Genomic DNA, 72,089 nt, shown 5'->3' with positions numbered 1-72,089 from the left:
CCTCCCCCCTCCCCACCTCAACCCCCTGTTTTAAAAGAGCAAAGTGACTGTTGTGGGATCAGTATAAAGCCAGTGTTGTGCTGTAAGATGTGTGTGAGTCAGTACGAAGCTGTGGTGACCTGAGATCATATTCCAGGTAATAGCACTGAGTGGCATGGAGGCTCTTTTCTGCTATGGATAGAACAAATACTATATTGAAAGAGAATAAACCATTTTTATTTAAAGGAGTGTGCATGTTGTTTTGATGAGTGCTTTATTAAGAAGATGTTTCTCCATTGTAGCCAACATTTTGATCAAGTACAACAACATATCACTGTGTACATCTGTGAAATAGGTCAATTTAGGACTCCAATCTGACTCAAACCACATTGTATGGACTGAGAAGTATTCAAAATTAAGAGTAACAAAATGGTCAGTTAAAATGAGAGAAAGGGCCGGCATTTTCCATTGGAATCCTCAAGACATTTTGAATGGATTTAATTTTTAAACTTTTATTTTATTTTTTTACAAACAATGGCAAAACCCTGACAGTCTGACATGTGTACTCAGCTCCAATCCCACAACCCTCAAATAACCTGGGAATAAATAACACAATAGACACCATTCAGACTGGTAAGTCATAGTTTTCAATATTCTACTGTTGGGGAGTCTCCAGGTGATGCAGGGCTGTTCATCTTCTACACCGTTGTACATCTAGAATACCCCTGAGGATCTAGGAGGGTCCAGCTCTAGAATACCCCTGAGCCCTGAGGATCTAGGAGGGTCCAGCTCTAGAATACCCCTGAGGATCTAGGAGGGTCCAGCTCTAGAATACCCCTGAGGATCTAGGAGGGTCCAGCTCTAGAATACCCCTGAGGATCTAGAGGGTCCAGCTCTAGAAGACCCCTGAGCCCTGAGGATCTATCTCAGTGGAGGTCACATGGGTGGGGCCTCGGGAGGAACCTCCTCAGAGGTCACGGTCTCCAGGGTCAGAGGTCACGTGGAAGGGGCCTCGGGAGGAACCTCCTCAGAGGTCACGGTCTCCAGGGTCAGATGATCAAATCATATCCATGTTAGTGCACTAATTATCAGCTACATATCCTCCCGTTAATCTTGTTTAGTAAGAACCTGGATGTCTCATTGTTGCGTGTATGCAGATGTGCTGGCCACATGCCAGCAGCTTGTACTTGTGTTGGAGGCTTCAGATGGAGGAGTGGACAGACATGCTGAACCTTTGAATTAGGCAGAGCCTTCTTTAAAGCATATATGCATTTTGACAATCCGATGTAAAATAAATATTTATATTCATTTACTTTTTGCTACTTTCAGTCTAGTTGATTTGAACCTTTTAAAGTGTCAGCCAGCCTCATCACAGCAGTAGGCCCACAGACATTAACTCCAACTAGATTTATTTAGAACATATATTTCTAAATGTTACTTAATATCAAATTATTTTCAGTATGCTGAAATTGTACCTTTCATTATTTCCAAGAAAACCTTAAGAATAGTAAAGGGAAAATGCATGTTTAGCGCTGTTTTAAGGTAACTTATGATCATATACAATGGTTCAGATCAAAACGTTGACAAAACTAGCACTTTTGAGAAAGTCTGATAATTGCTCTACCACCGTTTAGGTCATACAATGGATGTGGGTGGGCACCTTGAAAAGTCATTCAAAAACATGTTAAACTCTCAATTTCAAAGACAAGAAGCTCACCGAGGGGGTAATTGGTGTCCGTTGGTGTTCTGACATCAAATTCGCTGCAAAGTATGAATCCTGTAGGGGTTTTATTGATCATTTTATGAAATCCATTGACTTGTATTTACGCGACCGTTGTGTAGATCAATCCGCAGAGGGGATTCAGGAAGCGGAACTACTTACGGTAGCTATTGTTATTGTTTATGTTGCTAGGCTACCTAGTTTGCAGAAGTTTACACACATATGTGCTGCGACTAAATAGTTCTATGCTAAATATTTTTAAAAAAGCCTTTCCAGATGAACTAGAATCTTACTTTATGGCGAATTATATGTCAGAATGCCAACTAACACCTCGGTGAGTTTCTTGTCTTTGAAGTTGAGAGTTTAACATGTTTTTTGAATGATTTTTCAAGGTGCCCACCCACATCCATTGTATGACCAAAATGGTGGTAGAGCAATTATCAGACTTTCTCAAAAGTGCTAGTTTTGTCAACGTTTTGATCTGAATCATGATCATAAGTAACCTTAAAACAGGGCTAAACATGCATTTTCCCTTTACTACTCCTTTAAAGACATTAAGGTCCTCTATAAGGGTGACATCTTGAAAAGGTTATCTAATGAAGAAGGATGCAGAGGGACTACCTGAAAATGAAGGTAAGTTGGAGATACCCTGTATCTGCTGGAGGAGCAGAAGAAAGTATGTTTTACTTTAGCTTGTGATTAATGATTTTCCAGGATTCATGGTTAATTCAAGGTTTATCTTTGCTTTCAGAATGGGGCTCAAAAGGAATGCATCATTTTTCTGCTACTAGGCCCACTGTCAGTTGGTGTCAGTAAACCAAAGCGAATGCGATTGACTTGCTGTTGCCTGTTCCAACTCTTCATCTACTTCACCAGTGTGAACCAATACCTTGTTTTTCTCAGCACATTACATTTCAGAGAATAGACACCAGTTGTGGAGTGTTGTTTTATTAAATAAATTGGAAATCACAGATGATTTCCACAACAGAGTGTGCAACATTCATGTTATACAAGTGGGGGCATTTGTTTAGGTCAACTTGGGCGCTGGCTTGTCATGTGGTACATATTTAACTTCATTACAGTCACTTTCAATTTAAATTCTTTCAAAGGCAAATAGTCAAATATATTGATTAACACTTTTTGAATGTGAAAATGTCTGACATTTATTATTTTGGTTTGAGCCAGGCTCATTTTCCTTAGAACAGGGCAAATCCTGTTGTGAATGTCCTTTATCTCTGACTCACCAGAGGCTTGGCCACTAAACAAACGCTCATACTGACACAAAACAGTGACAAGGTTCAAATGCAAGGCTACAAATATATCCTAGCTAGCTACAACAGATGCGCGCCAAACTCACCTAAGGCACACGCACAACACCCCTCCCTCTCCTCTCCTCAGCCAATCACTCACCTGCCTGACAAGCTAAAGAATGAGGAAGCACTGGTGACCGGCCAGCTTGGGCTGCATGTTGGAAAGGCATGGTAGCGCATTATATTCAGCTCCGTCTTTACAGGCATAAGCAGTAAAGGTTGGTAGTTGGATGTTTGGGCAGTTACGTCACATCCAAGACCACCAAGGACGCTCTCTGGAACACAATCATGGTCTGATTATCAACACAAGATATGAGTCATGTGATGATCACAACTCAGGCATGTGTAACACTAGAGTCCATTGGCACTTGTTTCTAACGGGGGTTTTGGTGTCATTGTCCCTGGGTTTTGGATGGAGAGCTCCTTGGTGCCCTTAGTTTATCAAAGCGGAAAAATCTAAGGCAAAAAACTAAGCACTCCATATAAAGGGAGATATAAAGCTAATGCCATACACATTTGTTTCATTATTTTCTGGATAAAAAGCAAAAAGAACCTTACAAATAATAAATATTTGCATAAATACAGTACATGAGAGTTCAAAAGGGTGAAAGAGGAGCGTTGTCCTGCCAAAGCGCTGATGCAGCGGTATGATGTAAGTGCACGGAAGTGTACATGTTGCATGTTACTGTACATGTTGACGATGCAAGTTACTATATTGTAGTATTGCGATATTGAGGTAACTTGGTGGTCAGTCAAGGCTGGGGCTGGAGGGAAGGCATGCGTTGGACAAAGGTGACGCTCACAGGACACAGATACTGGCTGAGTATATATGGTCAGCAGACGGAGACATGTTCCAGCTACTGTATGAGCCCAAAGTCCATATGACAATCTAAGTCCGAGAAGCCGTCTTTGCTTCAAAATGAGGCATAATACTGTTTGGTCGCAACTCAGATATGATCCGAGTGTTGGAACGTTCTACAGGTCCTGTGTTTTACAGATGGTATGGCTGGAGCACAGGTCCAGTGTGCTCCCGGGTTGTGTGTGTGTGTGTGTGTGTGTGTGTAGCAGGCGTGTCGGGGAGTCAGGGCAGGAGCTCCTGCAGCTGTGCGTCGTCCAGCTCGTTGGCGCTCACGATGTGGTCGAGATGCTGGAGGTAACGCTCCTGGTCCTGCATGAAGTGAGGGATTCTGGTCCGCCGGAGGACCGCCAGGGGACGCAGTCTCTCCACGTCCTCGTAGGACACCTGTAAGGGACAGGGGGAGGGCTGGGAGCGTTCTCATCGTCATGGTGAAGTGAATATGGGTTATATACATACTGTATGTATGGAGGACACACAGACCTTTCCCAAGGCGCTCAACATCTTGAAGTCGATGTTCCTCCGATGACGGAGAATCCTGAGGATTCCGTCCAAGTAAACCTGATCTTTACTGAAGCAGCCTGAAACACACACACACACGCGCACACACACACACACACACACACACACACACACAAAACAATAAGATCACTCTACAAATTCATGCTTGGGTGTCTAGAGTATTTCCTGTATTTGTTATTTTTGGGTTGTCTATAATGACAATCCTTCATGGCTAATATATGTGAGGTGGCGTTCGTCCGTCTCTGTGTGTGTGTGTGTGTGTGTGTGTGTGTGTGTGTGTGTGTGTGTGTGTGTGTGTGTGGACCTGGCTGAGACGTGTCCGTCTGGCCCCTCTTAGCGCGCAGGCAGTACTCCCAGCGCACGGCGGGGTCTTGGACGAAGCGTCCGATGTGTGTGAAGAGCTGGCTGAAGCTCAGGCCGACGGCGTGGAACACGGTGTAATACAGCAGCGCCGCGCGCCACAGGTGAGGCTGCTTCCGTAGCAACACGCTGTGCAGGCTGGCCAGGCCCTCTTCCGTGGGATTGGCTGGCTGCAGGCCGTGCTGCTTCCTGCCGGAGGGCGTGGCCCAGGGCTGCAGGTTGTTGTTCACCCCCCGCAGGTAGTGTGTTCCTGAGGACGGAGAGAGAGGGAGCGTGAGGGATCCGGGTTGGGAATGTGACCCCAGCATTTGAAGGAGGAGATTAAAGAAAAAAAAGGTCATGTGATTTTAAATGGAGAGAAATGATGATGGTGTTGAGAGTTGGATCAGATCACAGCCAATCAGATCACAGCCACCGGCTCTGATATCATGCTGAAATATCACTTCAATTATTGTGGTACATTCATTTTTTTGAGGACCTTGAGGGTCTTTATTTGGCCACACGTGACACACACACACGTGAGTGAAGGCGACAGAGCATACACACACACACACACACACACACACACACACACACACACAAACAACACACACACAGACACACACAACACAGACACACACACAACACACACACGTCTTCGGTGGTCGCTGGTGGAAATAGTTCCCTGCATTTCTCCCATCCAAGCCGTCCTCCTCCAGGGGCAGTCAGGAGCAGTGGGCAGCCTGGTCAGTGTCCTCCTCCAGGAGCAGTGGGCAGCCTGGTCAGTGTCCTCCTCCAGGAGCAGTGGGCAGCCTGGTCAGTGTCCTCCTCCAGGGGCAGCCAGGAGCAGTGGGCAGCCTGGTCAGTGTCCTCCTCCAGGGGCAGTCAGGAGCAGTGGGCAGCCTGGTCAGTGTCCTCCTCCAGGGGCAGCCAGGAGCAGTGGGCAGCCTGGTCAGTGTCCTCCTCCAGGAGCAGTGGGCAGCCTGGTCAGTGTCCTCCTCCAGGAGCAGTCAGGAGCAGTGGGCAGCCTGGTCAGTGTCCTCCTCCAGGGGCAGTCAGGAGCAGTGGGCAGCCTGGTCAGTGTCCTCCTCCAGGGGCAGCCAGGAGCAGTGGGCAGCCTGGTCAGTGTCCTCCTCCAGGGGCAGCCAGGAGCAGTGGGCAGCCATCGTTCATGGAGCCCGGAGACCAAGTCCAGGTGCTCAGTCCAGGTTCTGGTCAGGGACCGGACTGAAGAGCATCTGTTCTTCTGCATGTGTTTCGTATTGGGTTCTTTGTGGGGGAAACTCTTGAGAACACAGGGAGAACATGCAGACTCCACACAGAGGTCCAGAGACCTTCTTGCTGTGAGGTGACAGTACGAGGTACTGTGCCACCGTGACGAACGTGAGCGATTTGAGGGTTCCGTGTCTCGCTCAAGGACACTTGGGCACAACGCCAGGAGCTGGGATAGAACCAGGGATCCCCAGCCGGCCTCTACCTCCCGAGCTACGTACAGCAGGCTGATTTACCTGCACCATTTAGGGATTTGAAAAAGAAAAAGTGACATACTGTATGTTGTATCTATATACTGTATGTTACATAAGGCTTTACTTATGAGAAGGACCAATAACATTTTTGGTGACACATCCGTGACATACTGTAGTACATGAAGGTGGTAGTGTGTAGTGTACTTGCGTGCTGTGGTAGTGTGTAGTGTACTTGCGTGCTGTGGTAGTGTGTAGTGTACTTGCGTGCTGTGGTAGTATGTAGTGTACTTGCGTGCTGTGGTAGTGTGGAGTGTACTTGCGTGCTGTGGTAATGTGTAGTGTACTTGCGTGCTGTGGTAGTATGTAGTGTACTTGCGTGCTGTGGTAGTATGTAGTGTACTTGCGTGCTGTGGTAGTGTGTAGTGTACTTGCGTTCTGTGGTAGTGTGTAGTGTACTTGCGTGCTGTGGTAGTATGTAGTGTACTTGCGTGCTGTGGTAATGTGTAGTGTACTTGCGTGCTGTGGTAGTGTGTAGTGTACTTGCGTTCTGTGGTAGTATGTAGTGTACTTGCGTTCTGTGGTAGTGTGGAGTGTACTTGCGTGCTGTGGTAGTGTGTAGTGTACTTGCGTGCTGTGGTAGTGTGTAGTGTACTTGCGTTCTGTGGTAGTATGTAGTGTACTTGCGTGCTGTGGTAATGTGTAGTGTACTTGCGTGCTGTGGTAGTGTGTAGTGTACTTGCGTGCTGTGGTAATGTGTAGTGTACTTGCGTGCTGTGGTAGTGTGGAGTGTACTTGCGTGCTGTGGTAGTGTGTAGTGTACTTGCGTGCTGTGGTAATGTGTAGTGTACTTGCGTGCTGTGGTAGTGTGGAGTGTACTTGCGTGCTGTGGTAGTGTGGAGTGTACTTGCGTGCTGTGGTAGTGTGGAGTGTACTTGCGTGCTGTGGTAGTGTGGAGTGTACTTGCGTGCTGTGGTAGTGTGGAGTGTACTTGCGTGCTGTGGTAGTGTGGAGTGTACTTGCGTGCTGTGGTAGTGTGTAGTGTACTTGCGTGCTGTGGTAGTGTGGAGTGTACTTGCGTGCTGTGGTAGTGTGGAGTGTACTTGCGTGCTGTGGTAGTGTGGAGTGTACTTGCGTGCTGTGGTAGTGTGGAGTGTACTTGCGTGCTGTGGTAGTGTGGAGTGTACTTGCGTAGATACCTATCTCATGCCTGAGCATGCCCTCCAGCCAGTGCTGCCGTGCGCCGGACAGGTTGATGGTCAGAGTGGGCCGACAGCTCTCCACCATCATCACCGCCTGAGACAGAAGCTCCTCCGACAGACACACCACCACCTGGGACACACACACACCACCACCATCAGGACATGTACACACACACCACCACCTGGGACACACACACACCACCACCATCAGGACATGTACACACACACCACCACCTGGGACCAACACACACCATCACCATCAGGACATGTACACACACACCACCACCTGGGACACACACACACCACCACCATCAGGACATGTACACACACACCACCACCATCAGGACATGTACACACACACCACCACCTGGGACCAACACACACCACCACCTGGGACCAACACACACCATCAGGACATGTACACACACACCATCACCATCAGGGCATGTACACACACACCACCACCACCTGGGACCAACACACACCACCACCATCAGGACATGTACACACACACCACCACCATCAGGACATGTACACACACACCACCACCACCTGGGACCAACACACACCACCACCTGGGACCAACACACACCATCAGGACATGTACACACACACCATCACCATCAGGACATGTACACACACACCATCACCATCAGGACATGTACACACACACCATCACCATCAGGACATGTACACACACACCATCACCATCAGGACATGTACACACACACCATCACCATCAGGACATGTGAACACACCCCCACAGACCATCATCACCATCATGACATGTACACACACACCCCCACCTGGGACCAAGAGACACCACAACCATCATTAATATCATCTTCTCCTACTGTAGAAACACCACAAACTACAGTCTACACTTCATATCTTAACAGAACTGCACACCACCATCTAGAGTCAACACATCATCATATCCTCAAACAATCTGAGGATCATACACTCTTCACCGACACACCGTAGACCAACACTCTTCACCGACACACCGTAGACCAACACTCTTCACCAACACACCGTAGACCAACACTCTTCACCAACACACCGTAGACCAACACTCTTCACCGACACACCGTAGACCAACACTCTTCACCAACACACCGTAGACCAACACTCTTCACCAACACACCGTAGACCAACACTCTTCACCGACACACCGTAGACCAACACTCTTCACCGACACACCGTAGACCAACACTCTTCACCAACACACCGTAGACCAACACTCTTCACCAACACACTGTAGACCAACACTCTTCACCGACACACCGTAGACCAACACTCTTCACCGACACACCGTAGACCAACACTCTTCACCGACACACCGTAGACCAACACTCTTCACCGACACACCGTAGACCAACACTCTTCACCGACACACCGTAGACCAACACTCTTCACCGACACACCGTAGACCAACACAGACACTTACCTCTCCAACACAGCCCTCTTTCTGCAGGTACTTGCGTGCTGCTGCCCAAACTCGGCTCTTGGGGAGCACGCTTCCCCCCGTCACCTCCTCAAAGTTCTCATACGAGCCAAATTTCCTCAAGACACACTCCATGATCCCTACTGCCTAGGGACGAAGACAAGACACACTCCATGATCCCTACTGCCTAGGGACGAAGACAAGACACACTCCATGATCCCTACTGCCTAGGGACGAAGAGGGACATACCTGGACGTTTTATGTCAAATAACTCCTAGTCGGTTTCTTACTTTAAACTAGACAGTTGTTTCACTATCTAAAGTGCTTCTTCTTGTTTTGTTTTTTTTACGAGTGAACAACAAGATGGACAAGGACAGGTAGAGTGAGAGCTTTGCACACAGACATCCTGACCAAGCTCTGTATCATATATACTGTATCATATCAGACCAATCAAGTTCATTCCTCCCCACTAATATCTGGCCATACCTGTGACAGGAAGAGTCCCGAGCCCTCTCTGTACTTCTCCAGCACACTGCTGGGCTCCGGCTGAGCGTACTCAAACTGGGGCTCGTACTTGTAGTCAGACTGGAAGAAGGCCTGCCTTTCCTGGTCCAGGTTGATTGGCCGGAGTGCCACCAGCAGACAGGCCCCGCGGGGGGTGCGTAGCGAGGGCAGTGGGGCGGCAGACCCCCCCCCCCGGGCGATGTGAGGCAGGGAGGTGGCCGGCCGCATGCCCCCCCTGGTGGCCCGGAGGCCCAGAGAGGAGTTGACGGTGCAGGTGCTCTCACTGCGGCGCATCCAGCCCCCGGGTCCGAGGCTGGGGCTGGTCAGGCTGCGGGTCGGGGGCGGGGCCGGGGCGGCGGCGCTGCGCCAGGGGGGCTGCATGACCCGTCTGTCTGGCTCCGCCCCCCGGGAGCGCTGAGGCGTGACCTCCAGGCTGAGGGGCCGGCGGAGCGGCGGCCTGGGAGTCGCCGGCGCTGCTCTCGCCACAGCGGTTGCCATGGCAGCGGCCCGCCTCTCCACCACCACCCCTCTTTCAGACGGGCTGGAGTGGGAGGGGTCAGTCGGAGTCTGGAGTCCATTGTGGGACGTTGTCTCCCTCTTGGTGACGCTGCCAGCTCTGGTCCTAGTTGTGGTAGTGGTGGTTTTGGGTTCTGGCCCCAGCAGGTCCCCGCTGGTCCCCCTGCCATCTGTCCCGTCCATACGGCCCTCGCCTGGGTCCACCACCATCACCGCGGCAACACCTCCACCAGGCCCACCTCTCCCCGACGCTGTGGCCAAGGCAGGAGAATGGCCTATTAGAACTAGACAATGCTGGACAGTTGGCACAATGGCACAAATCAATGTGCGTTCTGGACAAGCAGGGAACGCCAGTGGAAAAGCCGCAACTCAAGACTCGAAGGCGGGGCTTCAACAATGGAACATGAACCTGGTCCATCCATAGCAATCCATATAGGGGAGCGGTGTTATCATTAACAAGAACACAGATGTGAATAGTAATTCATTAATAATTGTATGCTCACCATGTGTCCACCAACCCATTTGAAGTTGGCTTTGCAGCCTATAAATGCCATTCATTGTGTAGGGGAAGTTAAATATGAATTGTTGAAATTGAATATAATTCGGGTTTCAAAACAAAACAAGACCTACAAGCCAAACCAATGTTCTACCATCAACATGTGTTGTTTTCTCATAGCTATTTTCATATTTCCAACACACTGTATTCAAAAAGGAAGTTGGCGCTTGTGATCGGGACAATAACCAAAACGACGAATTATTCTGAATGAGCCTAAAGCCTACCTTGCAGCGTATCCGGGGGCTTGTGCTCAGTTTGGTAAATTCAGGTTGTTCTTTTCATTCATGACGCCTCCTGTTCCACACTGAGCGGCGGGAATGTTTCCGGTGAAGAAGAACTGGATATTATAACGGGACCGGGGCCGGCGAGGAGGAGCGGGTTGTGTTGGAAGAAATGACGCGACGCGCTGGCACAGCTGATGAACCGTGCGTGCCACTCCTTTGCGTCCTTACGCACAGCTTCTTACGCACAGCTTCTTCAGGCATGCGACGCACCAGGAAGAGAGAGGTACGCCGATCACCGCTCCAGTCCAAAGGGAATAATAACGTCTCAAAAGGCTAAAGAACACCCACAAGTCTCACGAATCTGACTTTTAAGATGTGATTTATCTCATGTTATAATGCTATGAGATCAGTGCATGGACCAAGACAACCCTGTACGTTTTCCCATACGGATGTGTTTTGTGACTGAGAGACAGCATTGAGTTGGTACCTCTATCAACTACAGCCCCGAGTAATTTGCATTTTTTGTGATTCAAGTGGGAAACAAGACACCAACGTCTCTCCTTCCTCATCTCTTTACAACTGAATGGATAGGCCTACACTGGTTTCATATCTGAATACATTTGAACAAAGTTGCTCTTCAAAAGATCACATTTATTAAAAAAGGATGCACTAATAAGCAAAGAAACCAAAAAAAAGAACCTTGCATTACTCTAAAGCGCTCAGACAAGCAGTTGTCCGGTCTGGGAGGAAGGGCTAGACCAGGGGTTTGTCCCAGGGACCACCACCCTGAAGCAGGCTGCGGACCACTGTTTTGGGGGGTGGGGACAAGGGCTGAGATGAGGGTTGACAACTTTCTCACTCCCAAATGAGGGACACTTTTTTGCCAGGCGCAGGCGTGGCGCACCTACCCACAGTGATAGGACCGTTTTTATTAGCTACAGACCTGCTCATTTCACAATTTCACAGCACAAACACCTACTTGCTTAGCTGTGGGGTTACAGTAACCATTATTCCAAAGACACCAAAAAGCATTGGGCATAAACCAGCCTTTCTCAAACTTATTTGTCCCAGATTCTAGAAATGGATGGACCTCGGTTTTTATTTTTTATTTTTAGATGGGACCAGTTGGTGACAGATTCTATTGTAGGCTAATTGGCAGCGCACACACAGGCTACCAAGAATCATCGCTATTTGTAATTGAGTCAACTGCACTAAATTGGACATATTTGGATGCATTTGATTATTCACAAACAAGAAATCATGAATGGAAATGAACATGAATTAATAAATGAGTAAATGGATAAAAAAAATAATAAGAAAATAAAATATTGTCACAGACCGCATGCAATGCTCTCGCGGACCACCAGGGGGCCGCGGACCACCGGTTGAAATCCCCGGGGCTAGACGATGACATCACTGTTGTCATTCAGGGGTCAACCTGCTACCAATCATAGTCATATTATTGGTCAACCAGGCCTGAGAGGGGTCAGCACAAATCTGGTTAGCAAATGTTGTGAACCTAGAGGATACACACAACACATAGCTTGCATTACTGTTTGGCATATGCACACACTTGGTGGCACGTATGCATTTATTATAGCCTAGTGCATTTATTATTGAATATTGTCTCAAGTGAAGCTGGTTAGTTGCAAATATACTCAACACATTTGTAATGTATAGTTTTGAGAGTTGTTTCTGCGTTGGAGATCTGCTCCGGCCTCTACAGAGCTAGACGCCAGGCCCACAGGAAGCCTCATTACACTGCTGCTACTTCTGGGAAAGAGCTCTTTTGCAACGATCTACTGCACTACGCTGAAAAAGGAAATGAGGTTGACTAGTAAAGGATTTCCAGGAGGTAACAAAATATGTGCTGTTCTATGCTCAAGTAAGCATTCATACTTACAATGCATGCAAAGGATAATCAGAACTTGGTGAAATGTAGGCTACTATTCACAATCAACTACATGTGCAAATGCAAAAAAATCAAGTTAGCTTTTGATTTTTGTGTCGGCTGTTAGGAGAGGCGCTCATATTTACAAGTGTCAGATAAACATGAAACTTCACTTATCTAAGCAAAAGTGTCTATTTTAACAAATGCTGGGTTGAAGCTTCAAAGCACCGCCACCACCACAGAAGAAGACTACCTCGGGAAAATAATTTCACTAGGACAGAACGCGTCTAAATAAGTTATTTATTGGTAGCGTCAAGGCTTCAAAACCCAGCATTTGTTAAAATAGACCGGTTTGCTTAGGTAAGTGAAGTTTCATGTTTATCTGACACTTGTAAATATGAACGCCTCTCCTAACTAGGCCGACACCGATTTATTTTGACGGCAAAGTGAATGGACCAGCAAAGGACTGTTGTCTGGCATGAGCGAGCGGAATGCGACAACGGGACTGAGAAGGGCTAGTTGAAATGTAGAGTAATATCTGAAATAAACAGTAACCCATAACCTGGCTGCACGCTAAGCTACAGGTTGTATAAGGTATTTAAAATAATTTATGATACTGTATACATCAACATTTAAAAACTTTGGTGATGGAGGATGAGGCCATAAAAATCTCCTTTTCCCTTTTTTTCCCTCTTTTTCCCTCTCTTTCAAGCTGTTGCAGTAGTAGTCTGTAGACCATGGTTTCAAGCTGTTGCAGTAGTAGTCTGTAGACCGGGGTTTCAAGCTGTTGCAGTAGTAGTCTGTAGACCGGGGTTTCAAGCTGTTGCAGTAGTAGTCTGTAGACCATGGTTTCAAGCTGTTGCAGTAGTAGTCTATAGACCGGGGTTTCAAGCTGTTGCAGTAGTAGTCTGTAGACCGGGGTTTGAATCCAGACCAATGAAGCGTCAAATGAGCTTTAGATAGATATCAACTTTATTTCTTTATTGTTTAAGCAAACATCTTTCTATGCATGTAAACCAAAATAATATCTGATTCTCATTCACTATTAGGAAAAATTAGGCCTACATTTTCTTAGCCTGGATCCTGTGGTAAGCTATAAACTGAGGTGTGACTTTAACCATTTCAACCGAGTTACACCAACAAGATGCATTAATGTGCTCTCTGAGCACCCTTTCTAGTGAGGACATTGCTAGGATAGGACAGTGAGAAGAGTGACAGGAGAGGTGTGGGAGAGAGAGAGGGGAGGACATGGGACAGGACAGTGAGAAGAGTGACAGGAGAGAGAGAGGGGAGGACATGGGACAGGACAGTGAGAAGAGTGACAGGAGGTGTGGGAGAGAGAGAGGGGAGGACATGGGACAGGACAGTGAGAAGAGTGACAGGAGGTGTGGGAGAGAGAGAGGGGAGGACATGGGACAGGACAGTGAGAAGAGTGACAGGAGAGAGAGAGGGGAGGACATGGGACAGGACAGTGAGAAGAGTGACAGGAGAGGTGTGGGAGAGAGAGAGGGGAGGACATGGGACAGGACAGTGAGAAGAGTGACAGGAGAGAGAGAGGGGAGGACATGGGACAGGACAGTGAGAAGAGTGACAGGAGAGAGAGAGGGGAGGACATGGGACAGGACAGTGAGAAGAGTGACAGGAGAGAGAGAGGGGAGGACATGGGACAGGACAGTGAGAAGAGTGACAGGAGAGAGAGAGGGGAGGACATGGGACAGGACAGTGAGAAGAGTGACAGGAGAGAGAGAGGGGAGGACATGCAGCCCATGGAGCCCCAGGCCGCTGCTGGGAGGACTAGCCTTGTGGGAGGAGCCTAAGCCCCATCTCTATTCTTAACCCTGTGCACGTCACTTCCAAGAAGAGAAGAGAGTGATTCAGCCGGACTTAGTTAGAAACGTTTGAAGAAGTGAGAGTTTACCGACGCGTTTCTAATTCCGTTCATGTCAGATCAACCGGCCATGACACAATTGATTGTACCCAAATCTGCCGTTTTATTTTGAGATGATTCAAATAATATTCAATAGTATTACAACCCCTAATCTGATTTGGACCAAATCACTTCCTAATAATGAATGAAAATGGTCAATTGCCCCACATGAGCCCTCTAAACATGGCTTTTAGAAGATATTAATGACCATTACTCAACATCAGCTCTCTACGATGGGAAAGGAGTCTCAAATTCACCCAACTGCATACTCCTCCCACATCATCATCAGGAAGTGATTTGATCCAAATTGGATTTGGCGTTGTAGTTCTATTGAATATTGTCTGAAACCTCTCAAAATAAAATTGCTGATTGGGTGCATCAATTAGCTTATTCCTTGTGCATGAAATTAAATTGCTAAAAATGTTATGGTATGCTTTATGAATACTTCATCGCACAAACACCCAATCCCCGGGAGACGGAGGTTCAAGGCCCCAGTGGGGATGACTTTATGGGACTATACCCCAAACCTCCACATGTTCATCCTTTCATTCCAACCTTTACCCCTTGCCTTATAGGTCAGATCCTGTCCCAACCCCAACCCATATTCTAACCCCAACCCACACTAGGGACTGGAAGAACGACACCAAAACCCACCCGCCGATCTCTACTGCACAAGTAGAGTAGTGGTGAGAGCATAGGACTCAAGGCCTCGGTGGGGATTATGGGACTATAACCCAAACCTCCACACATTCATCCTTTCACTCCTATCTTTTTATCCCTTACCTTTGTCCAGAAACAGAAGTTGAACCAATGGCAGCAAAATAGCTAACGTTACAGGAATCATCAGTGTAACTGCTTTAGCCACTGACCGCTACCATTAATGTTATGGAAGCTGCTGCTAGTTGTTGTGAGTCCATGAGCTAACTGGCTATCCCGCTCTCATTGTGCTGGATTAGCATTGGAAGCATTGGAACTGATGTGTCCAGGCGACAAGACCCATCTTTATTTATCAGACATTATTTCATGCCATTTCAAATCACAGCTATTTCAGTGGCATGACTAGCTTCCATCCTACCAGTCCTGCACAGAAACAAGCCAGCCTGGACCTGGCCTGATTCATTAATCCATTGACATTAAAATCTAATTTTCCAGAGTGACCTTGCCAAGAATGGCAGCAGTACAAACAGTTTCTCTCTCTCTCTCTCTCTCTCTCTCTCTCTCACACACACACACACACAGACACTTTACAGGATGTTCATCGAACGTATGGTAAGCTCGAGTATGTAATGTACAGGACCAGCTCCATGTTTTATTACATTACAGACTTATTTATTATTCTACAATAGATTGAGTTCATTTTTCGTCTCAAAATTCTACACAAAATAGCCCATAATGACAAAGTGAAAACAGGTTTTTAGACATTTGTGCTAATTTATTAAAAATCAAAATGTAAAATATCATGTACACAAGTGTGCACACCCTTTGATATGACACCCAAAAGTATGTGTGTATATATATATATATATACAGTAGTATCCATTATTCAAGAGTTCAGTTGAATAAATGATAAGGGCACTGTGATTGAATGTTCATTACCCTTTAAAACAAGGGCTGTTTACAGTACTTACTTGATAGTGAAAGTTATTGCACCGCCTTGGTCTACTATACACACATAAACTAGACTCCTTGGTCTACTATACACACATAAACTAGACTCCTTGGTCTACTATACACACATAAACTAGACTCCTTGGTCTACTATACACATAAACTAGACTCCTTGGTCTACTATACACATAAACTAGACTCCTTGGTCTACTATACACATAAACCAGACTCCTTGGTCTACTATACACACATAAACTAGACTCCTTGGTCTACTATACACACATAAACTACACTCCTTGGTCTACTATACACACATAAACTAGACTCCTTGGTCTACTATACACATAAACTAGACTCCTTGGTCTACTATACACACATAAACTAGACTCCTTGGTCTACTATACACACATAAACTAGACTCCTTGGTCTACTATACACATAAACTAGACTCCTTGGTCTACTATACACATAAACTAGACTCCTTGGTCTACTATACACATAAACTAGACTCCTTGGTCTACTATACACACATAAACTAGACTCCTTGGTCTACTATACACATAAACTAGACTCCTTGGTCTACTATACACACATAAACTAGACTCCTTGGTCTACTATACACACATAAACTAGACTCCTTGGTCTACTATACACATAAACTAGACTCCTTGGTCTACTATACACACACAAACTAGACTCCTTGGTCTACTATACACACATAAACTAGACTCCTTGGTCTACTATACACACATAAACTAGACTCCTTGGTCTACTATACACACATAAACTAGACTCCTTGATCTACTATACACACATAAACTAGACTCCTTGGTCTACTATACACACACAAACTAGACTCCTTGGTCTACTATACACACATAAACTAGACTCCTTGGTCTACTATACACACATAAACTAGACTCCTTGGTCTACTATACACATAAACTAGACTCCTTGGTCTACTATACACACATAAACTAGACTCCTTGGTCTACTATACACACATAAACTAGACTCCTTGGTCTACTATACACACATAAACTAGACTCCTTGGTCTACTATACACACATAAACTAGACTCCTTGGTCTACTATACACATAAACTAGACTCCTTGGTCTACTATACACACACAAACTAGACTCCTTGGTCTACTATACACACATAAACTAGACTCCTTGGTCTACTATACACATAAACTAGACTCCTTGGTCTACTATACACACATAAACTAGACTCCTTGGTCTACTATACACACATAAACTAGACTCCTTGGTCTACTATACACATAAACTAGACTCCTTGGTCTACTATACACACATAAACTAGACTCCTTGGTCTACTATACACACATAAACTAGACTCCTTGGTCTACTATACACATAAACTAGACTCCTTGGTCTACTATACACACATAAACTAGACCCCTTGGTCTACTATACACACATAAACTAGACTCCTTAGTCTACTATACACACATAAACTAGACTCCTTGGTCTACTATACACACATAAACTAGACTCCTTGGTCTACTATACACATAAACTAGACTCCTTGGTCTACTATACACACATAAACTAGACTCCTTGGTCTACTATACACACATAAACTAGACTCCTTGGTCTACTATACACACATAAACTAGACTCCTTGGTCTACTATACACACATAAACTACACTCCTTGGTCTACACACATAAACTAGACTCCTTGGTCTACTATACACACATAAACTAGACTCCTTGGTCTACTATACACACATAAACTAGACTCCTTGGTCTACTATACACACATAAACTAGACTCCTTGGTCTACTATACACATAAACTAGACTCCTTGGTCTACTATACACATAAACTAGACTCCTTGGTCTACTATACACACATAAACTAGACTCCTTGGTCTACTATACACACATAAACTAGACTTCTTGGTCTACTATACACACATAAACTAGACTCCTTGGTCTACTATACACACATAAACTAGACTCCTTGGTCTACTATACACACATAAACTAGACTCCTTGGTCTACTATACACACATAAACTAGACTCCTTGGTCTACTATACACACATAAACTAGACTCCTTGGTCTACTATACACACATAAACTAGACTCCTTGGTCTACTATACACATAAACTAGACTCCTTGGTCTACTATACACACAAACTAGACTCCTTGGTCTACTATACACACATAAACTAGACTCCTTGGTCTACTATACACACACAAACTAGACTCCTTGGTCTACTATACACACATAAACTAGACTCCTTGGTCTACTATACACACATAAACTACACTCCTTGGTCTACTATACACACATAAACTAGACTCCTTGGTCTACTATACACACATAAACTAGACTCCTTGGTCTACTATACACATACACTAGACTCCTTGGTCTACTATACACATAAACTAGACTCCTTGGTCTACTATACACACATAAACTAGACTCCTTGGTCTACTTTACACACATAAACTAGACTCCTTGGTCTACTATACACACATAAACTAGACTCCTTGGTCTACTATACACACATAAACTAGACTCCTTGGTCTACTTTACACACATAAACTAGACTCCTTGGTCTACTTTACACACATAAACTAGACTCCTTGGTCTACTATACACACATAAACTAGACTCCTTGGTCTACTTTACACACATAAACTAGACTCCTTGGTCTACTACACACACATAAACTAGACTCCTTGGTCTACTATACACACATAAACTAGACTCCTTGGTCTACTATACACATAAACTAGACTCCTTGGTCTACTATACACACATAAACTAGACTCCTTGGTCTACTATACACACATAAACTAGACTCCTTGGTCTACTATACACACACAAACTAGACTCCTTGGTCTACTATACACACATAAACTAGACTCCTTGGTCTACTATACACACATAAACTAGACTCCTTGGTCTACTATACACATAAACTAGACTCCTTGGTCTACTATACACATAAACTAGACTCCTTGGTCTACTATACACACATAAACTAGACTCCTTGGTCTACTATACACACATAAACTAGACTCCTTGGTCTACTATACACACATAAACTAGACTCCTTGGTCTACTATACACACATAAACTACACTCCTTGGTCTACTATACACACATAAACTAGACTCCTTGGTCTACTATACACACATAAACTAGACTCCTTGGTCTACTATACACATAAACTACACTCCTTGGTCTACTATACACACATAAACTACACTCCTTGGTCTACTATACACACATAAACTAGACTCCTTGGTCTACTATACACACATAAACTAGACTCCTTGGTCTACTTTACACACATAAACTAGACTCCTTGGTCTACTTTACACACATAAACTAGACTCCTTGGTCTACTATACACACATAAACTAGACTCCTTGGTCTACTATACACATAAACTAGACTCCTTGGTCTACTATACACACATAAACTAGACTCCTTGGTCTACTATACACACATAAACTAGATTCCTTGGTCTACTATACACACATAAACTAGACTCCTTGGTCTACTATACACACATAAACTACACTCCTTGGTCTACTATACACACATAAACTAGACTCCTTGGTCTACTATACACACATAAACTAGACTCCTTGGTCTACTATACACATAAACTAGACTCCTTGGTCTACTATACACATAAACTAGACTCCTTGGTCTACTATACACATAAACTAGACTCCTTGGTCTACTATACACACATAAACTAGACTCCTTGGTCTACTATACACACATAAACTAGACTTCTTGGTCTACTATACACACATAAACTAGACTCCTTGGTCTACTATACACACATAAACTAGACTCCTTGGTCTACTATACACACATAAACTAGACTCCTTGGTCTACTATACACACATAAACTAGACTCCTTGGTCTACTATACACACATAAACTAGACTCCTTGGTCTACTATACACACATAAACTAGACTCCTTGGTCTACTATACACACATAAACTAGACTCCTTGGTCTACTATACACATAAACTAGACTCCTTGGTCTACTATACACACAAACTAGACTCCTTGGTCTACTATACACACATAAACTAGACTCCTTGGTCTACTATACACACACAAACTAGACTCCTTGGTCTACTATACACACATAAACTAGACTCCTTGGTCTACTATACACACATAAACTACACTCCTTGGTCTACTATACAAGGCAAGGCAAGGCAAGTTTATTTATATAGCACATTTCAGCCACAGGGCAATTCAAGTTTGCCTAGTCTTAGTCTAGTTTATATACACACATAAACTAGACTCCTTGGTCTACTATACACACATAAACTAGACTCCTTGGTCTACTATACACATAAACTAGACTCCTTGGTCTACTATACACATAAACTAGACTCCTTGGTCTACTATACACACATAAACTAGACTCCTTGGTCTACTTTACACACATAAACTAGACTCCTTGGTCTACTATACACACATAAACTAGACTCCTTGGTCTACTATACACACATAAACTAGACTCCTTGGTCTACTTTACACACATAAACTAGACTCCTTGTTCTACTTTACACACATAAACTAGACTCCTTGGTCTACTATACACACATAAACTAGACTCCTTGGTCTACTTTACACACATAAACTAGACTCCTTGGTCTACTATACACACATAAACTAGACTCCTTGGTCTACTATACACACATAAACTAGACTCCTTGGTCTACTATACACATAAACTAGACTCCTTGGTCTACTATACACACATAAACTAGACTCCTTGGTCTACTATACACACATAAACTAGACTCCTTGGTCTACTATACACACACAAACTAGACTCCTTGGTCTACTATACACACATAAACTAGACTCCTTGGTCTACTATACACACATAAACTAGACTCCTTGGTCTACTATACACATAAACTAGACTCCTTGGTCTACTATACACATAAACTAGACTCCTTGGTCTACTATACACACATAAACTAGACTCCTTGGTCTACTATACACACATAAACTAGACTCCTTGGTCTACTATACACACATAAACTAGACTCCTTGGTCTACTATACACACATAAACTACACTCCTTGGTCTACTATACACACATAAACTAGACTCCTTGGTCTACTATACACACATAAACTAGACTCCTTGGTCTACTATACACATAAACTACACTCCTTGGTCTACTATACACACATAAACTAGACTCCTTGGTCTACTATACACACATAAACTACACTCCTTGGTCTACTATACACACATAAACTACACTCCTTGGTCTACTATACACACATAAACTAGACTCCTTGGTCTACTATACACACATAAACTACACTCCTTGGTCTACTTTACACACATAAACTAGACTCCTTGGTCTACTTTACACACATAAACTAGACTCCTTGGTCTACTATACACACATAAACTAGACTCCTTGGTCTACTATACACACATAAAATAGACTCCTTGGTCTACTATACACATAAACTAGACTCCTTGGTCTACTATACACACATAAACTAGACTCCTTGGTCTACTATACACACATAAACTAGACTCCTTGGTCTACTATACACACACAAACTAGACTCCTTGGTCTACTATACACACATAAACTACACTCCTTGGTCTACTATACACACATAAACTAGACTCCTTGGTCTACTATACACATAAACTAGACTCCTTGGTCTACTATACACACATAAACTAGACTCCTTGGTCTACTATACACACATAAACTACACTCCTTGGTCTACTATACACACATAAACTACACTCCTTGGTCTACTATACACACATAAACTACACTCCTTGGTCTACTATACACACATAAACTAGACTCCTTGGTCTACTATACACACATAAACTAGACTCCTTTTCTACTATACACATAAACTACACTCCTTGGTCTACTATACACACATAAACTACACTCCTTGGTCTACTATACACACATAAACTACACTCCTTGGTCTACTATACACACATAAACTAGACTCCTTGGTCTACTATACACATAAACTACACTCCTTGGTCTACTATACACACATAAACTACACTCCTTGGTCTACTATACACACATAAACTACACTCCTTGGTCTACTATACACACATAAACTAGACTCCATGGTCTACTATATACACATAAACTAGACTCCTTGGTCTACTATACACACATAAACTAGACTCCTTGGTCTACTATACACACATAAACTAGACTCCTTGGTCTACTATACACATAAACTAGACTCCTTGGTCTACTATACACACATAAACTAGACTCCTTGGTCTACTATACACACATAAACTAGACTCCTTGGTCTACTATACACACATAAACTAGACTCCTTGGTCTACTATACACACATAAACTAGACTCCTTGGTCTACTATACACATAAACTAGACTCCTTGGTCTACTATACACACATAAACTAGACTCCTTGGTCTACTATACACACATAAACTAGACTCCTTGGTCTACTATACACACACAAACTACACTCCTTGGTCTACTATACACACATAAACTACACTCCTTGGTCTACTATACACACATAAACTAGACTCCTTGGTCTACTATACACATAAACTAGACTCCTTGGTCTACTATACACACAAACTAGACTCCTTGGTCTACTATACACACATAAACTAGACTCCTTGGTCTACTATACACACATAAACTAGACTCCTTGGTCTACTATACACACATAAACTAGACTCCTTGGTCTACTATACACACATAAACTAGACTCCTTGGTCTACTTTACACACATAAACTAGATTCCTTGGTCTACTATACACACATAAACTAGACTCCTTGGTCTACTATACACACATAAACTAGACTCCTTGGTCTACTTTACACACATAAACTAGACTCCTTGGTCTACTTTACACACATAAACTAGACTCCTTGGTCTACTATACACATGTAACAGGTTGAATAAGTACTTAGTGTTTAATTGTGAAATTCCTGCTAAAGTATGTATTATAGTCTTTGTATTGTTTGTCCTGCAATGAGAGGTTCAGTTAGCGCCATCTACTGGTACGTTTAAAGTCTATAAACGTGAACGGAAACCGGATGCCCTTAGCAGTCTTCTAGCTCTCTGCTATGCGGTAAGTCACGTTCCAGTGCTTCTCTGCAAAAAATATCATATTCTACCTTCAAGTTAACTTAGGAATCCACTGTTCGTTTCTCATCTTAGGCAATATGCAACAGTAGTTGACAGGCTATTACGTTGGTGCATTTTCATTTTGCATGTAATCGCACCACGTTAGTTGTAAGCTGCATGTAATCGCGCCACGTTAGGTTGGTAGGCTAGTAGTAGGCTAGGCCCTACTAATTTTGTAACCAAATTCATTATTATTTCCCTTATAGAAGTCAGAGCCAGTGGAGGAGCTAATTTCCTTTTTTATGTTTGAACCAACCATTGCAGGTAATTGTTGTTGCACAGTGTTCTGTATCTTAAGGCTTAAGTTAACGAATGCATATTAGCCGCCACGTTCTTTAAGGCAGCAACGTGCTTGCCCGCTCTATTTTCTATTCACCACCAGGTGGTGATGTAAGGCAATTATTTATTAATTTTTGTTACCTTCAATATGTTGGTATGTTCTCTATTCATTTCTTTATAAAATAATAGGATGATGCAGGTTAAAAACAAGTAAAATAAGATTGTATTGAATTCATTGCAAAGCATTAATGTTAAAACCACTATACGATCATCTCTTGTTAACTTTTGTTAAAGGTCTTGGAATTGGAATGTATTTCATGTAAAATCTATATATGTTTTGTACTTAGCAGTCTTCTAGCTCTCTGCTATGCGAAGTCAGAGCCAGTGGAGGAGCTAATTTCCTTTTTTATGTTTGAACCAACCATTGCAGCTACCTGAAGTAAAGAGCCACATCATCCAACCAGGGCCTCTGTGTGTGTTCTTGGTGGGACGGGTCCACAACTGTTACATTGGTGCCGTGACCCGAGACTTCAATCAAGCTCATCGAACCGGTGACCATCCTGCCTGCCACATCGCTTCATGAGGCCCTCAGTTCACAGTATTTGTGGTCACAGTTTACACGAGTAGCATTACAGTGAAGCTAATTACTGTGCACGGTACAGTGTGTCACGGTGACACAGGGTTTTGTGTGCCATACCAGTCACGTCTAGCACAAGATGCTGATATTTTATTTTGTTTTGTCATTTTGAATTGTTTGATGATTTTATTTTGGTGATTTCGCATTCTGTGGAAGACTATATATACTGTTTTGTGTCAAACACTTTTGAAATATGTCTACTCAGAGTAATCACTTCCAGTTTAGCACACCGGCCAGTGTTGGTAGGGGCAGAGGTATGCTCACTCCCATCCCTTTCTCTATTGATAGTCTTACTCCAGGTGTTGGTATACCCTTATTGGAGGAAGTACCTAGTGCAGCTAGCCATCACACAAGCCCACCTATACCTCAGGTCACATCTACACCAAATCCTACAGTTGACAGTTCTGGGTGTGTAGCTGATCAGATGAGGACTGTCATTCAAGAGATGGGGCACCAGTTAGCTGACAGCATCATGTCACGCATACAGTCACACAGCACAGCTGCTCCCAGTTCTACTACCACACCAGAGGTAGCGAGCGCATTGAATCGACCCAGTCTTGTGTCTGATGTGTCACAGGTTCAAGTTATTACGCAGAGAAAGGTTAGAGAACCGCCGTCTTATGTAGGTGATGGCTCAGACTCAATCTCAGTGCGTGACTGGGAAGATCTGAAGATCTGATGAGAGCATTCATTAAGAAGAGTAATGTAAGGGTTGAAGAGCAGGCTGAGGAAATACTTATGCATCTGAGGGGAAAGGCTAAGGATGTTGTACGATTTGGCATTAGAAACAGCAACATTGACATGCACACTCACCCTGACATGATTTATGGTCTTCTCAGAAAACACTTTAGTTGTACTAAGTACTCAGCTATGCCCTTAGCCGACTTTTACTCGACTTTGCCCAAAGACCAGGAAGACCCCTATGACTACTGGTTGAGACTGAATAGAGCAGCTGACCTTGCCACTGACTGCCTAAAGGAGCAGGGTAAAACGATGGACAACCCTGAAATAGAGGTGACTCGCATGTTTATTAGAAACTGTCCCTGCAGAGACCTCGCCCTCACCTTCAGATCCAAAACTGTTGACAGGTGGTCAGCGTGTGAGGTACAGGAGGTGCTGAATGAGTACCACACCGAGATGAGTTGCAAAGGGAGTTCACCAGTGCACCCTGTGAAGAAGATGGACATTGCTGTGCACAGAGCAGAGGTGAGCAGTAGCCCAGTCCCTGCCCACAACAGTCACGAGCCTCCTCAGACACAAGGCCCACAATATGTCCCCCTAGCAGAGGTGATGAGCATGTTGGAGAAGGTCTTGCTGCGTGGATCCTCTGAACAAGTGCAGAGACGAGCTACACCCAGGCGACCTGCTGACAGGATTGAAGGTTTCACTGACAAGCTATGCATTATTTGCAGAGATGTTAACCACACCGCTCTCTCTCATTGCCGGGAGAAGAGGCTTTGCTTTCAATGCCACGCTCCAGGCCATTCACGCCGTGACTGTCCAGTGAAAAGGGCTGTTCCCGGACTTCAGGAAAACTGACAGGTCTGCACCTAGGGGAGGGCTGTGCAGATCAACCAATTGAGCCTCCCACCAGTATCGCGGAACCCGACACACAAGATAATGAGTCTCTCTATGAGTTTTACAGCAGTACGATACCCTCATCCAAGAAATTGATCTTTCAGGGATCCCAGAGAATAGCAGAGACTGACAGCCTGTTCTACACGCCTGTAACAGTGAAGGATGGCCCCACTTTCAAGGCCCTGTTAGACAGCGGTTCGATGGCGTGTACAATAAGTGAGTCTTCTGTCGAGTCCCTGCTGCAGCAATGCCCTGAAATGAGAAGTGTCACAGCTGAAGATTATGTCATTATAGGCTGCGGTGGACACCGCGTTTCCCCGAAAAACATATACGACCTTGATGTCACTGTTTACGGATGCAGAATGATCGTTCCAGCGATGGTTGTTCCTGGCCAGACAGAACAGATGATCCTTGGCAGCAATGCCATTAAGCACATTCTAACTGAAGTAAAGAGCACTGACAGCTATTGGAGACTAGTCACCTCACCCAAGATCGGTCAGACTGATGGCCACCGCCAATTCCTGTCACTGCTTTCGAACACTGTGAGATGGAGAGGTGATTGCATTCCAGACAAGGTGGGAACAGTGCGAACCAAGAGCTGCATAACACTGGAACCACAGAGCGAGCACCTTGTCTGGGGCAAGTTACCTGAGTCAGCTGTGATATCCGCTGGCAGCACTGTGGTCGTTGAGCCAACCCAATCTAAGGCCAGACCGAAGCAAATCCTTGTTGGAAGAGTGGTTACTCCACTTTGGGGCGATCGATGGGTGCCTGTTAAAGTGATCAATCCTACGGACAAAGCTGTGGTGCTGAGAAGGAACGCCAAAATCGCAGATGTGTCTCCCTGTATTGCAGTAGAGGACCTGCTCAAAGCAGATGAGGTCAAGTGCAACATGCAGAGTGTAGGGGGCGTAGATGTGCAGCCGAGGTCAGAAGAGGACATGGTGCGTACACTGGAGGCTCTAGGACTGCAAGACCTTGACCTGAAGTCATGTGAGGTGTCACTGCAGTGGAGAGACAAGCTACTTCATCTCATCGAGGAGAACGAGTCAATCTTCTCCCGACACAAGATGGACTGTGGAGAGGCTACCGAGTTTGTGCATCGCATCCATCTTGTCGATGACAAGCCGTTCCGTCTGCCCTACAGACGCATACCACCAAGCCAGTACGACAGACTGAGAACGACTCTGAATGAGATGGAAGAAAGAAGCATTATTCAGAAGTCGCACAGCGAGTATGCATCTCCACTCGTTCTCGTATGGAAGAGGAATGGAGACCTCAGGGTCTGCACCGACTACAGATGGCTTAACGCAAGAACTGTGAAGGATGCCTACCCTCTGCCACATCAAGCTGACGCTCTAGCTGCACTCGGTGGGAATGCCTTGTTCTCTACGATGGACCTGACATCAGGCTTTTACAACGTCCCCTTGCACCCTGATGACAGGAAGTACACTGCGTTCTCGTCGCCCTTTGGACTTCATGAATACAACCGTCTCCCTCAAGGCCTATGTAACAGTCCGGCTACATTTATGAGGATGATGATGTCCATATTCGGTGACGAGAATTTCACCAGCCTGTTGTGTTACCTGGATGACCTGATGGTGTTTGCGCCTACAGAGGAAATTGCACTCCGCCGTCTGCAGATGGTGTTTGCTCGCCTCAAAGAACACAACCTTAAGCTTGCACCCAAGAAGTGCTTCTTCCTCAGAAGATCTGTGAAGTTTCTTGGGCATCTCATCAGTGAGGATGGTGTTCAAACAGACCCTGAGAAGGTGAGAGCGATAAATGACGTCCAGGTCGCAGACCTCATGGAACCTGATGGGAGAACACCCTGCCCGAGCAAGATCAGGTCGTTTCTAGGGATGATAATGTACTACCAAGGTTTCATCGAAGCATGCTCTGCGAAAGCAAAACCATTGTTCAGGCTCACAGCTGAACCTGGTGCTCAGCGCAAGCACAAGAGAGGTCGCAGGCCAGTCAAGAAAGGAGGTCATGTGAAACTATCGCCTGCTGATTGGTCTGATGCATGCCAGACCGCCTTTGAGACTCTGAAGCATGATCTCATGACAAGTGTCACTCTGGCCCACCCGGATTTCAATGCCCCGTTCATATTGGCTGTCGACGCGTCCTTCGATGGGATTGGAGCTGTCCTGTCACAACTGTTGCCTGGTGACAGAGTGGCCAGACCAGTCGCCTTTGCAAGTAGGACCCTCTCTCGCTCCCAGTTGAACTACCCTGCACATCGGCTTGAATTTCTTGCCTTGAAATGGGCAGTATGTGACAAGTTCAGCCATTGGTTGATCGGCAGACACTTCACCATATGGACTGACAATAACCCTCTAACATACATTCTGACTAAACCCAGGCTTGACGCATGTGAACAGCGATGGGTAGCGAAGCTCGCTGCGTACGACTTTGACCTGAAGTACATCCCCGGCCCAAAGAACATCGTAGCCGACGCCTTGAGCCGTGAGCCGTTTGTCCAGTCGTGTGTGAGTCATCGCCTTGTGACTGAGCCTTATACCTCGCTGTTGGACCAAGTCAATGGAATGAATGACAAGACTGTGCAAGAGGTGTTCAGAGTGTCCACCAACTGTCAGGCTGTTGTGGGTGAAGGTGGCGAAGCATCGAACAAGCCAGTGCAGGAGGCAGTGTCAGTGGGCATGCAGGGCTCAGTCACGTCGGAAGGGGTCGCTGCCATCCTCCATGCTCAGTCCACAGGGGGTGTGAGTCATGTGATGTGGACGGATACTGCCATCAATGCTCTGCAGAAGGAAGACCAGTCCACTGCGCTACCTCAGAGCCAGCTTGTTAGTCTGCAGGAGCATGACAGCACGATAAGCAGGGCCATGCACTTTGTGCAGAGACACAGGAGGCCTACCAGGCGTGAAAGAGCTGTTGAGTCACGTAGCGTAATCAAGCTGCTGAGGCATTGGACTAGACTCACCATACAGAATGGAATGCTGTACAAGACTAGGAAAGATCCCCACACGAACAAGAAGATCTTCCAGTTCGTGGTGCCCGACTCGTTGAAGCAGAAAATCCTCCAAGGTCTCCATGACACAGCAGGTCACCAAGGCCGGCGCCGTACCTTGTCTCTAGTGAGGCAGAGGTTCTACTGGAGTGGCATAGAACGTGATGTTGTTAACTATGTTCAGTCCTGTCAACGCTGCATAGTAGGGAAGACGTCCGAACCACACTGCCGTGCGCCACTCAAGAACATAGTAACATCTGAGCCTATGGAGTTGGTCTGCATAGACTTTTGGACCGCTGAGCAAGGGAACAAGTCTGTAGATGTTCTCGTTGTGACTGATCATTTCTCCAAGATGGCACACGCCTTCCCGTGCAACAATCAGACCGCCAAGCAAGTCGCTCGTCGTCTCTGGTATGACTTCTTTCTCATTTATGGTTTCCCTCGTCGTATCCATTCGGACCAGGGGGCCAACTTTGAGAGCAAGCTCATTAAGGAGCTTCTGGAGATGGCCGGAGTACAGAAGTCCCATACGACTCCGTATCACCCAATGGGCAATGGTGTCACAGAGCGGTTTAACAGGACGCTGGGAGACATGATCAGGTCCCTCCCCCCTCAGTCCAAAGCAAAGTGGCCTCAAATGCTGCAGTTGCTCACTTTTTGTTACAACTGTACAGAGCATGAGACGACAGGGTTTGCACCATTCTACCTTGTATTTGGGAGAATCCCTCGTCTTCCAGTCGACGTCATGTTTCAACATGCCCTAACCAACGACACTGTTGTCAGCCACTCAGACTTTGTGTCCCACCTGAAGAGAGATCTCCATGAAGCTGCTCAGATTGTGCAGAGGAACACTCTTAGGGAACAGACTCGCCATGCCAAGCTGTACAACCGCAAGGTCAAGGGCTCACCCCTCGTCATTGGAGACAGAGTGTTGCTTGCCAACAGAGGTGTGCCTGGGAAACGCAAGGTTGCGGACAGATGGGAGTCTAATCCATATGAGGTCGTGTCAGTGGAGCCTGAAATCAATGTCTGCAGAGTCAAGGATTGTCTGACTGGCAGAGAGAAAGTCGTCCACAGGAATCTGCTACTCTCTGTTAGCTTCTTGCCCCGTGACGAAGAGGTAGATGGTGAATCTTTGCACTCAGAATGTGATGCTGCTACGCATGGAAGTGATCTATGCCCTGATGTGCCTGACGTGACGGAAGGCAGTAATGTCCGCACAATCAGCTGGCTGTTCCAGACGGGTGGTGATGATGGAGTCCACTCAGAAGAGGATGACAACTCGCTCGACCTGAGATCTGATGTTGCCCAGTCTGACTCTCTCACCAACACTGTGTCCAGTCAAGACAGTCATCCAGCCCCTGAAGAGGATATTGACCATACTGCAATCAGTGATGCTGGAGGCCCACCACCGTGCTCTGGGGATGTTCACCGACTGGACTTTGACTCCCCTGACATAGACATGGCCCCTAACAACGCTGCCCATCTAGACATGTCCCCTCCTGACAGTATCCTAGCAGACACAGACCCTCCTGTCAACGTCCCTCCAGTGACTGACTCCCCGGACACTGACGCCCCTGGGATAGCCTTTTCTGTCACTGACTGTCCAGACTTTGACGTTCCAGCTCCCCTAGCTCAAGTGATTTGCACACAGCCTAGCCGCCATAGTCTCAGGAATCGTGGGTCCATTAAGCCTCCTACACGCCTTATATGCGAGATGAATGACCAAGTAGTTAATGAGAATTCTGTGTCTACAGTGCCTGTTAGGTCCCTATTTCAGTTCTTTAGAGATGCACTTTCAATTTGAGTACCAGGGTTGTGAAAGTATTTAACCAGAAGAGTGTTTAAGTAGTACTTGAAGCTACAGGAACAGTATTTTACATTTCAGAGGTGTAATGGGCATCTTTGAGTCTGTGTTTAGTTAGGAGGTTGGCCGTCTCCTTTCTTTACTCACTCCTTTTTGGGAGAGTTTTTGAACTGACATGTACTTCAGTTTGTTCCTTTTATTACACTGTTTTTTTTCTCTTTACCTCCGACTGCATGCTTTTCGCCTGTTGTTTTGTCCCAGAGTTGCACTCCCATATTTAGCAGAATTTCAGGGGGGTGTATGTAACAGGTTGAATAAGTACTTAGTGTTTAATTGTGAAATTCCTGCTAAAGTATGTATTATAGTCTTTGTATTGTTTGTCCTGCAATGAGAGGTTCAGTTAGCGCCATCTACTGGTACGTTTAAAGTCTATAAACGTGAACGGAAACCGGATGCCCTTAGCAGTCTTCTAGCTCTCTGCTATGCGGTAAGTCACGTTCCAGTGCTTCTCTGCAAAAAATATCATATTCTACCTTCAAGTTAACTTAGGAATCCACTGTTCGTTTCTCATCTTAGGCAATATGCAACAGTAGTTGACAGGCTATTACGTTGGTGCATTTTCATTTTGCATGTAATCGCACCACGTTAGTTGTAAGCTGCATGTAATCGCGCCACGTTAGGTTGGTAGGCTAGTAGTAGGCTAGGCCCTACTAATTTTGTAACCAAATTCATTATTATTTCCCTTATAGAAGTCAGAGCCAGTGGAGGAGCTAATTTCCTTTTTTATGTTTGAACCAACCATTGCAGGTAATTGTTGTTGCACAGTGTTCTGTATCTTAAGGCTTAAGTTAACGAATGCATATTAGCCGCCACGTTCTTTAAGGCAGCAACGTGCTTGCCCGCTCTATTTTCTATTCACCACCAGGTGGTGATGTAAGGCAATTATTTATTAATTTTTGTTACCTTCAATATGTTGGTATGTTCTCTATTCATTTCTTTATAAAATAATAGGATGATGCAGGTTAAAAACAAGTAAAATAAGATTGTATTGAATTCATTGCAAAGCATTAATGTTAAAACCACTATACGATCATCTCTTGTTAACTTTTGTTAAAGGTCTTGGAATTGGAATGTATTTCATGTAAAATCTATATATGTTTTGTACTTAGCAGTCTTCTAGCTCTCTGCTATGCGAAGTCAGAGCCAGTGGAGGAGCTAATTTCCTTTTTTATGTTTGAACCAACCATTGCAGCTACCTGAAGTAAAGAGCCACATCATCCAACCAGGGCCTCTGTGTGTGTTCTTGGTGGGACGGGTCCACAACTGTTACACACACATAAACTAGACTCCTTGGTCTACTATACACACATAAACTAGACTCCTTGGTCTACTATACACATAAACTAGACTCCTTGGTCTACTATACACACATAAACTAGACTCCTTGGTCTACTATACACACATAAACTAGACTCCTTGGTCTACTATACACACACAAACTAGACTCCTTGGTCTACTATACACACATAAACTAGATTCCTTGGTCTACTATACACACATAAACTAGACTCCTTGGTCTACTATACACATAAACTAGACTCCTTGGTCTACTATACACATAAACTAGACTCCTTGGTCTACTATACACACATAAACTAGACTCCTTGGTCTACTATACACACATAAACTAGACTCCTTGGTCTACTATACACACATAAACTAGACTCCTTGGTCTACTATACACACATAAACTACACTCCTTGGTCTACTATACACACATAAACTAGACTCCTTGGTCTACTATACACACATAAACTAGACTCCTTGGTCTACTATACACATAAACTACACTCCTTGGTCTACTATACACACATAAACTACACTCCTTGGTCTACTATACACACATAAACTAGACTCCTTGGTCTACTATACACACATAGACTAGACTCCTTGGTCTACTTTACACACATAAACTAGACTCCTTGGTCTACTTTACACACATAAACTAGACTCCTTGGTCTACTATACACACATAAACTAGACTCCTTGGTCTACTATACACACATAAACTAGACTCCTTGGTCTACTATACACATAAACTAGACTCCTTGGTCTACTATACACACATAAACTAGACTCCTTGGTCTACTATACACACATAAACTAGACTCCTTGGTCTACTATACACACACAAACTAGACTCCTTGGTCTACTATACACACATAAACTAGACTCCTTGGTCTACTATACACACATAAACTAGACTCCTTGGTCTACTATACACACATAAACTACACTCCTTGGTCTACTATACACATAAACTACACTCCTTGGTCTACTATACACACATAAACTACACTCCTTGGTCTACTATACACACATAAACTACACTCCTTGGTCTACTATACACACATAAACTAGACTCCATGGTCTACTATATACACATAAACTAGACTCCTTGGTCTACTATACACACATAAACTAGACTCCTTGGTCTACTATACACATAAACTAGACTCCTTGGTCTACTATACACACATAAACTAGACTCCTTGGTCTACTATACACACATAAACTAGACTCCTTGGTCTACTATACACACATAAACTAGACTCCTTGGTCTACTATACACACATAAACTAGACTCCTTGGTCTACTATACACACATAAACTAGACTCCTTGGTCTACTATACACACATAAACTAGACTCCTTGGTCTACTATACACACATAAACTAGACTCCTTGGTCTACTATACACATAAACTAGACTCCTTGGTCTACTATACACACAAACTAGACTCCTTGGTCTACTATACACACATAAACTAGACTCCTTGGTCTACTATACACACATAAACTAGACTCCTTGGTCTACTATACACACATAAACTAGACTCCTTGGTCTACTATACACACATAAACTAGACTCCTTGGTCTACTATACACACATAAACTAGACTCCTTGGTCTACTATACACACATAAACTAGACTCCTTGGTCTACTATACACACATAAACTAGACTCCTTGGTCTACTATACACACATAAACTACACTCCTTGGTCTACTATACACACATAAACTAGACTCCTTGGTCTACTATACACACATAAACTACACTCCTTGGTCTACTATACACACATAAACTAGACTCAAAAAAGGAATGCATTCATCGTCAATGTTTCCCTACATACACATTTCTTGGTTAGTAAGTAAGTAAGTAAAATGTTATTTATATAGCACCCTTCGTAGCACGAGTGCACAGAGTGCTTTGTTATGTTATGTTATGTTATTTTTATTTATAATGCGCCCCCCAACCAACTGTTACATCAGCCCGGGGCGCAGCCTGTGTACAAAAAGAGACAAACAAAAACAAAGGACTGCAGAGACACAAAATGAAACTACATTTAAGACACAAGACAAGGACATAAATTATAGATCATCTGTAACAAAGAGGTGAGTTTTAAGCTGCGCTCTAAAAGAGTCCAGGGTGGTGGCGGACTTGATGTTCAGAGGAAGCTTGTTCCATAGCCCAGGTGCCATCACTGAGAATGCACGGTCTCCCTTTGTGACAAGTTTTGACCGTGGGACCTTCAGGGTCATCTGGTTGTCAGATCTGAGCCGGCGACCAGGCCTGAAGCTGGTAGGTTGGTCCAGGAGATCTTTGATGTAAGCTGGGGCGAGACCATTGAGGGCTTTGAAAACATACGGCTTTACAGTAGGAACATTAAAAACAACATAGTCCAATCAGATACATACAAGTGCACTGAACACAATCAAGAGAAAGAGTGCACGTAAACATGGTGACATAAAAGAGGTCATGTCGGGGGAGAACAGGCCAGCTGAAAGGAGAGAGTGGGTCAGATAGAGACGGCCGAGCACTCAAAGCCTTGTCTGTATAAGTGAGTCTTTAGCTGCCCTTTAAAACTGTCCACAGAAGCAGCAGCTCTCACATCCTGTGGGAGCGCGTTCCACAGTCTAGGAGCCACAGCCCCGAAAGTCCGATCCGCCTTTGTCTTTAGCCGCGTCCGAGGCACTGTCAGGAGCCCCTGGTCACATGATCTCAAGGACCGGCTGGAGTGTGGTGGTGGATGAGGTCACAGGTGTAGCTGGGGGCTAGTCCCTGGATGGCTTTGAAGGTGAACAGCAACACCTTGAACTGGATTCTAAAAGAGACAGGTAGCCAGTGCAGGGCGGCGAGTATGGGTGTCATGTGACAAGACTTTTCTGACCTGGTAAGTGTGTTGTTATTATAGTACATAATATTGGTTCCGCCCTATGTTGTTGTTGTACCCGGACCGGGACCTGACATGAGGTCCAGAGTGCCTGGAAGTAAGGGATGAGCAACTTGTGATTAAAAGCCAGCTCAGAAACCCAGCCTGTTTATTACTAGTTAGGAACACTGGAAATAACAAACATAACATGGTGTCAGATAATGGGACTGGCAACGCGGAGTTCATCGACTTATGAAGAAGGAATGTGCGGGATCCAGAGGCACACATCTGCGCACTGCTAGCAAGAGGAGCGTCATGCGAGTATGTCTAGCGAGAGTGGAAGTGACGGTGATCAAGCTAACGTGAATGAAAACGTTTCGAACGATCGACAAGGAGACCAAGTAAATCCTGCACCCGTAGTGTTCCCCATCATGGATAAACTCAGTCCTCCCACACCCATGCAGTTCAGTGGCAATCTTGCCGATAATTGGAAGAGATTCAAGCAGAGATTTAATATTTACTTGGCCGCGAGCGGGGCGGGGGGAGGAGATGAGAAGATAAAAGCGTCTATATTTTTGCATGTAATAGGAGAGGATGCATTGGACATTTACAACAGCTTTCAGATAGATGAGGGGAATTTAACATTGACTGAGCTAGTGAAAAAGTTCGAGGAGTACTTTGTGCCCAGTAAAAATGTCACTTTTGAGAGATATAAGTTTTTCTCTGCCGGTCAGAAAACAGGCGAGAGTTTTGATCAGTACTTAACTGAACTACTTACGTTGAGCAAGTCATGTGAATTCGGAGATTTAAGAAACTCATTAGTCAGAGATCGAATAGTATGTGGGATTCCTGATAATGGGCTTAGAGAAAGATTACTACGTGAACATGATTTGACGCTAGAGAAAACTGTTCACATGTGCAGAGCAGCAGAAACCACTCGCGCACAAGCAAAAGAGCTGCGCATGGATGAGTCGGCAGCAGTGCATGCTGTGAAAAGAGAGGGACAGCGCCCAAAACAGTTTGGAAAGCAAAAGCCTACAGAGCAAAGTCCCAAGAGTCCAAACAGTAGATGTGGGAGATGTGGAGGCAAGCATATGCCTAGGTCATGCCCTGCTTATGGAAAAATCTGCCACAAGTGTGGGAAGGATAACCACTTTGCGAGGTATTGCAAAGCTGAGGCCTCAGGGATGAAAGTGGACACAGTGGAAGAAGAGCCAGAGGAGTTCTTTGTTGACTCAGTACAGTCTAGCACAGCAGATGCAGCCGAATGGGTAGTCCCATTAACCGTGAATGAGACCATAATTCCATTCAAGATAGACACTGGTGCACAAGTCAACCTTTTGTCCATACATGATTACAAGACCCTCACAGTTAAGAGCAAAATACACCCGGTGAGAGTAAAAGTGACAGGCTATACAGGAGAGACTGTTCCAGTTAAAGGTTGTTGCATAGTGACTCTAAAGCACAAGGGACGGCAGTTAAAGACACAGGTGCTCATAGTAGAGAAGAGCGTACAGCCAATCCTAGGTTTGGGTACCTGTGAAAAGCTTGACTTAGTGAGAAGGGTGTTTGTAGTGAATTCCCAGACTAGCACAGACCACAACGCAATCATGCGGGAGAACAACGATGTCTTTGAAGGACTAGGATGCTTGCCTGGTGAGCACAAGATATGTGTGGATGACACAGTGACTCCTGTAGTGCATGCGTGCAGAAAGATTCCATTTGCACTGAGAGACAAACTCAAAGAAGAGCTAGCCCGCATGGAGAAGATGGGCGTTATAAAGAAAATAGACGAGCCAACAGATTGGGTGAGCTCACTAGTGGTTGTGCAGAAGCCAAATGGAGCTCTACGCATATGTCTCGATCCACGGGATCTAAACAGGGCTATAAAGCGTGAGCATTTCAAGCTACCAACAAGAGAAGAGATCATGTCACAGTTTGCTGGGGCTAAATGGTTTAGCAAGCTGGATGCGTCAACAGGCTTCTGGCAGATGAAGCTTGATGAGGCAAGCTCTAAACTATGCACGTTCAATACACCAGAAGGAAGGTTTCGCTTTCTGCGTTTACCTTACGGTATTCTGTCTGCGCCAGAAGTTTACCATAAAACAATCCATATGATCTATGAGCACATAGAGGGAGTGGAGACCATGATGGATGACATCATCGTGTGGGGATCCACAAGAGAAGAACATGATGCACGGCTGAGGGAAGTACTGGATCTGACACGCAAGTCCAATCTGAAATTAAACCAAAACAAGTGTGAGTTTGCAGTGAAAAGCCTTACCTTTGTGGGAGATGTGATTTCAGAGCAAGGTGTCAAGCCGGATCCAAGGAAGACGTCAGCCATAGTGAACATGGAACGTCCACAGAACAAAGAAGAGGTGAGGAGATTTCTGGGAATGGTCACATATTTGGCTAAATTTATCCCCCAGTTGTCTGCCCAGTCAGCACCACTCAGATGGCTTCTAGAGCAGAAGAATGAGTGGGAATGGTCCCATGAGCAGGAAGAGTGCTTCCATAAGCTGAAAGAGATCTTAACCAAGGAGCCAGTGCTCAAGTTTTATGACCCAGAACGGAGCACTAGGATCTCGGCAGATGCTTCTCAGTACGGCCTAGGGGCAGTACTGCTGCAGATGTATGACAACAGCTGGCAGCCCGTAGCCTACGCGTCTCGTGCATTGACAAGTGCTGAAGTTAGATATGCACAAATAGAGAAGGAACTTTTAGCCAGCACATATGCATGTGAACGTTTCCATCAGTACATATATGGAAAGGCTTTTGAAGTGGAAACAGACCACAAGCCCCTAGTATCGATAATGTCCAAGCCCCTCAATGATTGTCCTCTGAGGATTCAGCGACTGTCAATCAGACTGCAGAAATATGACGTGAAAATGGTCTATACACCAGGAAAATTCATGTTTGCTGCTGACACGCTCTCACGCGCAGTCAACAAGATGGAAAGTCCAAATGAACAGCAAAGTGTCGAAATAGAAGCCTATGTTGATATGATTGTCACATCACTTCCTGTGTCTGCTGAGCGAACAGAGAAGATCAGGAAAGCAACTGAACTAGACGAGACAATGAAAGAGCTCAAGAAGACCATACTGAAAGGGTGGCCTGTGCAAAAGCGTGATTGCCCAAGTCAGATCCAAGATTACTGGGCATGCAGATCAGAGCTCTCAGTTGCTAATGACATTGTCTTTAAAGGAAGCAGGTTTGTCATCCCGGCATCCATGCGTAAGGAAATGTTGCAGAAAGTGCATGAGGGACATTTGGGTGAGGAAAAATGTAAACGTAGAGCGCGTGAAGTAATGTACTGGCCAAGGCTCAACCAAGACATCAGCCACACCACAGCTGCATGTGAAATATGTCTCACCTACAGGTCCAAACAACAAGCAGAGCCGCTCATGCCCCACCCTGTACCTGATCGCCCGTACCAGAAGGTCGGAGTGGATTTGTTTGACTGTGACGGTAAAAGCAACATTGTAGTCACAGATTACTTCTCCAACTACCCGGAAGTTGCAACACTGCAGTCAACCTCTAGCAGAACAGTCATAGCCTACCTTAAAACAGTCTTTGCGAGACATGGAGTTCCCTGTGAGGTGTTTTCAGATAATGGGCCACAGTTCTCCAGCAGCGAGTTTGCTGATTTTGCACAGGACTGGGGTTTTCACCATGCCACCTCAAGCCCTAACTACCCGAGATCCAATGGGCTCGCAGAGAGTTCAGTCAAGATCGTCAAGGCTCTCATGAAGAAGGCTCGAGATGGACAGGAGGAGTTCCAGAGGAGTCTGATGATATACAGGAGTGCCCCGTTGGAAAATGGTTTGTCCCCAGCCCAGATGCTGATGGGAAGGCGCTTACGCACTAACCTTCCTATCCATGAGAACCTGTTGACACCTGAAGGAGCGCATAAAATCAGGACAAGGAAACAAGAACAAAAAGAAAAACACAAATTGCAACATGACAAGAAGGCAAAACACTTAACAAGCCTCAAGCCAGGCGATACAATCCGTATCCTGGATCACACAAAAGACACATGGAGGCAAGGAGGATGCGTGCAAAGAGAAGTTGCACCACGCTCATACCTGATCCAGACAGACCACGGTGCAGTTCTGAGACGAAACCGCGTGGATCTGAGACCACAGGTGACGGTCCCAGAGACAGACTCTCAAAAAGGAAGCACTGGAGAACTGTTAGTTGCTCCCAGGTGTGAGCAGTTTGGTCAGAGTTCTCCAGACCGCAGTGACTCTGTCATGCCAAAAGGGGGCAGCACACCCTCTGAGACCTGTTGCAGGCCTAAAAGGACTGTTAAACCTCCTGAGAGGCTTATTGCACAGTGCTAAATACCATGTGGACTGTGGGCAAGAGACAGAGTAAAGAAAAGAGGACACTTATTGTTGAAAGTTAAGTGAAAATGAAAATATTTGCGGGAAAAAAAAAAAAAAAAAAAGGATTGTAAAGAGATATGTGATACATATGCTTGTTATTTGAATGCATAGGTTCATGTTTGAAATGCAGGTTTATTATTGGAATGCACAGATTTAAGAACAGTTAGAAACTAATGTTTTGTTATATGACTACAAGAAAAGAACAAGTTGTTTTCTTTTGAAAGAAGGGAAGATGTGTTGTTATTATAGTACATAATATTGGTTCCGCCCTATGTTGTTGTTGTACCCGGACCGGGACCTGACATGAGGTCCAGAGTGCCTGGAAGTAAGGGATGAGCAACTTGTGATTAAAAGCCAGCTCAGAAACCCAGCCTGTTTATTACTAGTTAGGAACACTGGAAATAACAAACATAACAGTAAGTAATCTGGCAGCTGCATTTTGGACAAGTTGAAGCTGGTCAATGGATGACTGATTGAGACATGTGAACAATGAATTACAGTAGTCAAGCCTGGATGATATAAATGCATGGACAGACATTTCTATCTCTGAATGAGACACAATGGAACAGAGTTTAGCGATGTTTCTCAGATGGTAAAAACAGTTGTGACGGGAGACTTGTCCTTTCAGCGTAGTGCAAGACTAGCAGGCTTCTGAGGAAATGAAGACAATCTACAAAGGGATGATCTTGACCACTGGGTTGGTCTTCTAAGAAGCACCAGCATTGTGGGTATTTCCCTAGTGTATGGAACGGTCTAGCTCACTATAAAAGAGAGACCAGAGCAGATGAAGATCCGATCAAGCAGAGCAAGACTCAGCATCTCTTCCTGTCTCACTCGAGGACCATGAAGAACAGAACCCATCTACTCCTTCTGGGGCTGTGCTGCTCCTTCTATATCATGTCTGAGGGTATGTGTGTGTCTGTGTTGTTGTTGTGGTTGCTGCTGCTGCTGCGGCTGTTGTTGGGAATAGATGAAAAGTAATTGAGAGAAACAGAGAATATGAAATACAGTACCTGAAGTTATCTGTGTTAGCTAGTGTGCGATATGTTCACAGCTCAAGAAGGCATTCGGACTATTAAAGATGGTAAATGCTCTATGAGTTTTTCAAAAGGTGCTATTCCACTAAGATTTGTGATGGACTATCAATGGACCCATAGTGACTGCCCTCTCACAGCAATTGTGTAAGTCAAAAAACTCTATACTGTCCATTCCAAACCTGTTGAGTATTTACAACTAACCATGTATTTGTTATGTGTGTGTATCCCCTACAGGTTTACGACTGTCAACAAGGAGATTTGTGCTGACCCCTCTCAGGCCTGGGTGACCAATCATATCACTAAGATTTCTAGCACGTTGTCCCCTGTCATGAGAATGATGCCACCAGCCTCCACCATCTACAGCAATCCTTCCTCCTAGACCTGACCACAGCCTGTAGACAGTAGTACAGGCATGTCTAACGGCCTATCAGGAAGTAGACAGTATTACAGGCATGTCTAACGGCCTATCAGGAAGTAGACAGTAGTACATGCATGTCTAATGGCCTATCAGGAAGTAGACAGTAGTACAGGCATGTCTAACGGCCTATCAGGAAGTAGACAGTATTACAGGCATGTCTAACGGCCTATCAGGAAGTAGACAGTAGTACAGGCATGTCTAACGGCCTATCAGGAAGTAGACAGTAGTACATGCATGTCTAACGGCCTATCAGGAAGTAGACAGTAGTACAGGCATGTCTAACGGCCTATCAGGAAGTAGACAGTATTACAGGCATGTCTAACGGCCTATCAGGAAGTAGACAGTAGTACAGGCATGTCTAACGGCCTATCAGGAAGTAGACAGTATTACAGGCATGTCTAACGGCCTATCAGGAAGTAGACAGTAGTACAGGCATGTCTAACGGCCTATCAGGAAGTAGACAGTAGTACAGGCATGTCTAACGGCCTATCAGGAAGTAGACAGTAGTACAGGCATGTCTAACGGCCTATCAGGAAGTAGACAGTATTACAGGCATGTCTAACGGCCTATCAGGAAGTAGACAGTAGTACAGGCATGTCTAACGGCCTATCAGGAAGTAGACAGTATTACAGGCATGTCTAACGGCCTATCAGGAAGTAGACAGTATTACAGGCTCGTCTAACGGCCTATCAGGAAGTAGACAGTAGTACAGGCTCGTCTAACGGCCTATCAGGAAGTAGACAGTAGTACAGGCATGTCTAACGGCCTATCAGGAAGTAGACAGTAGTACAGGCTCGTCTCAGTATTCTATTGTTCATTTATCTTTGACAGCAAACATCAAAGATTGAGAGGAATCTTTAATAACTTACTTATATGTCTTATTGATACTTTATATACTTCTTTGTCTTTTTTATGTGTTCAACTTCATTAATTTATTAAATGTTAGTTTAGGGTTATGTTAGGTGTTGAGATGACAGTAGAATCGTATGGTAATGAGCTACTATATCACTTCATAAGTATTTAACTATGGTCATGCTGCAAATCATTTCCTTATTAAATGTATTTTTGAAAAATTATAACTGGTATTGCTTTCATCCATTCAATTGGTACAGGAACCTGAATAATCTGTTGCAATCTACCCTATAGTGCAAATGCATGACTAGATATCGCCATCTAGAGACTGACAAAGATAATTTCTCAAGATCTGTTTATTAGGCTTATGGGTATTGTTGTAGAATTTCTTGTTCAATATGGGTTAAGAAGCAAGACAGTTCAACAGAGTTACCAGAGTTTATTCATTTGGATAGTTACAAACACTCGAGTGGCTTCTGGTCAAGCAGCCTGCAGCAAGGCTGGTCAGTTGAGAGAGCACCCAGTGCAATCTGTGTGTCACACTTTAACCAGAAGATGTGCAACTCCCCTTTCCTGTCCATAAATCTGGATGTAATAAAAGACTCGAACCCTAGACATAGATGGACCCTCCCAGTCCCAGGTGGATGTTGTAAAGTTCCCAGGACACAGATCATTGGGCTGCCCTTTCCATAACACCCTGGTTGTAAAGATAACCAGCTTACCAAGGCACTAAGCCCCCCTTTCCAAACACACACACATCCTCCAAACCTCTCTGTGACCGCAACCCCTTGTCTTCTCATTGTAACATCGTACAGAACTAATTTTTACCCTTACAGTATACATATCAATCAATTTGCTTGGGTAGATAAAATTATTTCATTTGAAATAATGAATAGGCCAACAACAATTCATGAGCAATGCTCAATTTTGTTTCTGATCTAAATGGCGGAACATTTATCATCCTCTTTGAGCAGAGAAAATATGGCCACACTGCAAAGTCTGGTGGCTACATGTAATACCATAACATGCATGTCCAGTATCCTGTATTTCAATGGCTTAGCATTTGTATCATCTCAATCTGCCAGGACAACAAACCCGTGTTCAGGACCAGCAAACCCGTGTTCAGGACCAACAAACCCGTGTTCAGGACCAACAAACACGTGTTCAGGACCAGCAAACCCGTGTTCAGGACCAGCAAACCCGTGTTCAGGACCAGCAAACCAGTGTTCAGGACCAGCAAACCAGTGTTCAGGACCAGCAAACCCGTGTTCAGGACCAGCAAACCCGTGTTCAGGACCAGCAAACCAGTGTTCAGGACCAGCAAACCCGTGTTCAGGACCAGCAAACCCGTGTTCAGGACCAGCAAACCCGTGTTCAGGACCAGCAAACCCCTGTTCAGGACCAGCAAACCCGTGTTCAGGACCAGCAAACCCCTGTTCAGGACCAGCAAACCCCTGTTCAGGACCAGCAAACCCGTGTTCAGGACCAGCAAACCCGTGTTCAGGACCAGCAAACCCGTGTTTAGGCTTTGACAAGCTCAGTTCTACAGTCAGTAAAAAAAAACTGCAAGGTCTATCAAGGTCTCTTATCATATTCAATGTATCCCTAATTCTCAGGGTTCATTTAACATGGAAGACTCATTCAATGATCGTTTCTCACTGCATTGTACATTAATAGTGAGGAGCCAAGATGAGACAGGCCTACATATTCCAGTAAGGTATATTGATTATTGAAAGATGTCTATGCTGAAGATAGTTTGCGTATTGCTCCTAGAAGCTGATCCTGAGTCTCATACATAAATTCCACAGTGACATTGTATGTTTGGTCTAAAATCACTTTATATAAGGACTGAGACAAGAAAGCTATCCATCCATCTTCATCCGCTTATCCGGGGTCGGGTCACGGAGGCAGCAGCTCCAGCAGGGGGCCCCAGACATCCCTTTCCCTAGCAGCATCAACCAGCTCTGCCTGGGGAATCTTTAGCCGCTCACAGGCCAGTGCGGAGATGTTGTCCCGCCACCTAGTCCTGGGTCTACCCCGCGGCCTCCTCCCAGCCGGACACGCCTGGAACACCTCCCTAGGGAGGCGCCCAGGAGGCATCCTCACTAGATGCCCCAACCACCTCAACTGGCTCCTTTAGACGCAAAGGAGCAGCGGCTCTACTCCGAGTCTCTCCCGGATGACTGAACTTCTCACCCGATCGCTCAGGGAGACCCCAGCCACCCTCCGGAGAAAACTCATTTCGGCCACTTGTATCCGTGATCTCGTTCTTTCGGTCATGACCCATCCTTCATGACCATAGGTGAGGGTGGGGACGAAGATAGACCGGTAGATCGAGAGCTTTGCCTTTTGGCTCAGCTCTCTTTTCGTCACAACAGTGCGGTAAAGCGACTGCAGAACCGCACCAGCTGCTCCGACTCTCCGGCCAAACTCCCTCTCCATGGTTCCCTCACTCGTGAACAAGACCCCCAGATACTTGAACTCCTTCACTTGGGGTAAGGACTCATTTCCTACTCGGAGCGGACAGACCACCGGTTTCCTGCTGAGACAAGAAAGCTATACCACAACCAATATATCACAACCATATCAATTGTGGAATAAAAACAAGGAGATGTAGTCATTTTTTATTGGTTAGGTCATCCAGCTACCTTACCTTTCAAATAGTTAAAAGTATTTTAAATATAATCTTGAAGGAAGAAAGCAAAACTGAAAGCAAACCTCTGAACAGAACAAAAATAAAAATATTTTGTCACTGCATGAAACAAAATCCAAGCACCTCCTAAAAGTAAATCCCAACTATTCACATAACATAAAAAACAATTCTTCCAATTCATGGACAATACATAACTTAATAATCTATGGATGTATATAAAGCATTGATACAACCTCAGTGGGAACAGACTCAATAATTTCCACTCAAGTGATCACTCTTATCAACCTCTCAACTTCATTACTCTTTTTCTCTGGGGTTTCCCTCAGCTTTTTTCAGGGGGGTGAGTAAGGATTGTGATTGGGTGGGGGTGATGGGGAGGGAGTGGCCATGGGGGTGGCTAGGTGTTTTGGTAGGTAAGGCTGATCATGATGATGATGGGTGGTCTAAAAGCCGAAGGTGTTCTCTCCGCTGTACGCCACGTATAAAAAGCCATCCTCATCTTTCTCCTTCTCGTACAGCTGTCCCATTGTGATGCTGCAATGGGAAAGACCAAACACAAAACCATGAGAGGGGTGTAATTAAAATGGGTCAGTAAAGCTTACTAGTGCTTATTTATAACCCCAGTCCGACTCTGGAGATATCTCAAATATATCTAGCACTAGGCTATTTTAGCTCATCATACTATTGCGCAAAATGTGTTTGAAATGTAGTTATGGATTTGACATGATTGGGATAGAATGGATTCTGACAATGAATTGCATTGAAGCTGAATGGTTGAACTTCTCGTAGGTCACAGCGGAGTTGCTAAGCCTACATGTGCCCGATACTACATGACTACATTGTAAATCCCTGTGTGATTTCAGACCTGGATTGAGGCACTGTTTTATCAACAAACAGGAAGATGGCCTTTTCCGAGGGGAGCTGGATGCGTTTTCTTATGATCCACATGAACTGGGCCACAGTGATGTCAGATGGAACCAAGTACTTCCTCTTATCAATATCCACAATCTGTGACCCTGAAACTTTCTCCACAATGACCTAAAAAAGAAACAGAAACACAGACAATAATTATTGGTCATTAGCATGGTATAACTAATCCTTCACATCAATCTGGGGCAGTGGATCTCACTCACCGGAACCCTGTCTGGGTACTTGTTACGTATTTTAGCGGACTCTACACACCGATGTTCTGTTGGGAAACAAAAGAGAGATAGGGGGATTAAATGCAGTGTGATTGGCATCCTCACTCCAGTAGCCCAGTGCAAAACCTGCAGTATTTACTCTTGTGTATTCACAAGGGAGCTACAGTCCCTGACAGGATCAACAACTCTGAGGTCACATGATAACTCTGCCTAGAGATCCACAGTGAACAGCTGTGAATACAGATGCACCTTGGGTAATGACTGAGTAAACCTGTCAATTCACTTGAATAAATAGACATGCCAATAGGCTATTTCAGCAGCATTGCGAATTATACACGACAAAGTGTTTTTGGGAAAGCATTTCATTAAAAGATTATATCAGAACAAGAAAGGTAGAGAACTGATATGTTCTGTGAAATATGTAGGCTGCTTTAAAATTAAACTGCTAAACAGTTTAGCTACCAAAATAGGCTATTTACTGCGCATGCAGGTTTTTATGACACATTACACGAGCAAGGTTGGGTATAACAAGGGAGGTTGGGTATTGCATCAGAGAAAAGTTAATTGTTCATCGATATAGGCCTAAGGAATAACAAATATTTCCCAAAGTTTGTGTAGACCGTTTAGGCTATGTGTAGAGGCCTATATATCAGTCCAACTTGGCTAATTAGGGCGACCTCAGAATTGACACAAAAAAGAAAAGCAATACTCGACATGTCTTCGTCAATGTGACAGCAGCGCAAAATGTTGAAAAACTAGCTTTTAAACGTGACACAACATTTCGGGAAATGTAATGCTATTGTTTCAGACTTGTAAACAAAGGGCTCAGCGAAACCATAGGCCACTCCAAAGATAATAGGACAGAGACGTGGGCAATTTAGTAGAATAACTGCCATACAAATGTATAATGTAGGGATGGTAAAGATGTATTTAAAATAAGCACAATTTAATATTGATGAAATAAACCCTTTACCCAGAGCATGATCCTCTTTGAACATCCATTTCATGTTTGCTGATTCCGGGCGCTTTCGCACGATACTGAGTGAAACGGTCGGGCTACTGTTCCAACAATCAAACCGTGAAAACGATTGTAATGTTGTATCCTTCACTCGAAATAATATTAAAATGTTGAACTAAGCGTCAACAATGTTGCAAAACAAGCTTCCCTGGCCTAGTGCTGCCCAAACGATGACGTCACTATGGGACTGTACCATTCCATTTACAGGGGTGCCCTTGCGATCACCAAAATAAGCTACCAACAATTATGCCATTGTGAACCATCCAGCTACACCTCAAGTGAAGGGCCGAGTGAAGTGAAAACCTCCTTCACATTGGAAGCATCAACTCCTCTTAAAAAAAGAAGTCGTTAACGTTACCTGCTGTTGTAGCCCGTGTCTCAGAATTTCATATTTGGTTGCGACATGTGGGACCTCCTCCGTCTGCATACGGAATTAGTTTGGACCTTCTCCGCCTACATATACATTGAATTATCAGTCAATCCTGCTCCACTTCAATGACCAGATAGGCCTAACTCATGATTATTAATGCCGAATCACCCAAGTAATAATAATAATAATAATAATAATTCGTTTTATTTATAAAGCATTTTTCATTGTAAAACAATCTCAAAGTGCTGAAACAATCACACAGTAATTAAGAAAAAAAATAGTAAAAGTAGGACAGTAGGCTAAGACAGGCTACAGGTCAGTCTTTACATACAGACAGGCTACAGGTCAGTCCTTACATACAGACAGGCTACAGGTCAGTCATACAGACAGGCTACAGGTCAGTCCTTACATACAGACAGGCTACAGGTCAGTCCTTACATACAGACAGGCTACAGGTCAGTCCTTACATAGAGACAGGCTACAGGTCAGTCTTTACATAGAGACAGGCTACAGGTCAGTCCTTACATACAGGCAGGCTACAGGTCAGTCTTTACATACAGACAGGCTACAGGTCAGTCCTTACATACAGGCTACAGGTCAGTCCTTACATACAGACAGGCTACAGGTCAGTCATACAGACAGGCTACAGGTCAGTCCTTACATACAGACAGGCTACAGGTCAGTCCTTACATACAGACAGGCTACAGGTCAGTCTTTACATACAGACAGGCTACAGGTCAGTCATACAGACAGGCTACAGGTCAGTCTTTACATACAGACAGGCTACAGGTCAGTCATACAGACAGGCTACAGGTCAGTCCTTACATACAGACAGGCTACAGGTCAGTCATACAGACAGGCTACAGGTCAGTCATACAGACAGGCTACAGGTCAGTCCTTACATACAGACAGGCTACAGGTCAGTCTTTACATACAGACAGGCTACAGGTCAGTCCTTACATACAGGCTACAGGTCAGTCTTTACATAGAGACAGGCTACAGGTCAGTCCTTACATACAGACAGGCTACAGGTCAGTCCTTACATACAGACAGGCTACAGGTCAGTCCTTACATACAGGCTACAGGTCAGTCCTTACATACAGACAGGCTACAGGTCAGTCCTTACATACAGGCTACAGGTCAGTCTTTACATAGAGACAGGCTACAGGTCAGTCTTTACATACAGACAGGCTACAGGTCAGTCCTTACATACAGACAGGCTACAGGTCAGTCCTTACATACAGTCACTTAGCAGACGCTTTTATGTTCAACTGTTTTATTTCACATTATAAATTGTTCCATACATATTTTGTTGTTTCAGTGCTTTTCAATACAATACCAATATGAAAATCAAAACAAATAAGAAATATTGTAATAATATATTTCTGAATAAGACAGTACATATTATTATTATTATTATTATTATCTACAATGGATTCTTACTCCTTAGAGCATGAGTTAGAAGTCTTGTTGTCTTGGCCCAGAGCTTTCAGCTGGTTGTCAGGGGGGAGGGGTTTGCCAAGATGGTGGCCTATGGTGATGCCATGAGGGTGGGCGCGCCGTTCCTCTCTCACCTCTGGACGGAGTAGGAAACCGCCTGAGAAACTGAGGTCAAACAGCTCACAGGGAGCAAAGGTCAAGGGGTTCTCGGTCATTAGGCCTCTCAGTCTGGCACGCCAGCCCTCTAGCATTAAGGTGCGCACCGCGGGCGGACTGAAGGTGGGGCTCCAGAAGGTCTGTGGCGCCAGGACTTGGAACCCACAGAAGTGTAGAATGCCGTTCTGTACAGTACAAGACATGGGTGGTTAGGATGAATAAGGGCACAAAATAGCTCCAAGTCAAACTTCAATAGCACATTAAGATAGCCATATCGAGGCACAACTAAATGAACAAGGCAATTAGTATTTGTGTCTCATTTGACCTCTTCCCCTACTGTATCTGCTATCCGTGCTCACCTGCAGGGGCCATAAGGTGACGTTGATATCTCCATTGATGCCATCAGGGTGGAACATGGTCTGCATTGCTCCGGTGCTGAAGGACAACATAGCTTTCTTGTCCTATAAGAAAAGAAAAGCAGATAAGATAAAACCTACCATTGTTTTTCTCCAGCTCATTCCCAAACGCTGTAGACGTAGATGTACTGTAGAATATAAAGGCAAAAACAATGATATAGCAAAATCTCCATGCAAACAAACAACAAAACATAATGGCTTATGTAAAATGTTGTTATTAGACATATACGTAGCTATATACACACACACATTACAAAAGCCATGGACAGCAACAGACAAACCAGGCCAGGTCCAGCCTGGCTTATGTGCGTGGCTGGCTTGTTTCTGTTCAGGACTGGTAGGATGGAAGCTAGTCATGCCTCTGAAATAACTGTGAATTGAAATTACATGAAATAATGTCTGATAAATAAAGATGGGTCTTGTCTCCTGGACACATCAGTTCCAATGCTTTCAATGCTAATCCAGCACAATGAGAGCGAGATAGCCAGTTAGCTCATGAGCTCACAACAACTAGCAGCAGCTTCCATAACATTAATGGTAGCGGTCAGTGGCTAAAGCAGTTACACTGATGATTACTGTAACGTTAGTCATTTTGCTGCAATTGGTTCAACTTCTGTTTCTGGACAAAGGTAAGGGATAAACCCAGAAAACACAAGGCTAGCGGACCTACAGCGAGTCCCCGATGGACGAGTTGGCAGACCTCCGGCGGAATATAACACAAGGCTAGCGGACCTACAGCGGGTCCCCGATGGATGCAAGACTCCGCCCCCTCGTGTCATATTGGGTCGGGGGCTGTGGACCCCTCTCTGGGCTACCCACCTGCCCCCACCGGTGAAGACAAGTGTGTCTCTAGCCCACTCAGGCGCTGAGTTGTGGGATCCGTGGCGTGGATAGTGGCGTGATGGTGAGACTCCACCCCCTCGGGTCAGAGCTGGTCGTGGACAGTGTACCCCTCTCCGGGCCACCCACCTGCCCCCACCAGTGAAGACCGTGTTTCTCTAGCCCTCTCAGGGGCTGATTTGAGGGGTCCTTGGTGTGGACAGTGGCGTGGTGGCAAGACTCTGCCCCCCGTCATATTGGATCAGAGGCTGTGGACCCCTCTATAAACCCTTTATACACATTATTTGACCTTTCAATTCTCTTCACTTACATAAACAGACAGTGAGTGGGCGGTCTAATAATAAAGAAATATAATGTATAACTACAAGAAATACTTACACAAATAAACTAAATAGCCTAACTCAAATACTCATTGAATTGCTGAAACTGAACAAGGAACAGTCTATGTAAGCCTGTTGCTGCCCACTGAACAAGGAACACAGTCTATCTAAGCCTGCTGCTGCCCTCCTGTGGATGAAAACGGTAACTGCTCTTGTGGTAGCAACATAGAACTGCAGGTTCTGGGACCACTGCCTCTTGTGGTAGCAACATAGAACTGCAGGTCAACAATGGGACAAAGGGAAAAAGGGACATTTACTGGACATTTGCTATTCTAGCTGCGCAGCTGGCCAGCCACGCACAAAGATACCTTGAAGATCCCGTTGTTATACATCCTTTCCAGGGAAAAGGCAAAGCCTTGAGTCAGGACTCTGTCTATCCAACCCTTCATGATGGCAGGGACACTGAACCAGTAGAGAGGGAACTGAGAGAGAGAGAGAGAGAGGTGGAGAGAGAGGGATGGAAGTATATTAAGTAACATGTAACAAATTATGTAACACCTAACAAAATCAAGTTTCAGAGTGAGAGAGAGGAGAAAGTGGATATTAGGCCGCATTCAATAACAAATCTCCAACAGACACTGCTGGAGCCATGGTCCATGTTCACCGGGTGTGTGTGAGGGACCTCCCACCTGGAAGATGATGAGCTCAGCCTCCTCCACTTTGCGCTGCTCAGCTATGATGTCCTGGCTGAGTCGACCCTCCATCCACGCGCTCATGGTTTCCTCGCCATACTGGAAATGCTCAGGGTTCTTCAGCTCACCTGACCCAGGTCACAGGTATGGATTCAACTTGTGTGTGAGTCCATTTGTGAGTGTCTATTTACTGACATGGAAAACTACTTTGAGATATTATATAAGTAGTGTAGAACTGGTGTACTGTATTAATGTATTTTGTGAACGTGTGTGTGTGAATGCGAGAGAGAGAGAGAGAGAGAGAGAGAGACAGAGAGAGGGAGAGAGAGAGAGAGAGAGAGAGAGGGAGAGAGAGCGAGAGAGGGAGATAGAGAGAGAGAGAGGGAGAGAGAGAGAGAGAGAGAGGGAGATAGAGAGAGAGAGAGAGAGAGAGAGAGGGAGAGAGAGAGACAGAGAGAGAGAACTACAGTACAGGATGAGAGAACCTGTGATGTCCTCCTGCGTTGCAGAGGCTCTGAAGTTCATGGCGTAAAGGTCAGACACTAGGACCCTGTAGCCTTGCTCTGTTAGGGCTTCCTTGGCAATATCCCTGGCTGCTGCGTTGAACGAGGTGGGGCTCTGGTGAGCATAGACAATAAGCACTGTCTTCTGGGCTGTTTAACACACACACAACACACACACACACACACACACACACACACACACACACACACACACACACACACATGAAAATGTTATCCCTAGCTCTGTACAGTCATCATGTGTTGTGGTATGCCCCCTTAACCTCCTCCTCCCCATCTCTGTGCACCCGATAACACCTAACAATAAAATACACACTAGATTACTTTCAATATCAGATCTTCATAGAAGGACTTTACTCTCCAAATATGTCTCCTGTATGTTTACTGTATATGGCATCTTTGTGCTCAGTGAAGCTGTTTTTCCCCAGTCACCCCATATTGTTTGTTGTTTGCATGAGAACAGTTTTGTGTCCTGCAACCTAGTCACTTATTGACTTGACATTACCTGCCTCGATATATTGCTGGCTCTCTTATCTGCCATCAAGTTATATTTTACTGTTATTATTTACAGTAGAAAGTATGCCAGTGTTTCAGGTCATCTCTCTGCCCAGTAGACCTGCTGGCAGGTGCACAGAATTGTGCTCTAGTCTCAGAAACAATGAAGAAAGAAATAGATGGAGCACAGTGGGCTAAATGCATTTCAGGATGCAATACATAAATAAACAAATAGACAAATGAATAAATAAACAAACAGATAAATAAATAGATAAAATAGCCTACCCGTGCAATGAGAACCACTATTTGGTAGTGGTATCTAAACCGACTTCCATCAGTTCACTCAAACAAAAAAGTGTAAGGTTTTAACAAAACAGCTGTTCGACTCACTATGAAAAGTGAGATACTGTATCCTGCTTGAACATACTAGTAAACGCGTTTTCTCTTCAGAAGGAGACTTACCCATGTTGCATGCAAGACCTCGCTAGTCCACAGAGAAGCCTACTCCTGCCTGAGCTCATGAAAAGCTAGTGCCAGCTGAAGGGCCTCACACTTTTTGTCACTGATATTTGCGTGAGCAACCTGTCAACTATGATTGGAACTCGTATCAGATGCAACTCCAGGACAAAGACCACACAGGCCCAGGGGAGAGAAGCCCAGCTCTAGGACCGGTCTATCCAGACAGGCCCAGCGGAGAGAAGCCCAGCTCTAGGACCGGTCTATCCAGACAGGCCCAGCGGAGAGAAGCCCAGCTCTAGGACCGGTCTATCCAGACAGGCCCAGCGGAGAGAAGCCCAGCTCTAGGACCGGTCTATCCAGACAGGCCCAGCGGAGAGAGGCCCAGCTCTAGGACCGGTCTATCCAGTAAGAGCTCATAGTGCTCACCTGTGGTATGCTGTCAGTTGCAAGCCTAGGGGACAAGCGTGGAATGCTTGGCATGAAGTGGGTAGTCTACTGGTTGGAATGTCACCGACAGATCTTTATCATTTGAAATGTCACATGTCACAGCGTGGTATTCATTTTTTGAATTAGTGCAGCCACTTCTATAGCCTTCATCAGGGTTTCCCAGCTGGAGTCCAGGGGGTGCGCCAGGCCCCAGATGAATTGAGGCATTAATATCTATCTATATATTTAGCTAGACACATATTTGTTAATTAATCATGCCATTGACAGCAGTTATAACAAAATACATGATTATGTCTGATAGGGCCAAAAGCATACTAAACTACAATTCTACGTAGGTGGGGGTGGGCGCAAATTCCATCAGGTGTAAGTTAAGGGGGCTCTAGGGAAGAGGGGAACCACTGGCCTACTAGACATGTGTACCAGCTCAGTGGCCTAACGGTTAGTAGAGTGTGTCGTGAGTTCGATCCCCAGCCGAGTCATACCAAAGACTATAAAAATGGTACCCGATGCCTCCCTGCTTGGCACTCAGCATCAAGGGTTGGATTGGGTGTAAGTCCCTGCGACAACCTAGCGTCATGTCCAGGGGGTGGACTTGTACATCAAGCTGCCTTACGCTACAGAATTAGGAGATAGATATGGGCCACTAGGCCCGAGAAGCATTGGTTCTCAAAAGGGTTATGATGCGGCATTTATTTTTGTGCGTGGCTGGCCAGCTGCGCAGCTAGAATAGCAAATGTCCAGTAAATGTCCCTTTTTCCCTTTGTCCCATTGTTGACCTGCAGTTCTATGTTGCTACCACAAGAGGCAGTGGTCCCAGAACCTGCAGTTCTATGTTGCTACCACAAGAGCAGTTACCGTTTTCATCCACAGGAGGGCAGCAGCAGGCTTAGATAGACTCTGTTCCTTGTTCAGTGGGCAGCAACAGGCTTACATACTGTTCCTTGTTCAGTTTCAGCAATTCAATGAGTATTTGAGTTAGGCTACTTAGTTTATTTGTGTAAGTATTTCTGTTAGTTATACATTATATATCTTTATTATTAGACCGCACACTCACTGTCTGTTTATGTAAGTGAAGAGAATTGAAAGGTCAAATAATGTGTATAAAGGGTTTATAGAGGGGTCCACAGCCTCTGATCCAATATGACGCGAGGGGGCGGAGTCTTGCCACCACGCCACTGTCCACACCAAGGACCCCTCAAATCAGCCCCTGAGAGGGCTAGAGAAACACGGTCTTCACCGGTGGGGGCAGGTGGGTAGCCCGGAGAGGGGTCCACAGCCCCCGACCCAATACGCCGCGAGGGGGCGGAGTCTCGCCACCACACCACAGACCCCACAACTCAGCCCTTGAGTGGGCTAGAGACACAGGGTCTTCACTGGTGGGGGCAGGTGGGTGGCCCGGAGAGAGGTACACTGTCCATGACCAGCTCTGACCCGAGGGGGCGGAGTCTTGCCATCACGCCACTATCCACGCCAAGGATCCCACAACTCAGCCCCTGAGTGGGCTAGAGACCCACAGTCTTCGCCAGTGGGTGCAAGGAGATTGCTCAAAGGTCACTGTACTGCGCTCAATCAGCTCTGACCCAAGCGGGCGGAGTCTCGCCACCACGCCACTATCCATGCCATGAACTCCACAACTCAGCCCCTGAGCGGGCTAGAGACACACGGTTTTCACCAGTGGGTGTATGGAGATTGCCCAGAAGTAACTGCACTACACCTGAGCCGCTCTGACGCGAGGGGGCGGAGTCTCGCCACCACGCCACGGACCCCACGGCCAATGGGCCTAGGATATAGACAATTAACTACCGGTGGAATGGTGGTGGAGCATCCATCGGGGACCCGCTGTAGGTCCGCTAGCCCTGTGTTATCTGGATTTATCCCTCACCTTTGTCCAGAAACAGAAGTTGAACCAGTTGCAGCAAAATGGCTAATGTTACAGTAATCATCAGTGTAACTGCTTTAGCCACTGACCGCTACCATTAATGTTATGGAAGCTGCTGCTAGTTGTTGTGAGCTCATGAGCTAACTGGCTATCCCGCTCTTATTGTGCTGGATTAGCATTGGAAGCATTGGAACTTATGTGTCCAGGTGACAAGACCTATCTTAATTTATCAGACATCATTTCATGTCATTTCAATTACACACACACACGTACACACAGACACACATCAGTCCACATCCGGCTTAGGCCTGGACCTGATGCTCTTAGCCTTTCTTGCTCTGAAAATTTAATTTAATGTATTGTTCTTTAAATGTTCTTAGCCATTAGACAAATATATTCCAGGAGCTTGTCCCAGGTTGCCTGTTTCAATATCTGTGTGGTCTGTATGGCTCTATGTGCTACTAACCCTGCTCTGCCTTCCCTCTCCCTAGTGCATCTCTCTCTCCCTCCTATCTTCTAACCAGGTCCAGTGGATGCCCCACTGTCACCAGCAGACCTCCCGGAGTCCGATAGAGACCCCCATGTCTGCTGTGGATGATGTAGCATGTCCGTAGAATGTTCTCTCTCCTATGATGCTTTTACCCTCTCTTACTCTGAAATGTAATTTAATGTAATGTATTGTTACTATGTTATGTTCTTAGCCAGTAGACAAACATACTCCAGGAGCTTGCTCGATCGCCTTGTTGAGAGGGGTCAGGGAATAATTTTTACAGCTCACTTATCTGGCCCCCGGGTGATTACTATTTTTTTTATTCCCTCTGGAATATGTAGAGAGTGGGTCGTATGCCCACCTCCCTTGTTCTCTGTAAAGCGCATTGTGTTGCCTCTGGGTATGAAATGCGCTGTACAAATAAAGCTTTGATTGATTGATTGATTGATTCAATTCAGTTATTTCAGAGGCATGACTAGCTTCCGTCCTACCAGTCCTGAACAGAAACAAGCCAGCCATGCACATAAGCCAGGCTGGACCTGGCCTGGTTTAAATTAGTGCAGCCACTTATATAGCCTACGTGACCTGTGTCCGTGTATCTATTTGTAGCATGAGATTTAGACCAATATACCATTGAACACCAGCAGAGGGCAGTAGAGATTGCTTATAAACGCTTCACCACCTGGGAATCAATTTTTCATGAGTGACGCACCAACCGCCAGGAGGCACTGCTGAACACCGCAAACTGCTGTGACCTTTCCCCTATGACCTGACGATGTGACCTATCCCATATGACCTGACGATGTGACCTATCCCCTATGACCTGACGATGTGACCTATCCCATATGACCTGACGATGTGACCTATCCCCTATGACCTGACGGTTGTGACCTATCCCATATGACCTGACGATGTGACCTATCCCATATGACCTGACGATGTGACCTATCCCCTATGACCTGACGATGTGACCTATCCCCTATGACCTGACGATGCTGTGACCTATCCCCTATGACCTGACGATGTGACCTATCCCCTATGACCTGACGATGTGACCTATCCCCTATGACCTGACGATGTGACCTATCCCCTATGACCTGACCAATGTGACCTATCCCATATGACCTGACGATGCTGTGACCTATCCCATATGACCTGAGGGATGTGACCTATCCCATATGACCTGACGATGCTTGCAGTGGTGTAGTGGAGGGTATACAGAGGTATACGGAGTATATCCACTTCTTTATCCATGGACCAGTATACCCACTTCTTTATCCATGGACCAGTATATCCACTTCTTTATCCATGGACCAGTATACCCACTTCTTTATCCATGGACCAGTATACCCACTTCTTTATCCATGGACCAGTATATCCACTTCTTGAAACACCACTAATGTCAAAACTAACATTTCTGCTACAGTATACCCTTCTTTAGAGAGTACACCCACTTCTTTACACACCCCTGAATGAGTGAGAGAGAAAGAGGGTAAACAGCCTGAATCAACTCTAAAAATGCCACACAACAAATTATGTTCCAAGCCTTAACCATGTAGTCAACCATTGTCTTTGCGGTCTATAATTAATCACAAACAAGTTGTATGTTTCATTGTAATTAATATTCTGACATTATATACAGACTATTACTGTATTAATAATAAAAGCTATAATAGCTAGCAGCATGGTATGATGATATCACTGTTGCGTCACAGCAAGAAGGTCCTGGACTTGATTCCCACTTGTCGTTGTTAGAAAGGGTTTCCTCCATAAAAAACTCAATACGAAAGACATGCAGAAGAACAGATCACTGAGGCCCTTAATTATAATCCCATGAAAATAAGAATCATTATTTTTCTGTTACCTTAAAATTAACTCTTTATATCTACATAGGCAGCGGGTCCTTTCTCGGAGGCCGCCATGTTGCACCATATTCAGTTGGTTGCAATCTGCAACCTCACCAATAGATGCAGCCAAAAATCAAACACTGCACCTTTAAACGATCTGTGTGTAGATTTTAGAGGCATCTAGTGGTGAGGTTGCAGATTGCAGCTGTCATGACAAAAAGTGTCCCGTTGCCAAATAGTGTCTGGGGTGATGTAATGGTCTGTCGTTGCTATAACAATGCGACTTGTTTGCATTCCTGAAACGCCCGTCCTCGCTACCTTAACCTACGTCTGGTAGAGTGTAGACTCTACGTCTGGTAAAGTGTAGACTCTACGTCTGGTAAAGTGTAGACTCTACGTCTGGTAAAGTGTAGACTCTATGTCTGGTAAAGTGTAGACTATACGTCTGGTAAAGTGTAGACTCTACGTCTGGTAAAGTGTAGACTCTACATCTGGTAAAGTGTAGACTCTATGTCTGGTAAAGTGTAGACTCTACGTCTGGTAAAGTGTAGACTCTACATCTGGTAAAGTGTAGACTCTATGTCTGGTAAAGTGTAGACTCTACGTCTGGTAAAGTGTAGACTCTACATCTGGTAAAGTGTAGACTCTATGTCTGGTAAAGTGTAGACTCTACGTCTGGTAAAGTGTAGACTCTAGCCTACATTTTTGCTACTCGTAATTTGTAGTGCCTTTCTCACGCCTGCTAACTTTACGCAGTAGCAGTGCCTACCTTTGCTTGTTGCTCGTTGCCGTGATCATTATCACTCACCCTCCTTCTCCTCCTCGTCTCTCCACCCTCCCGGACCCCCTCTGCAGGGCCAGCCCAGAGCCCTCACCCTCTCCACCCTCCCGCTGCAGGGCCAGCCCAGAGCCCTCACCCTCTCCACCCTCCCGGACCCCCTCTGCAGGGCCAGCCCAGAGCCCTCACCCTCTCCACCCTCCCGGACTCCCTCTGCAGGGCCAGCCCAGAGCCCTCACCCTACCAAACCAAATTATATGTTGTCCAACAATGCCACCTAGGTTTGTAGAGGCCTAGGAACTCTTAAAATTGACCAGACCTACCTTACCTATAAGTAATACAAAGGCATAAAAGGCTAGGCTGGTTTCTGTGGGTGGAGAGCAGTTGAAAACCAGTGGTGTGGAATGAAGGGAGCACTGACACCAAGGAAAAGCTATAACAAGTTTTATTCTAAAAAATAATTAAAAACAATTAAAATAGCGCAATATTCATTGCAACAGTCCAGACAAGCCAGGCCCCAAAGCAAAGGCCTCTGCCTCGACAAAGATGGGCGGGTGGAGTGGCAAGTTCCCACTCAGTCTGTGGCTGTAAGCCAGTCACCGGACACCATCCATGCGTGGTGTGCTCTGTTCGGGACCCCCCACTCCACTACAACCTCCTAGCCTGCGGAGGACAGGGGAAACTCAGTCACAGGCCCTTCACACACAGGCCTACACAGCTGGACTATCACAGGCCCTTCACACACAGGCCTACACAGCTGGACTATCGTCACTTGATACACAAACACCGGTCTGTAGCAGGACTTACGTGGAAGGGAGAGATTCTACTCTCTCCCACTGCTGGCCGCTAGCGTACGGTGTTTGGGTCTGCTCAGTGCTGCTAGCGTACGGTGTTAGGGTCTGCTCAGTGCTGCTAGTGTACGGTGTTTGGGCCTGCTCAGTGCTACTAGCGTACGGTGTTTGGGTCTGCTCAGTGCTGCTAGCGTACGGTGTTAGGGTCTGCTCAGTGCTGCTAGTGTACGGTGTTTGGGTCTGCTCAGTGCTGCTAGCGTACGGTGTTTGGACCTGCTCAGTGCTGCTAGCGTACGGTGTTTGAGTCTGCTCAGGTCTGCTAGTGTACGGTGTTTGGGTCTGCTCAGGTCTGCTAGTGTACAGTGTTTGGGTCTGCTCAGGTCTGCTAGTGTACGGTGTTTGGGCCTGCTCAGGTCTGCTAGCGTACGGTGTTTGGGTCTGCTCAGGTCTGCTAGCGTACGGTGTTTGGGTCTGCTCAGGTCTGCTAGCGTACGGTGTTTGGGCCTGCTCAGTGCTGCTAGCGTACAGTGTTTGGGTCTGCTCAGGTCTGCTAGTGTACGGTGTTTGGGCCTGCTCAGGTCTGCTAGCGTACGGTGTTTGGGTCTGCTCAGGTCTGCTAGCGTACGGTGTTTGGGTCTGCTCAGGTCTGCTAGCGTACGGTGTTTGGGTCTGCTCAGGTCTGCTAGCGTACGGTGTTTGGGCCTGCTCAGTGCTGCTAGCGTACGGTGTTTGGACCTGCTCAGTGCTGCTAGCGTACGGTGTTTGGGTCTGCTCAGTGCTGCTAGCGTACGGTGTTTGGGCCTGCTCAGTGCTGCTAGCGTACGGTGTTAGGGTCTGCTCAGGTCTGCTAGCGTACAGTGTTTGGGTCTGCTCAGTGCTGCTCAGTGCTGCTAGTGTACGGTGTTTGGGTCTGCTCAGTGCTGCTAGCGTGCGGTGTTAGGGCCTGCTCAGTGCTGCTAGCGTACGATGTTTGGGTCTGCTCAGGTCTGCTAGCGTACGGTGTTTGGGTCTGCTCAGTGCAGCTAGCGTACGGTGTTTGGGTCTGCTCAGTGCTGCTAGTGTACGGTGTTTGGACCTGCTCAGTGCTGCTAGTGTACGGTGTTTGGGTCTGCTCAGTGCTGCTCAGTGCTGCTAGTGTACGGTGTTTGGACCTGCTCAGTGCTGCTAGTGTACGGTGTTAGGGTCTGCTCAGGGCTGCTCATCGTGGCTCTCTGCTGTGCTCCCTGCCTCTCCCGCCCACACAACCTTAATTATTAAAGGACACCGTGCGGATCCCTCCTCTGGGATTCGCTAATCAGTCCATTGGCCCAGGTGCAGTCCATCTCACTGATTTGGGCAATGGGAGTCAAGTGAGGGTCAATTGGTAGAGCAGGTTATACAAACAAAACATGCAAAAGTAAATAAAAAACACAACAACCATGAAACTCACACACACAAGAAAAATATGAAAACTGCAAAACTAAACCAAACCAACTCAAATTAATAAACACTGTAAAATGAAACCAAACCAACTCAAATTCATAAACACAGCAACCAAGGTATAATATAAATACAAGAACAACTCAGCTCACCATGACCAGCTCACACTAGCTATAAAAATGCATGTGAAATTTGTGTTTGCAGTTGCTAAATCTGTCCATGGGAAAATTATTTTTCCGATGCTGATAGCGCTGGGGGGCAAGTTCTCCCCAGGGTTGTCAGGAGTGTAGTGCTGTAGCTATGACCAATAAACACTTCTTCTTCTCATCAGTTTGTCCATCCTGTTAGCGTCTGCTGCTCTGGGGCCTCATTTATCATTGAGGTACGCCATATTTTACACGGTCTTTTTCGCGATTTCAGGCGTACGCCATTTCCCCCCCCCCACATTGCGATTTATCAAGCCGAAAGGGCGAAAATTTAGTCGCCTTTCTCCGCGCTTTTGTACGATACCTCTCAACTTGTCCTACCGATTTACACGGTGTTCTACGCCCTTTTTGAACACAGGGGGAACTGGCGACGCAGGTGGTGCGTCGGTGAATTACTATGTTTGACGGAGAGAATAAGAGCGACAGTTCATGAACGCACAATCATGTAGGCTAATAGCCCAATTCAGCACCAACATATATCGCAATGCAAGATTAGACGTGTCCTCTAACCGATATGGTCCGATATGGATTTGTTCCCCAAACTGAACCTATGCGCTGTCCCAAACCTTTCCGCGCTATATGTCACACACCTAATGCAGGCACTCCATCAAACGGCAATAATTGACCAATTAGATTGTCATTAATATGTGATCATGTGGACCTGTTTGCTCTTTGGTAAGCATATAAATGACAGTCCTCCTGTGCGTAATGCGAGCCTAAATGAATCCGGCGCTACTCGGCCTACTGGCCGAGATAGAACTCCAAAGAGGTGACGGCGATGGCGATAAGGGCACCATCAGTGAATGAATACGTCTATGTGAATCGCTAAAATGTGCACACTAGAAATACCCAAATCATATGTGACGCCGACATGCTCATCACAAGTGTAGTGGCACGGTGGCCTGGCTCCACGCATGACTCATTCATCCTGGCGCACAGCAGGGTAGGGGCTAGACTGGAGGCAGGCGCTGCGCGTGACGGCTGGCTTGTTGGTGTGTGCATAGCCAAGATACATATTCTTTGTCTTATTTACTTTAATCTTTATTAGCATTTTCCATCCATACAACGACAATACAATAAAACATAAAAACTTACAATAACAGCTTATGGGTACTTCCATCCATGCAGCTTTTTTTTCTTACTCAAATATGACAATTTTAATATTAGTGGTATCATCACACTTCCTTCTATAATCCATCCATTTTCCCATCTCCCTTCAAACTTTCCTTCCTGCATCCTCAATGCATAAATAAATCTCATAAATCTCCTCCACAACACCCACCACTGCTCCTTGGTTGGGGGTTCCACCTTATACCAAGCCCTCATTATTGTCTTTTTACTAGCAACCAATAGTACTTTCACTAGGTATCTGTCCCCTCCTTGTACATCATTCTGTTATGTTTGCCAAGATGTATATTCAAAGCTGATAAGAATGAGAACCAGTCAAGACCCCACCACAAAATGAGGACCCAAGCCCTCAGCCCCCTCCCCGTCATGAGGTTTACCAGCGGGGCCAAAGGGCCCACACTGAGGTCATGCGCCAGCTATGAAGACACAAACAAGTAAGGTTCACATTTCTACCATTTTATTGTCTGTTGGTGGGTGACTCTGTGAGGTGTGTGAGTGCGTTTGTGAGTGAATGTGTGAGGTCCGTGAGTGTGGTAGTAAGTGACTGTGTGAGGTCCTTGAGTGTGGTAGTGAGTGACTGTGTGAGGTCCGTGAGTGTGGTAGTGAGTGACAGTGTGAGGTCCGTGACAGCATGTGTGAGGGAATGAAGTGCAGTGAGGATGTCCTGTTGGCTCTGGTGGTGTAGTGTGGTGACCTCCACCAACTGCTGAACAACTGCCCCACAACTGCCCCAATCCCTTCTGCCATTTCCCTCTGGGCCTCTAGGGTCATGAGCCTCCAGCACAGCGTCTGATAGGAAGCCCAGCCCTCAGGGACCCTTGAGGCAGGGACGCTGGCAGCCGGAGGTGGAGGCGTGGGCGGTGGAGACGGAGACGGAGGCGCTGGAGATGGCACTGGAGGTGGAGGCCGGTGCGCTGGAGGTGGAGGCACTGGAGGTCGTGGCACTGGATGTAGAGGCTGCAACCGGCGGGGGCACGACCGTCAGGTCAAGGACCACTGCAGACTCCCCCTCCTCTGAGTCCCACCCCACGTCAGAGTCTGGAGAAACAATTTCAGTCATTTTCTTTGAGTTTGTCTGTTAACTTGATTATGCATTAAACATTTTATTGTGTAGCCATATTCAATTGATATGTTTTTCTGTTGGCAGCCAAATAAATGCTTAAGTGTGATTTACCGGGTGATTTAGATGAGAGTCTTAATTTCCCAGAGGGGAAAATGTTTCATGTGGTCTAACATTATGAAGTGGTCATCTGTGTTATCGTTCCCTGTTTTTGGTCCTGAATCAATCATAGCCTACCACAGAATGTGTGGAATGTTTGCTTTCCTCTCAGCCACATAATACAGCATGTCCGTGTAGCCTACGCCACATACAGGATGCACGAAACGTACAGTAGGCTACCTAAACTCTAGGAGCAATCAGACAAATGTAGGCTCGTACAAATAGCTTACCTTCCGAAGATGATTTTCTTTCCTCGCGTGGACCTCACCAACAAGCACATGCACCTCCGTCTCCGAAAAGTTTCTCTTCTTTCCGCGTTTTTCCATAAACGTCTTTGTCTGTCCTAATGCTCCACGCTATATTATGTCGGTTCCTTCCGGGGTATCCACGTTGTGCGCTGTCATAGTTTTGACCATATATGGTTGGATTTGGGCGTGGAGAGGGCGGAACACGGGGCGCGTGCGCGTACGCTCTCTTCCCCGCCAGTCTCGGATTTCTCGTGCAGGAAATGGCGTACGACTTTTTTGATAGATCCGAAAAGCGTGTAAATATTCTCGTCGTACGCTACATTTCGCATTTTCCGCGTTTTCGTTGTACGCCCTCTTTTACACCAGAACGTACACGCTCTTTGATAAATGAGGCCCCTGATACTGCCGCCCAGCACACAACTGTGAATAAGATGACATTCGCTACAACAGACTGATCAAACATCAAAGGACCTTAGCCTCCTCAGGAAGTGGTCCATTGTGTCCCTTCTTGTAAATGCCCTCAGTGTTTCCTGCCCATTCCATCATGTTGTCCAGGTGCACCCCTAGATACTTGTATAATTGGACAACGTCAACATCAACCCCCTGGATGGAAACGGGGGTCAGAGGAACCTTCTTCCTCCTGAAGTCCACCACCAACTCCCTGGTCTTGTCCATGTTGAGCTGCAGGTGATTCTGCACAAATCACCCAACACATTTCTCCACTCGGCCTCTTAGGCCTCTATATTCCTCCTCCTGTCCTCCTCTCACATAAACGACAATAGCAGAGGAACCTTTCTTTCTTACTTCTATATTAATAAACTGATAGAGGTTGGGTCTCCATTGAACACTAAAGCATACACACAAGTCCTTGGTATGGATGGGTATTGTTAGGATTTTATCGATACCGATATTTGCTTATTGATACTGATATTTATCGATACTTATCGGTGCTACTCTACCACTTTGGGACGCATACGCTGCCTGGGTAGATGTTTCTCTCTCAGTTGGCCTTCATTTACATAGTGGACTGTCACTGTAATATAGTGATCCTGTGTGATACTTGTCCAGTCATTGCTGGTTATGGCTACTTTTTACACATTGGCAAGCTCAGCTATGATGTTTCTCTTTTTAACTGCATGCCAAGCAGGTATGAGGGTGTCTGATAATGTCCCTCTGGAAGGGGGGTGGGAACTGAGGTTAAGGGCTGTGGTCATCTCCCTACAGCAGGGGTGCCCAATACGTCAATCACGATCGACCAGTAGGTCGCAGAAGCTATGCTGGTAGATCTCCAGCCATTCAAAAGAAAAGCCATAAAAAAGGCGACTTGATGACGAGCGTTGAAGTTGTGTGTGTGGATGCAAGCATCTACTTCACCTCTCTTGTTGTCCAAATGAGCAACTTTTCCCTCCTGCTACTTTGTAGATTACATGTGTGACCTGCAGTTTAGCTGAGTCTTTTAATGATTTAATTAATGTGTGGGCTGTTGTCGAATTTCTCATTCAATATGGGTTAAGAAGCAAAACAGTTCAACAGTTACCAGAGTTTATTCATCCAAGGATTGTTACAAACACTCGAGTGGCTTCTGGTCAAGCAGCCTGCAGCAAGGCTGGTCAGTTGAGAGAGCGCCCAGTGCAATCTGTGCTCCACAATTGAAGGGCGAAGAGTGCAACTCCCCCTTTCCTGCCCACAAATCTGGACTTTCATAACGTTCCCCAGGGCATAGACCACTGGAACCTGCCCTTTTCATCTCACCCTGATTGTAAAGATTATCAGAATACCAGATCACTCAGGCTACCTGTCTGGACACATTCCAAACAACCCCAGCCCTCTTTCACTGGGACATATTGAACATTAAAACATTACACTCTGTCCGTTGTCCAGAACAAATTTTTACCCTTACAGTCCCCCCTTTGATAAAAATAAACATTAATTATCAACCTTGTAAAAATGAGTTTAAACATAAATAAAAAATAAAACACTTCAAAGCATACATATTATTATAAAATAACCACACATATTGGAATACCTGTTTATAGCCTGACACATGGTTAGTCACTATCAGAGGAATCGGGGTAAGCCTACTTTGAAAGTTCTAAGAGGCCTATTTCTTCTGAAGGACTTTCCTGTATCTGTACATATTTACCATGACCGTACTAATAGTCCTTGTACATAATTACCCATGACCGCACTAATAGTCCTTGTTAATATTTACCCATGACCGCACTAACAGTCCTTGTAACCATGGCCTTTATAAATGGAATCATAGAACACATCAAAGTCATAAATGAACAGAAAATAGCAATGACTGTTGTACCCCCACTCATCATCCAAGCCCTCCAATCCCATCCTTCCAGACCAGGAGAGTCTCTAGTCTTTTGGACATGCAACAGATCATTGAGATGATCAACTACAGTACATTAGATTATCTGATACATCAGGAATAAAGATACAGAATTCTCTACCTATAACATGACAAACTCCCCTTTGAGCTGCTAAAATATAATCTAAGGCCATTCTATTCTGCAGTGCCATACTTTGCAAAGCTTTGATCTCAGCAGGAGTGTGGCAAATCCTTCTATCATCGTTGCTGTTAAAGGAAAAGGCTCTTTTTCGACAACCTGGTTTATTATAAGACGTTTGACTCACTGAGATAACTTGGGTGTAGTTCGGAGGCATGTAGAAGAAATTAAAAATCCAGCGCGAGCCAAGTATATCCATGTAATGGCGGCGGACGGGGCACCGAGAATGCAGCTTCTAAAAAATTTATTTTCAGCTGCGAAACGGTTGTTTTCATCAATCTATTTTTATGAATCGCTAGTTGTGCTTCCATAGAGTGAGGGCTTGTTGTGGTTTTCACATGCCTCTGTAATATGATCTTTAGAAACGTCTTTATAAACGAAATAAAGCTTCCCCACTTGCTCCAGCATGCATGCGCAGAGCAGCTCGCAGACTGGCTATTCTTCGGCTCCCTACACTCGCGGCTCACATTCTCTATACTATGATCGGCTTGTTGGTGCCTGGAATATTGTGTGCAATATGGCTGAATATTTATCAGATTTTGAGGTTATAGAAGATGACTTGGAATATGATGGAAGCCGATCGTAGCGTAGCGATCCTGGTGTTGTGCTGTCCAGGTGATAGTCTGTATTGAGGATAACTGAACTGACTTCTTCCCTTTTCCTCAACCTTTGCTTGTTCCTTTCCTCTTGGCCTTACTTCCTGGTGCGTTTTCAGCAGATAACAGACAGTGGTTTGGTGATGCAGGAGAAGTTTAGGATATAGGAGCGGTAGTAAGATATGAATCCGAGCAGATCCTCAGATCTCCCACCATCTCAGGTTTCCGATCCTTCAACGCCTGTACTATTTCCAACTCAGCCGGGACCAAAGTACAGTATATCCTTCCTTAGACACAATTTTCCCCAGGAACTTCATCTTGTCCTTGAACACTTCACACTCTTAGTAGTGATTTTGTTACACACTTGGACAAACGGATGTCCAGGCATACTTGCATGCAGGTTTAAAATATTTATTCTTCTTTCTCTTTTCTGAAATAGACATTAACAGCAGCACATCAGTAAACTGTCTGGCTTCTCTCAACTCGTGGTGGTCACAACTAAAATGGCGCAATTTCCTTCCCTTCACCCCAAGACCCCCGGGTTGGCCTACTAATGCCTGTTGAATTCTTACTCTATCTGAATCTACCTTACAGTTAGGGCTGTATATCATCTTGGATTTCGCGATACGATACGCATCACGATACACAGGTCACGATTCGATACGTATCACGATACAGAGGTCACGATACAATACGATACGATACGTATTGCGATACACACATCATTTACTGAAAGATTTTAAGTGTTCAAGACTGAAAACTGAATGGCTCAAATGCACTATATAGATAACTCAAACTCAATGACTGGACAGAGCGCTAGTGTCTAAAGCTTGCAAATGCTGGACAAATTGAATCAAAAGATGTGGGTCAAAAAGTGATTTATTGAAACATTCAATAAATCCACTATTCAAAAAACAGCTTTTTTGCAGCCTAGAACTGACAAATGTTGACCTGAAATGAAACGTTCCATTAATATAGTGTGCTGTAGTAGGATAACCTGGCCTGTCTGAGTGACGGTCTGTCACAACTGAAAACATGTACTGTAGATAGAACATTTGTTGAAACAAGCAACAACAGCAATCGCATTAGAGATCGGGAAAATAAATGTACAAATTACAGTCGCAATTTGAAGCACGGACTGAAGTGCTCAGAAGTCAGAATTAACGTCACACTGAACTGTGACCACTTGAAGTGAAAGTACAAATCTTAAACATAAATCAAATAAATAAAAAATAAAGATGGTGTTATCTGTGAGTGTGTGTATCTGTGTGTGTGCAGGTGAGCAGAGAGGATGGGGGTAACCAGCAGGAGGAGGCTATCACCTGTTTCTCTGTGCTGTAATGTGTGTGTGTGTGTGTGTGTGTGTGTGTGTGTGTGCGCGTGTGTGTGTGCATGTTCTACCTTAGGATGCTTTCAGATTTTTGTTGAGAAATAGTATCTGATCTACATGTTCTGGGAGAAGTGTACTTCTCTGAGCAGTGATGATATCTCCTGCGGTGGAGAAGACTCTTTCTGAGGACACACTTGTGCCAGGGATACAGAGGTACGTTTTGCGAGGGGGGCCAAGAGTGGATAGACATGCTCGTGCTCTCTCCACCAGACCAGTGGATCTTCTTTCACTTCTAGGAGATCTGCCTCCCTGTAGCGACTCATCTGCTCCTTGGCCAGGTCCTCTTGGGTTCTCTTCGCAGGTCTGGCTGCACCGTAACGTTCACCAAGAAGGACAGCCAGGGGACAAGACAGCCTTTTCTTGGGTAGAGGACCTTCAAATCACATAAAAAACATAACTATTTATATTAGTGCTGCACAATATATTCTTTATACATCAACAGCAATGTGTGCATGTGCAATAGTTGTTGGCTGGGCTTTACTTGAGACAAATGGGTGAAAACACTGACCTGACCTTCATTGCCCTCTTCGTCTCCAAACTCCCCATCACCTTCCGCCTCACTGACCGGCATCCCCTCATCATGGTCATAATGGCTAGTATCCGCTGCCCCCTCATGGTCAAGATGGTGCTTAAAAAAAGGAAGGAAAGAAAAAGAGGAATTTGTGTTTAGGTAGGCCTACATAAGGCCAAAGTTGAGTGAGTGGCAATGAAATTAGAGGTCAACACTATGGAATATAATTAATGTACTTTTACTGCAATAAATATTTTACATTTGATATCCATGCTTTTTAAACTGTCAACATTGTAGTATTTATGGTTTTTCAAAATTATTTATATGTATGCTTTTTTAACTTAATATTGTAGAATATGCTTTTTAAACTGGATTTAATATTTATTATTTTTAAACTTTTGACATTTATTTCAGTTTAAATGCTGATTTGTTCAGTTCATTTTTGCTATTTTAGAGAGGGTATTTGCTCTTGAAATAATATATAATTATACCCAGTGTCTATGGAGAGGTTAATTGGAAAAAGAACATAGAGAAACAGAAAAATAAATACAAAATGATACATAATAATAAAAAAAGGGGTCGAAAAAAGTGGTGACGAAAAGTCGGAGGGGTAGGGGCCAATATTCTTTAAGGGGGTCCAGAATTCCTATCAACGGCCCTGCTCCTCTGTGGAAACCTTGTCTTTGTAGACCGCTGTTTGGCTCTACTACAGCAATTATAATAAGTAGCCTATTATAAGTGTGGGGTCAACACCAGAACATAAAAAAGTTTGGAACTGATAGTGCCTCCTCCCATAGAGTGCATTTTGTAAATCCCCCTCCACTGAAACAAACAACATGGAAGAGATAGATGTTGGTGATCAAGAAAGAATGAGGCTGTAAAAGTAGAATTACTGAAGTCTCTGAGCCAGGAAAAGCGGGAGGCAGTGGTGGCCTTGAGATCAAAGACAAGGACCAGTAATGAATAAGTAGTAGGTCCAAGATGAGGACCAGTGATCAGTAAGTAGTAGGTCCAAGACAAGGACCAGTGATCAGTAAGTAGTAGGTCCAAGACGAGGACCAGTGATCAGTAAGTAGTAGGTCCAAGATCAGGACCAGTGATCAGTAAGTAGTAGGTCCAAGACGAGGACCAGTGATCAGTAAGTAGTAGGTCCAAGACGAGGACCAGTGATCAGTAAGTAGTAGGTCCAAGATCAGGACCAGTGATCAGTAAGTAGTAGGTCCAAGACGAGGACCAGTGATCAGTAAGTAGTAGGTCCAAGACAAGGACCAGTGATCAATAAGTAGTAGGTCCAAGATGAGGACCAGTGATCAGTAAGTAGTAGGTCCAAGACGAGGACCAGTGATCAGTAAGTAGTAGGTCCAAGACGAGGACCAGTGATCAGTAAGTAGTAGGTCCAAGATCAGGACCAGTGATCAGTAAGTAGTAGGTCCAAGATCAGGACCAGTGATCAGTAAGTAGTAGGTCCAAGACAAGGACCAGTGATCAGTAAGTAGTAGGTCCAAGACGAGGACCAGTGATCAGTAAGTAGTAGGTCCAAGATGAGGACCAGTGATCAGTAAGTAGTAGGTCCAAGATGAGGACCAGTGATCAGTAAGTAGTAGGTCCAAGACGAGGACCAGTGATCAGTAAGTAGTAGGTCCAAGACAAGGACCAGTGATCAGTAAGTAGTAGGTCCAAGGAATTTGGTGTGGTGTGAGCTGTGCTGTGGCAACTAGACAATTGCTACTATCAGTAGACCACGTCAGCTGTGTGGAAATGTGTGTCCGTTGTTCTGAGGTCCTTACACTGGCTTCCTTTTTGGCTTTCTTTTTGTCAAAGAATTTATTTTAAAAATGGTTTATAAAAATTGGTTTATAAAGCACTGAATGGTTTAGGGCCAAAATATATTTCTGGTCTGCTGCTACGTTATGAATCATCCTGACCTCTCAGGTCGTCTGACACAGGGTTGCTTTTTGTCCCAAGAGTTGAAACAAAACATGGAGAAGCAGCGTTCAGTTTTTATGCTCCACATATCTGGAACAAACTTCCAGAAAACTGCAGGTCTGCTGCAACTCTCAGTTCTTTTAAATGAAGACTGAAGACTTTTCTTTTTGCCGCTGCTTTTTATTAAATCAAATAATTATTTATTCATACACTGCACTGTAACTTTTATTCCTGTATTTTATTTTTCCTGCATGTTGTTTTAAATGTTCTGCAAAGTACAAGAGAATGTTAGTAGAACGACTTGAGGGAGGAAGAGAAAGAAGGAAATGTATGTTGGAAAATGAGAAGTTGGATTTCTGGTGCAATGTGTGTCTAGTGACACATTAGGCCACTGAGAGCTGATGAAGTCCCTTGCTCAGAAAGGATGTTTGAGGCACTGGTGAAAAGCCAGCGAGCAACTATACAGAAGGACATTGTACGTAAGTGAGTGGAGAGAGAGAAGGTTTTAGTATGTGATAAAGAACTTTTTTGCATTTAGTTTTATGACATTTTATGTGTTGCACTTTGTCTTGATGCTTTTAATGTCTCATGTAAAGCACTTTGAATTGCCTTGTTGCTGAAATGTGCTATACAAATAAACTTGCCTTGCCTTGCTGTTGAACACTTTTAAACACATATGTAACATGTATTTAAAAGTGTTATATATAATCAATGTGTTATGTATAATACATTGATTAAAATACATGCTATTGACAATGAAAAGTAATATGTAAAATATCAGTCATGAGGACAGATGATGACAATGATGCCATGATGACAATGATGCCATGATGACAATGACCGGCTAGTTAATTTATTGAACTTTTGAGTATGAATTGAGTTTGGTAATTCAGCTGAGTAGTATATTAACTATTTTCATTGTACAGGTACCCGTATCCTATGAAGATCCTTGAATCCCGGACTAGTACGCATGGTATTTTACAACACAGCTTTAACACCACCCATTGGACTTTGGACTTTGACTGGGTGTGAGAGTCAAGCCTGACATGCAGATACGTCCTGTGTAAATGTTGTGCTTGAATGTTGTGCCTTTTTTTGCTTAGTTGAAAGTAAATATTATTGCATGCTATAGCTACAGTACTTCCACATTTATCCTCTGTCTCCTCAGACAGGAAATGCAAGAAAGCAGCAAGTACAGCAGATGTTCCCATCATCGCTTCTTCTTATTCATTCTCCTACTGGCAGTGATGCTAGTTCTTTTCAACACCAACCTGGTGGAAAGGACTGTTGGCTGGCCCCCGACATGGTTCATATATGGTCACGGCGGCTTAACTAATAGGGTCATTTACCCCAACTCCACTGGCTCTCACATAGACACTACTGAAACCCCATCAGAGAACTCAACTGTTCAACAAAGAATTCAAATGGATGTCAAAAGCACAGCAAATACAGAGACTACTGCTATTACAGCCATGGAAGTATCAAACATCTCTGAAGTAAAGACTACGGCAGCCTTAGTCATCCCTTATGTGTCACCAGGACCCTACTACGTGGAGTACCCACATGAGTACCACTTCATTGTGGATGAGCCCAAGAAATGCCAAGAGAACAAGCCCTTCCTGGTTTTGATGGTGCCAGTGGCGCCACATAACAGGGCAGCCCGTGACGCCATCCGCAGTACCTGGGGCACTGAGAGCCTGGTACTGGGCAAAGTGGTGAGTCTGTTCTTCCTCTTGGCACTGCCCAGTGGAGAGGGGTCAGAGAAGCTCCAAGAGCAGGTTCTCCAGGAGAGTAAACAGCACGGAGACCTGCTGCAGAGCGACTTCAAGGACAGCTACAAAAACCTGACCATCAAGACCATGGTAATGCTGGAGTGGCTGAGCTCTCGCTGCCCCAACGCCTCCTACGCCATGAAGATCGACTCAGACATGTTCCTCAACGTGCACAACTTGGTCAACCTGCTGCTGACCGCACCACAGCACAATTACATGACTGGACTTGTAGCTAAATGGGCGGCTGTTCTACGGAACCGGAACTCCAAATGGTACCTTCCCAGCACAGTTTTCCCTGAGTCAGTCTATCCACCGTATGTTCTGGGACTGGGCTATGTCATGTCTTTAGACCTCCCCAGAAAGCTGGTGGAGGCGTCCAGGCACGTTAAAGCCGTCTACATAGAGGACATCTATCTGGGATTGTGTATGAGACACCTGGGTATCCAGCCCACTGACCCTCCCAGTGACAACCTGTTTCAAACATTTCTACCTACAAATTGGAATACCTGTTTCCTCAGATCTGTCATCACCTACATCCTCAAATCACCTCAACAGCTGCTGGACACATGGCGAAAAGTGCAGAGACTCTGGCTCTGACTGTTAGTTAGATATCCTCAGATCTCCTAGTAAGGACTTTTGTGAGATTTCCCTGACCATACTGTACCAAGACGCTGTAAGAAAAGATGTCAGCTTTGCAGAGTTACAAGGCTTTATCAGAATGACCCTGCTGTAAAGAACGCAAACACCCCCAGGTGTAGTTGTTATTACAGAATTATTAAATATTTATTTTGTAATTTATTCAGTAAAATGTGCAAAAGTTAATATTTGGGGCCGTGGGAACATCCCAAAGCCTTTACACACAGAGCAAGAGCACAGAGCTCATAAATTAACGGCTTGAATGGGTTAAATAAATGCAAGGAACAATTTCTTCTACAGACCAT

General features: G+C 45.0%; 5 protein-coding genes across 5 annotated transcripts in view; 2 read left to right on the top strand and 3 right to left on the bottom strand.

Annotated features, from left to right (window-relative positions):
• LOC311307836 (casein kinase II subunit alpha'-like) overlaps positions 1 to 184 on the top strand; it is a 6,671-nt gene extending 6,487 nt beyond the window's left edge. Inside the window, exon 12 of the mRNA XM_084436718.1 lies at positions 1 to 184. This exon is cut by the window's left edge and continues 240 nt beyond it. The gene's annotated coding sequence lies outside the window, so the exon portion shown is untranslated.
• A 3,906-nt stretch (positions 185 to 4,090) lies between these two features.
• kiaa0895l lies at positions 4,091 to 10,068 on the bottom strand (the record flags this gene model as incomplete). The annotated part of the gene is made up of 6 exons (XM_084437030.1): positions 4,091 to 4,252; positions 4,349 to 4,446; positions 4,692 to 4,997; positions 7,389 to 7,521; positions 8,842 to 8,985; positions 9,325 to 10,068. The coding sequence occupies 6 exons, from the start codon at positions 10,066 to 10,068 to the stop codon at positions 4,091 to 4,093; spliced, it is 1,587 nt and encodes a 528-aa protein (XP_084293156.1).
• A 33,859-nt stretch (positions 10,069 to 43,927) lies between these two features.
• LOC311308194 (gamma-aminobutyric acid receptor-associated protein-like 2) lies at positions 43,928 to 46,432 on the bottom strand. The gene is made up of 4 exons (XM_084437131.1): positions 46,229 to 46,432; positions 45,247 to 45,302; positions 44,979 to 45,151; positions 43,928 to 44,647 (listed from the first exon to the last, which is right to left on the bottom strand). Exons 1-4 carry the CDS (start codon positions 46,260 to 46,262, stop codon positions 44,557 to 44,559), a joined length of 354 nt encoding a protein of 117 aa, XP_084293257.1. The 5' UTR covers positions 46,263 to 46,432; the 3' UTR covers positions 43,928 to 44,556.
• A 1,650-nt stretch (positions 46,433 to 48,082) lies between these two features.
• Positions 48,083 to 51,989, bottom strand: nqo1 (NAD(P)H dehydrogenase, quinone 1; the record flags this gene model as incomplete). Its single annotated transcript, XM_084437029.1, has 6 exons — positions 48,083 to 48,424; positions 48,599 to 48,700; positions 50,184 to 50,297; positions 50,505 to 50,635; positions 50,993 to 51,160; positions 51,986 to 51,989. 6 exons carry the CDS (start codon positions 51,987 to 51,989, stop codon positions 48,083 to 48,085), a joined length of 861 nt encoding a protein of 286 aa, XP_084293155.1.
• An 18,859-nt stretch (positions 51,990 to 70,848) lies between these two features.
• Positions 70,849 to 71,745, top strand: LOC311308091 (beta-1,3-galactosyltransferase 2-like; the record flags this gene model as incomplete). Its single annotated transcript, XM_084437028.1, has 1 exon — positions 70,849 to 71,745. The coding sequence occupies one exon, from the start codon at positions 70,849 to 70,851 to the stop codon at positions 71,743 to 71,745; it is 897 nt and encodes a 298-aa protein (XP_084293154.1).
• Positions 71,746 to 72,089: the final 344 nt, after the last annotated feature.

This window comes from Borostomias antarcticus (assembly GCF_949987555.1).
Source record: "Borostomias antarcticus genome assembly, chromosome: 4".
Lineage (NCBI taxonomy): Eukaryota > Metazoa > Chordata > Actinopteri > Stomiiformes > Stomiidae > Borostomias > Borostomias antarcticus.
This window is presented reverse-complemented; position numbering and strand designations above follow the sequence as displayed.

Excerpts from the sequence above, each read along its gene's own strand:
- LOC311308194 (XM_084437131.1), bottom strand. The coding sequence starts at position 46,262 with ATGAAATGGATGTTCAAAGAGGATCATGCTCTGG. Across the intron at positions 45,303-46,228 it reads CAAAGAGGATCATGCTCTGG|AACATCGGTGTGTAGAGTCC; the intron begins GTAAAGGGTTTA and ends GTTTCCCAACAG. Across the intron at positions 44,648-44,978 it reads AAAACAGTGCCTCAATCCAG|CATCACAATGGGACAGCTGT; the intron begins GTCTGAAATCAC and ends TTCCCATTGCAG.